We start from the raw sequence: 72,089 nt of genomic DNA on the forward strand, positions 1-72,089 counted from the left end.
CCTTCTTACTCTGTTGGCCATGGATCCTAACTGACTCTTAGGAGTGGAAGGGTGGGGTGGGTATGGGGTCTGTAAGCTAGAGCAGCCCTGATTATTTGTAACCTGAGCCTCCGTTCTAGTGGGTTGAACATCTGGGCAGTGTAACATCACAGCTTCTATAACGGATCAAGTATCTGCTCCCACTGGCAGGTTTTGCGAGCACAAGGGGGCTGGGGGAGGGCTGGAGGGGACAAGGGCTGTTCAGCTTGGCCTGCCAGGTTCTGTTGCTGGTATTGAAGGGGTGTGGTTTGAAAAGAACAAAGCCTCAAGATGGTGAAAGAGTCACAAGTCAAGGCTCCAAGCAAGTAGTGGATGCAGAAAGTGGCATGAGCTGTTCCAGGTAGCTGTTTAAGGCCTTTAAATCCATAATGATAATAATAAAAATATCAATCCAGGACAAATGGATTATTGTGACAGTGGGGGACTCATTTGGAGACTAAATCTGTTGAGTGGATGGGACTATCAATTCCTATCAGTTTAAATGCAATGAATTGTTTTCAGGGGCTAACTCTGTTAGAAGATTAAATCCCAGGAATCTCAGGTTTTCTCTAAGCCAGAGAAGCCTGCTTTGCATCCTAATGCTGAAACTCCCTTAAAAAATGTGTAAAATGGACAGAGGCAGTCACTACTTTCTCAGTGAATTCAGAGAACTTGAGCGATGCCAAAGACATTTCCCCAGGATTACAGCTGAGAGCTCGCAGTCAGTGGATCAGAAATGGGGTTAGGAAGGAGCATGGCATAGGGTCCTGAGAACTTTCTTTGCAGGTTTTTTGGGGGTAGATGCGAAGTGGCCCCAGGGGACCCTGTGGTGGCTGGAATGTGCCTCACCTGTGGGAACTGCCTCTCCCATCCAACATACTACTAGGCTCCCCAAATCTTGCTTTTCCTAGTGTATTAGAACAGATACTGATTTGGAGTTGGTAAAACCTGGGTTTGAATCCAAGGTTTGCCATTTATTGGCTGTGTGCCCTTGGGCAACGTACTCTACCTCTCTGAGCATCCTGAGTATTGTTTTCTTTATCTGTGAAGTGGGCAGAATGAAAGCTCAGTCTCAGCCTCCTTGGGGTTTGAGGGGGTTGGTGAAAATCAGAGATAAGATGGAGGCCTGTGTATGAGGTCCAGTCACCGTGTTCACTCTCCTTCCCCACCTCAGTTGGCGATAACTGCATCAGGCCCCAAAGCTTAGGGTCAACCCTCTGACCTCTCTCTCGCCTCCCATCCTGCCCATCAGCAGATGTCATGGGTTCCACCTTCGGAATCTGATCCCTGCCCGCCCCTCAGCCACAACTGCCTGGTCCAGGTTGCTCATTAGTGTCCTAATTCCTCTCCTGTCCACCCTCCGCCCCAGTTCACGTTCCACTCTGCAGCCAGATGAATCCTATTCAAAGGTTAATTGGGTCAGGTCCCTCTTCTGCTCTAAAGCATCCTATGGCTCCCTGTCACTCCAGGCAAAAGCCACTATTCTTACCAGTCAAAAGATTTACCATCCAGGCCTCTAACTTGCACAGGCTCCTTCCAAGGCCTTGAATCAAACTTTTATTTGTAATTTTGATTTTTTCCAAAAAAGGATGGCTCTCTAAATTGCATAAGCTTCAGGTCCATCTCTCACAGTGGCCTATAAAAGCCCTATACAATCTGTCCCCATGCCTCTCTGACCTTATCTCACACTCTAGCCTCTGCTCACTCCACTGCAGCCATGCTTGCCTCCTTGCAGGCACAATCAACATTACCAGGCACATTCCCACCTAAGGGCCTTTGCACTTGCTGCTCCTTCTTCCTGGAAGGCACCCCTTCCCTGTGGGCCTTTGGAAAATATCACTCCACCTCTCTGGTGCTCCAGAGTGAGACTGGAAACTTTCCCACTCCACCTTCTCTGGGGACTGAGGGGATCAGGAAACACAAAAAGTGGACTTTCTGAAGTTAAGACCATGATACCATGTCTGGAGAGCTTTGGAGAGGCAAGAGGAGGGGAGGAAAGGAGGCATTATGAAGAAGCCACAGGAGGCAGGGTTCTGTCTAAGGGTTCTGTCTGAGAGGAAAGTGGAGTGTCAGAGGCACTGACAGAGTCACAGAGATACCCTTCAGTTGGGTCTGGTGGTTTCTCCCAGAGAGAATGATGTCCCTTGATGTGACTCCTCTTGATGTCCTCGAGGAGGTGAGTTTCATCTAAGGGAAGGAGAAGCTTGCTGAGATCTTGCCTAGGTTGGAGTGGTAGGGAGCTCCTTGTTGGTGGAAATGTATTAGCATTTCCTGGCCAGGTGTTAGGTATTGTCAGGGAGGAGCATAGTGGAGTTGAGTAGGATTTGGTCAACAGGCTCCCCAGGCTTCTAACCCCCTCCTTGGAGGAGAGCCAGTGCCCCAGTGGCTAGAGCCACTAAAGACAGTAGCAATCCTGGCCTTGCTGTATCTTCTTTTCTGTGGCCCCAACACCCTTTTCCCAAATCAACCTTCTTTCTGGGTCAGGTTGTCCTTAAGCAGATGGGCAGGCCCAGGAGATCTGAATGGTACAAAGAGTGGCAAGATGACTGCCTTCCTCCTCCCAGGGGCCAAGCACTTCTGAGCTTTCTCCCTACTCCAGTCTCAGAGGGACTGGGGACAGAGCCCCCTTATGGAGGGAGTCCACTGAGGACTGCCGATCACGTAAGTATAAGGGCGCTGGCCCCAGAGTCTGATTGCCTGGATGCTTAGTGGATGCCTAATTCCCCTGAGCCCCTGTCTCCTCATCTGTTGATTGACAGCACCTTCCCCATAAGGCACAGTGAGCAGTAAATGAGATGATACTTTAAAGCACTTAGCACAATGCCTGGCACTTCATAATTCACTCAATAATGTAAACTATTCAGTTGTTCATTCATTCACACCTAATCTGCATTCTTTTCTGGGTGAGGCACTATGGGGACACATGGGCCCTGCCCTTGAGTTGGTCACAGACTGGGGAGACAGGACAGTGCACAGAGGGCTGAGATTGTGTGGCTCGGTGGTGGTGGTGGTGGTGGGGTGATTGGCACAGAGGAAGAATCTGATTAAGTTGGGGGTAGGGAAGGCTCTCCTGGAAGGAGTGATGTCTAATAGGATTCCTAAACAATGAGGCAGTATCCAGTGTGGGGTGAGAATGGGGAGTAGGAAAGGTATTCCGGGCAGTGAGGAACAGCATGAGCATAAGCTCAGAAGCATAAGACAGCCCAGTGTGTACCGGGGAGGGGCAGGAGTGGGCGGAAGATCTGCAGGGTCTGGGCTGGAGTGTTGAGATGAGGCATAAAGAGGGGGTTGCATTTTGCCATCTATAGAGTGGGGGCAACCACAGTCCTTAACTCACAGCGTTGTTATGGGGACTCTGAGTTCATGCTGGTATAGTGCATAGCTGGGGGCCTGGTATGTGGTAAGAACTCACAGTCAGCTGTATGATTGCTTGCAGATGTGTGTGGCAGGAAGAATCTGATGGCAGGTGCATTGTAGGGATGACACTGGCACTGGGGAGGCCAGTCCATGGGACTGTGGTTTCCAGATGTAGGCAGAGGACATGACCTTGACCTCCAGGCCTCCATCTCTGCAGCTTGTCAGAGGTCAGCCTCAGACTGCCAAGGTGGTGGCTGTTCTTCTCCTGGGCCTGGGGGAAAGTTAGTGAGTGGAAGGATCTCCTGGCAAGAAGCTGGCCCCAGGGGATCAGGGAGGACAGGGGAAGAAGGCGGCTGCTATGCCAACCTCTTCCCAGGTGGCGGGGCATCTGAGCCAATAATGACTTTAGGTAAAGGGCATTCAGAAAAGGCCATCTCTCTCCCTCTCCCACTTCTTCTCTCTGTCCAGTGTCTCCCATCCTCCTCTTTTTTATTCTTGTGCCTCCATCTCCATTCACTAAAGCCACTCCTGGGGGTTAGGCACCCACAGGTGAGTTGTTACTATTGCTGACTCACCTGCCAGCCATCTGACTCTCCTCCTGAGAGTTTCCAACCTTCCCCATCAAAGATGAAAGCAGTGGCCCAAATGCAAGTGCCAGCAGGGCTTGGCAAGTGACATTCACAAATGAAGCAGGCGGCATTGAACAGCAGTGGCAGGATTAAAGGGGCACTGCTTCAGCTCTGGCTGGCTGTTGCCCTGTGGTGGACGGGCTCAGGGTTGCCAGAGCACCTGATTTTTCAAGAGCAGCTGGACATCTGGACCTCTGTGTGGGTAAAAGGATGCTGAAAGGGATTATCCCAGTGATGAGAACTGTGACAGGCCAGAACTGAGGACTAGGGAGTGTTCAATGAGATGCCACCTGCTGGGGCCAGACATCTACCACTCCCCTCCCTGGCCCAGCCTTACTAAGTCACTTATAGAGATAGGGGTGCCCTCAAGAAGTGGACTAGCCTCTGCCTCCCAGCTGGAGGCTTGCTGAACTGCAAGGCCTGCAGACCCCTTGAGTGTTGCCCATCCAATATCCTTCATTCTTCTAATGAAGACTTGAGCGCTATTCTGTGCTAGGTTTTGGAAGTATAGCACCAAACAGATGAAAAAACGTAAGGAAAGCATTCCTGAGAGGGTTTGAACAGTATCTCTGGAGCATGCAGGTGATTGTGAACATGGAGACAAGGTCCATTTCTGACCCGGAGAATTTCTGATGTGGGAGGCCCATGGGAACAGCCCATGCTGGCTTGAAGGGATGATGGAGTTAGGGAGGGAGAAGGGCAGTTCTGCATCCCCTCCCAGTGTTCTGAGTCCTTTGAAGGTAGGTGGAGGACCCTAGTATTCCTGGGCTCCAAGTGTTGATGGAGGCAGGTGAGAGGCGGCTGGAGCTGTGGTGTGGCACAGGTGGCTATGCACCCAGCATACTATCTCAAGAAGCAGATGGACTGAGAGCCTGTGGTGGACTGGACAGAGACCTTCACTCCTCTCTGAGAGCCCAGGATGAAGCTCTCACCAACTCCCCAAGTTACGCATGTTGTCTACTGGAGACCCCAGCATCAAAAAAACAAAAACCCCAGTAAGAATTAGAATAAAAGCGCCTCTCCCCAGATCCCCCATCATCGTGGCTAGTGAAGAGACACTTCATTTTTCTCCCTCTTCATCCCCACCCCACCAGAGTGGAGGAGCAAGGGTTCAAAAGAGGTCAGAGGAGACCTCTGAGAACTGGACATATGTTGGAACGTTTTCAACTAGACTAGACTGAGTTTGAAAATCAAAGTGACCAGGTAGTTATTGGTGAGGCCCTAGATGCTGAGATGAGATGGGGATTTGACAGAGGTCAGTTGGATAAAAGAAAACACTTCATGTTTGTACATTTCAATGAAGCAGTAATGCATTATACACATTAGATCATCAAAATTTTAAATGAAATATAGTGTCCTTTCTGTGCCAGGCACTCTTCTAAATCTTTATATCTACTAGCTCATTTAATAAAATCTCACAACTACTTTGGAGAGTGGATGCTACCATTACTTCCATTTTAAAGGTGAGGAAGCTGAGGCAGAGGCAAGTTAACTGACTTTCCCAAGGCCACATAGCTGATAAATAGCAGAGTTGAGACTCAAACTTAATAACATGCAAGCCAATCAGAGCATGTTTGTGGATCTGGGCTGTGGGCTGCCACTTTGAGGCTCGTGGTTTAGACATGAGTTGGGAAGCTTTGTGGGGGAGATGGGGGGCAGGTGGGGCAGCACTGAACTCGGTCAGGCTCATGGCCTACTTAAATCATGGAATCTCACATATCAGCAGGATCTTGGAGGCAGCCAAGCCCACTTTTATCCCATTTTACTAATGGAGACAATCAAAGGAGGAGGGACCTTGCCATGGAGTCCCCATGGCTCAGGCCCTCTCTCTTCTTCATAGGTTTCTCATGTGAATTTATGTCCTGGGAATCAAGAAGCCTACAGGATAAAACTGTGCTCCTGTGGTTCTAATCTGAAAGAGAGGCGGAGAGCAGGGCTCTGTCCTGGAGGCAGGATACCTAAGTCCAGGTCCCCTTCTCTTAGGGATGCCTGCCTGTCCCTAAGGGTGGGCCACTCAGGATTGGGGAGCAGCGGACACTGGCCTATGCTGGCTCAAAGGCTGCCGCAGCTGCATGTAGCGGGGTGCTGACCAGGGTGCTGAACCTATATGGCCCCTTTCCTCTTAACGCAGCCTAGCTGAGAGGAGAAAGAGAAGAGGGAGGGGATTCTCATATTTTTGTCATTCAGAGACCAACATGACTGTTTTGGGTAGTGTTTACTGGCAAAGCCTTGGACTAGGATTTCTGTGGTCTTGATGGCCTTGGGAAGGTCATTCAACTGCTCTGGACCTGCTTTTTCCATCTATTCAATGGGGAGAGCAGCTCCCATCATACCACTCAGAAGGCTGGGGTGAGCATCATTTGGGGTCAGGTGACAGAGCCCTGCCTGGAGCCCAAGGCCATTTTGGGGCCCAGTGAAGCCTCTCAGGAGCTTACTCTCATAGAGAGGTTTTGTGGGCGTTCACTTCCTCTGTGGAATGGGTGTTGAGCTGGGTGGTTTCAGACTGGGTGCTCGGGTGCTGTGGCTATAGGTGGAAGTGCTCCAAAACATGAGATACACTTCACAAACAGGAATGACTTAGGAGTCTTAGACCATCTTGGGGATTGTGCAGCCCTGTTGCTTTATCACACAAGTCCTGACTTGGTTTTCCAGCTTCAAGAATGGGTTTTGCCCATGCTCCTCAGCTGGACAGGGTGTGGAGTCTAGGTATAGCAGTTCTACTACAAAGAGCACTGTTTTAGAACAGGCTGACCCAGGTTCCCTTCATGGTTCTGCCACCCATGGAGGGGCAAGCCCCGCACCATCTCAACGAATGCTGCTAACAGTGTTTACCTTGCGAGTAGCTAGGTGTGCTATGAGACTAGGAAAAGCCTGGCACACTGGGGGCACCAGATGCTTGTTTTCTACATTGGATGGTAGCTTAAGGCCCCCTTCCTCTTGTCCAGGAGCCCCTAGTCTTATGGCCTCAGTAATAATGATAACTGGCACCCACCAAGCTCCTGCTAGCTTTTTAGAAGACAAATTATTTGGTTGGATCTTGCAACAACCCTAAAGGTAGAGGTGGTGCTCATTTTGCAGATAAGGCCACACACCAACAAGGGGAGGGCCGGAAGTCACACCCATACCTGCCTGATTCTGAGACCACTGCTTGGCTTTGAGCAAATGACTGGACCTTTCCCAACCTTCTTTTTCTGGTCTAGAAAATGGGGATAGTACTTCATTATTGTTGTTATGATTTGAAGATACAATGTATGCTATTTTACAAGGCTATGTGCATATTTTAAAACATATAAAACACATCTGAGTGATAAGGGGGCAAGGGAATAGATATAGGGAGTAAAACTGGAAAATCTTCAAATGAGGGGGTTCCTGCATGAATTCATTATATTCATGCATTGCAGTCATAGTATGCCAGGAACCAAGAAGACTGACTGATTTGATTCTTTCCACCTGATGTCCAGGTGAAGGAAAATGATATAAGATTTATACACTACAGTTTCAAACTTTAAAGTGCACATGAATCACCTGGGCAACTTGTTAAAATGCAGATTCTCACTAAATAAGCCTGGGTGGGGTCTGACATTCTGCATTTCTAACAAGTTTCTGGTGTGACTGGTTTGAGTAGTGCTTGTAAAAAACGGACTTAAAGGCCCTTTCCTAGTGATTTGGATCCAGGTCTGGGTTGGGGCCCAGGACGTACTGTGTACTTTGAGCATGCATCTCAGGAGACTGGGAGGCTCTGGTATGCTGGAGAAGCATGGCTGTGGTGCCATCTATATCGTGGCCCATGCTGTAGACAGACACAGGAGACTGCTCGCCAGACCTCTGTCCCTAATGTGCCTTCCTGAAGGGAGAAGCAGGAAATGGGAACAAAACATTCTCCTAGGCTCCCTTGCAGCTATGGTTTGAGGTGATGTAGGTTTCAACTATCAGATGCATGCAACTGAGCCTTGAACTTGGAACTTGGTCGAGGTGGCAGTATGAGGGGCATTCACTTTCCAGTGCAGGTCTAGGCAGTTGTTGTGGGACTCTGGAGTTTGCTGATCCCCAGATCATGGCAATGATGATGTGATCTTGCTGATGTCTGTAATCCAAACCTTCGTGTTTAAAAAAGCTGAAGTAGTTTCTTTTGACTGCAGCCCTCCCACTCTCTCCTCCCTCAGAACCCGTCACACTCACAACACTCATCTTATGTGGCTCATATGGAATACAGCCTTTCCCGTGGTCATCCGATCTCTATTAGACTGCAATATCAGCTTAAGCAGAGACTGGACCTTCCACTTTGTACCTCCCACCTGGCCCTGCCACTAGTTCAAACCTCATGTCATTGCTGCTCTCTGCATTCCAGGGTCTATCCTTAGTCACCTGGATCTTGACACTCCTCTATGCCCACCATTTTTACTGCCTACCACTCCTGTAGCCTACCTTCTCGGTCAGATTCGGGGCCCAGCACAGGAGTAACTTGGGGTGAACCTTGTGGAATCCTAAGAACAATCAAGGGCTGGGGACTTGGATGCCTGCCTTTGAATCTCTCTTTTGGTGCAAAAAGTCAATGGTGGACAAAAAGCTTGTAAGTTTTATAACAGAAAGCTGAGGACCTCTCCTCTCTTTGGTGGTGGGACTTGTCGCACTGGAACTGCACCAAGTAGACAAGATTAGAAGGTGACAGATGTTAACTGCTCCACAGATTCTAATTTTTCTTCTGTGAAGAGGCATGGATCAGTAACAGAATGTCATTAACAAGAGTAGGAAGGGAGGCAATAGGGAAGCTGGAATCCAAACAATGAAGTTGTTATGGGGCTTGATACCTGTTTTCTAACTACATGTCAGCAGGTACTGACCATCCAGCATAGGACTATAAAATCTCCATTTTGAACATAATACATTCTTGGGAGTCAGGGTCTCGAGATTCATGACTTCACCATGGAGGTCGACAGAAACTCATGACTGAGTAGACAAATGTGATGCAATGAGAAACACAGCCAGCTCTGAGAACTGGGAAGGAGACAAGGCAAGAAGAGAAGGTGGGGATGTGGGGGCTGCCAGAGATGGTACATGTGGTCTACAGCATTTCACCAAAGACAAGGATTTAGAACTAGACCTTTATTTTACTTGTAAGGCGCTGGATAAACAAATTTCAAACCAAGCAAAAGTAATGCTATGAATCTTGCTGAATCTGGAAAGGTCATGGTAATTTCCCTACGGACTGGACCTGTCCTATATCACATCCAACATAGAACATTCCCCAAAAGTCAAACCCAACTCTTCTGTGGCTCACCAGCCACGGTCATGTCAAGGTGGCTATTACCAAAGCCATAGGCTACTCCCCAGGGGTGACTATCTCTGGTTTCTTCCTTGCTTGGCTTTGGCCAAACCTTTTTTTTTTTTTTTTTAATAGAAGACAAAACCATAATGAGATACCACCTAAAACCCACCAGGATGACTATACACAAGAAGGCTAACAAGTACTGGTGAGGATGTGGAGAAACTGGAACCCTTCTACCCTGCTGGTGGGAATGTAAAATAGTAATAGCCACTTTGGAAAACAGTCTGACAGTTCCTCAAAAAGTTAAACATACAGTTATCATATAATCTAGCAATTCCACTCCTAGATGATAGGCCCGAGAGAACTGAAAACATGCCCACACAAAAACCTGTACTTAAGTGTTCATAGCAGCCTTATTCAAAATAGCCCCAATGTGGAAACAACCTAACTGTCCATCAACTGATAAATGGATAAAGAAAATGTGGAATGTTATTGAGCCATAAAAGGGAATGAAGTACTAACACATGCTATAACATGGATGAACTTTGGAAACATTAAGTGAAAAAAGCCAGACACAAAAGACCACATATTGTGTGATTCCACGTATGAGATTTGTCCAGAATAGGCAAATCTTTTAGAGACAGAAAATAGATTAGTGGTTACCTGGGGCTGGGTGGAGGGAATGGGGAGTGACTGTTAATGGGTATGGGGTTTCTTTCTGGGGTGGTGAAAATGTTCAGGAATTAGACATGGTGATGGATGCACAACACTGTGAATATACAAAAAAACACTGAATTGCACACTTTAAGACAAGTGAACTTTATCGGTATGTGAATTATATCTCAATAAAGCTGTTATTTTTTAAAAAGAGGAGCAGGTTATTAAGTACTGATTATTTATTGTTAAGGCACCAACCTTTCAGGTTCCACAAACACATGCCTGAACCAGTCCCAATGGCTGCCTGGTGATTACCCACGGCTGGAAGGAGGGAAGTGGCCAGACATACAACACGTACCGACAGCTTGATCTGGAAGTTCCTATAGGCCCCATTCACTTTCCCACACATAATGACTGTGACATTGTCTGTGTTCCTCAGTGTCCTTGATGCAAGGAGACCCAGTCAAAAATGGCTGATTCTGCAGATGAATCTCTATAGTTTGTTTTCAGAAAACAGAATTATATATATGACCATCCTTTCTACCTCTGCTCCTAGGAAATCTAAGTAGATTTATTGTTTCAATCTTGTCTTTTCCTTGAATCAGTGTCCTGAAAGTTATCTATCATCCCTGCTTGTCTAATGGTTTCTGCTCTGATGTTCCTTTAAAATGGTTCCTTTTATAATGAAGGATGTTTTTATGAGCAAATTGCCCCTTTTGGTAGAAGGGACGATCCAATTTCAAAACAAAAACATTCCACCCATCTGCTGGCTCTTGAGGAAGAAGACTACTGATGGCTGCATTTGCAGTTCTGCCTGACCTCTGGGTCCTTCTTCAGAGCAGAGCTGTTCTAACAGCTTCAAGGTGGTTAAATCAATGTTTGAAGTGGGGTCTGCCAGAAATGCCCAGGAAGCCCACTCACCATCATCACCCATCCCCACCTAGGCCCAGCCTCCGTCTTGGGTCGATCCTGGGCACATATGCCTGTTTAGTTTACCCCAACCCACCCTTGGGCAGAGCAGACAGGCAATCCCAGGCTACAGCATATTAGCAGATACCTCAGGAAGGCTCTGGCAGCCCTCTGCCCACAGATAAATAATATGCCAATAATTTAGGGGAAGGAATCCAAGGAGCTGAGAAGGGAAAGGACCCACCCGTGGCTGAAATGCTAGATGTGGAGTGAGCGACTAGTGCCTTGATCTCTTGCCTCTGAGCCTGGTGCTCTATGGTGCTCTTTCCACTCCAGCACAGGGGTTCATCACTGACCACGTCTGTCAGGCCTCGGGCTGAAAAGGATCCGGAGAATGCCAAAGGTCAGGTGGGCCGGGACAGAGGGCACAGGCTTCCAGAGGCTGGGGCTCCCTGAAGGTGAAATGCCTTCCTGGCTTGCTTCTTACATCACGAGCTCCTCCATACAGCAACCCCCCCCCGCCCCAGCCCCCACCAGCTTCCAGAGGTGGGGCTTCCCCTGCTTGCCCCGAGTTCCGCACCATACCCAGGTGAAGCCCATGCTGCTATGCTTGTGTCTGGGCCCCGAGGTGGACGAGAGGCACAGAGTTGCAGACTCTGTAGGTAAGTGCCACACAAAGCCTTAAACCTTCATTCTTTTCCTTTTGCCCCAGTTCCTAGGGGTCACCATATATAGAAGCAGACACAGAAGATTTCAGAGTAAGAAAGGCACACTTCAGATTTTGTAGGTGGGCACGATGACCCTGGGAGGGGAAGGGACTTGTTCAGGGTCACTCACTAAGTTAGTGGCAAAAATGAGATTAGCCTCCAGGTCTGTTCCATTTACTCTCAGTCTCCCATGGCCCAGGCACAGACAGACCCAGAGGATTGGCTCAGACAAGCAGAAATGGAGGATTTTGCCATTTTTAGAATGGTGCAGTCTTTCTGCAACGTGCCTGTCCTTGTGAAAGTCATCCTTGTAACCTATGGGGTTTCCAGTCACTCATTTTCATCCACGTTGTCAGACCGGGACCCACCTTAGTGCTGTCAGGACCAAGAGCAATTTATGAAAGGAAGGTGACTGAGAAGCAAGAACAGGCCCTTGGCAAAAAGAGTCACTTAGCCCCTCAAAGATTCAAACTCTCAAGTCTCACAACTGGAAGGAGCTGAGCAGTAAAGAAGAGTAGGAGACCGGCAACATGATTTTTGTATTGACATTTGGTTCTTAATAATAACATCCAAAATGCATTCTGTTCTTATAGCGCTGCAACTGGGACTGCATCGGGTTGAGGATATATGTTGCCGGAGTATCCCCTAGAAGTGGGGAGGAGCTGGTGGTGAGACACACACTGATTTCTCTTTGGGACCTATATGCAGCCATGTGGAGAGCTGCAGCAGGTGCCTTGGCTCTGGTGAGGGGTGGGGAGGCAATCCCAGCTGGCCTGCAAACACATGGGCAGAGTTCCTTGCCCCCAGCCTGCATGAAAACGGTTGCTGATGGGCCCAGCGGTGGCAGCTCCAGGAGAGTGGAGGGAAGGCTGGGATGTTACATTCTTGAGGCCTTCACAGGTACATGTCATCGTAGCCCGGTGGGGGGAGGTGGTCTGGGTTAGGTCTGGAATGGAAAGAGGGGCTGGTGAGTTGGGGTGATGGAGAGTTGGGGGTACACAGGCAGACAGGGCCCTGAATGGATGGAGCTTGCCCTCCAGAATGATGTGGTGCTTTGTGGAGTTTAAGAGCGTGCGCTCCAGAGCCCAACAGCCTGGGTTTGAATTCTGATTCTCCCACTTTGGATACGTAACTTCATCTTTCAGGGCCTTGATTTCTGCATCTGTGAAATGTGGACAGGAATATATACCAAGTGTCGATATAAGGATCCAATGAGTTCTGGACACAGAAAAATTCCAGTAATTGTGAGTAGCAACCCCTCCCCTGAGTCCTCCCTGAGGGGAGCTGGGGAAGGGAGGCAGTGAGGAGTAGGGAGCTCCTGGAAGGCTCCATGGAGGCATTGGGTAGGGGTGTGGAGGAGACTCCACTCTCTTGGCAGCAGAGGACAGAGCTAGTGGCAACTCTGCGCCTGGTGTCAGACGCCTTCTTTCCTGCGATGCTGAGCTGAGCTGTCATCGGGTCCTACTTCTCAGCGAGTGAATACCTACCCAGACGGGCTGGTTCCAATGGGTCCAAAGGGGTCAAAGCGCGCTCCTGGGGGCACAGCGCCTGGAGGAAGCCGGTTTGGGAGGCCTGACGATGGGTCTATAAGTGCTCTTGGGAAGCCAGATCTCAGGGGATCCACAATCATGCCACCTCTCCGACACCTGAGGGAAGAAGGAAAGATGGGTAAGCAGGTGTGGTAAGCAGCCCTTGGAGAAGTGGGGAAGGTGGTGAGAATGGGACGTCTACCCTGGAAGGTTCAAGCAGACACGCATGGATGGCTGCCTGAGTGCCAGGAGGAGTGGGCAAGAGCAAGAACACAAAAAGCACACCTTTTCTGGCAATCCCAGCCTGCACGTTCAGCTCTACAGGCTCCCCGAACCCACAAAATTGAGATCCCTGCCATGTCCTATACCCAAGGGGGGCAATTTGATCAAGAACATGGGCTCTGGCACATGCCAGAAGTCAAGGTCAGTGCAGAACCATCACAAGGCTCTGCAGGGTATTACTTTAGGTCTAATGACTTATGATTGAGACAATTTATAATGCGAGCTTTTTGGCTATCTCCTTCACGGGCCTCAGGGAAATTGATGACTGCCTCAAGTTTGGCTCCTGACAGCATCTGTCCCTCATGGAGTTCCATGGCTCAAACTAGGATGAATGAGTTGATGCTCCCTAAACTTTGAGGCCACTGTTCAAGCTTAACAAGACATACAATGTCCCCACTGTCAAAAAATGAGATGCTCAAGTTGAGGATACTTTGCAGCAGGTTAGAATCTAGAAGGATTCAGAGTAGATGGCGCATAGCTGAGGCTGTAACTGTGGTACACAAGAACCACACCCGAGTCTAGTGGGAATCAGAGACTTCCCTTACTAACTGATGTGGCCTCGAATAGCCCTGAACTGCCCTAACGTCCAGAGCCACTGTGTGCTCTTCAGTCTGCACCTGAGAAACCCCCGTAATGTCTTTCCATCCAAGGGACAGCTGCTGTTCTCCACCAGGACAAGCAGGATCAGAAAACAAGAGAGGAGCAGCCCACCAGGTCTGCTCAGCCCCGCCCCAATACCCAAAGCCCGCCTGTACCGCTCCGGGCACGGCAGCGCTGAACAGCAGCCATGATTTCTCAGCCACTCAGGAACAACTGCCTCCCTCACCCCAAAGGAAGACTGACTAAAAGCTCTAAAATTAGAAGATGAACTGGGGCTGCAAAGCCATGAGAGCGAGTCGTGTTGCTGCCATCTCCTCAGCAGTACTCACCCAAAGGGGTCTAGGTCCTCTCCCCCGACAGCAAATGGGCCCAGGGGATCACACCTGAAACAAACAAGGGACAATTACTGAAAGTCCCAGAGCAGCCAGGCGCCTGGGCTCTCAGAGGTCCAAACCTGATGCCTGCAGGGACACAAATGTTCTCCCAGGTGTGGAGGACAGGGGAAGCCCCTGCATGAGACCGAAAGACAAGGGATATTTCCGTAACACAAGGGGTCCTTGGCACAGACTAACACTGAAGATATTATAATGGCAATTACGTGAAAAGAGCCAGACACAAAGCTAGAAACATGGGAGATTCCCGACAGTGTAGAAAGATAAAATATATGAACAATAACAGATAAATTTTTTATTCATATCTTTCTCAAGTTCCTAAACTTTGTATAAATGACCAAAAATACTTAGACCAGAAAAATACTATTCTAAAACCAAAACCCAAAAGCTCAGATTGGAAAGTTTCCAAGGATGGAGTGAGATGGGTGCTCATATACAGCTAGAATTGTGCTCTCAACCTTTTTTTTATTGTGGTCCCTGCATGAAATTTTAATATCACAGACATTGTACATCTTTTTATGTACTGTGGCCCATTGGATGGCCACAAACTATTGTAACTTCTAGGATTTTTTTTCATCCCCACCGAGAACCAGTTTTGCCCACACTGAGACTGCAGGAGCCGGAGCATACGGAGCATAACTGAGTGCATACTTTGTGGATCAAGCCTATACTAATATATACACACAAAATACATGTCTTTCAACAGCCTTCTGTATCTTCACATTCTTTGATTTGATAATTTTCTGTCTAGGTATCCATCTTAAAGACAGAATACATAAATCAAATTAAAGTATCACCATAAAGACTTTAACTAAGGGAACTATATTGGCCCTAAATTGGGACCAGTTAGGGAGATCATGGTAATGAAGCCATGGAAACAGCATTCTTTTAGACTGTTTTAAAATGATGTGCAAAAATGCTTATGCTCTAGTGTTAACTGTGGGAGAAAAGGGGATTATCAATAGCCTATGAAATTAAGTGTGAAAAATGCGTGTATGTGTGTATAAATAAAACTAGAAAGATGCATTAACTGAAACTATAAACAGTGACAGTTACACCTGGGTGGAGTTTCTTCTTTATACTTTCCTGTTTTTTTCCATAAAGGATATGGCTATGGATATAAAAAAACAAAAAAGATTTGGTATTTGAAAAAAATGTGCTTTGGAATCTGCTTGGAGCCCTGGTGAGCAATACAAACCTGACAGTTCTGGGGCATGGCAGGTTCCTGCCAGACCTTGGGAAAGCCTTGTGAAAAGCAGCAAATCTAAGCTCACAGGTAAGAAGTCATTAATTAAAGAACTGGGAAAAAATCCAAAAGTAGGTGCTTCTTCACTAAGTTCTACCTACTGGGCTGAACAGGCTGTTGGCATTTAGGTGGACGTGGTTTCCAAGGGAAGCAATTTTTCCTGACTTAGGTTACTGCCCCCAAGCCATGGTTCATGGAGCTGGCAATCAAAGTTTCTGGTGGCCTCCCAATAACCTGCCTCACTGGACAGACCAGGTGGTGCCAGAGGGCAGCAAACAGAGTGGTTACAGTGGCTATCACAATGCCCTCGAGAGCAGAGCCTTGCTGGCTCCCGAAACACAGAGCCATCTCTGTTTCTCTCTCCTGGGCCACAGAGCGTGGGGAGGAGAGAAGAAACACCGAACCATGGAGGATAGAAAGGGAGCTGCCAGGCCCACCCCAACAATTTGAAACTGTACTTGAAATTGTCATGGCTTATCCTTCAGGCTCACACTCAACACGGTCTCACTGCAACACACACACACTTCTGTGAGCTCGTTCTGTATATGCCCAGAGCCTGTTATAAAACATTCTCAGTCCTGGATGTGCTGAAGCTCTAGAGATTGAAAATAAAAGCTAATTTTTTACATGGTCTCTAAAATCAAGCCCCTAAAACTTCATCTGGTAATCAACTGAAGAAAAGTGCTGTATGCTAAACTCTGTAGGCACAACTGCCTAGCTGGGCCCACTGGACAGCACGGCCCAACCTCAAAAAGGCCCCTCTAAGGGATTTGGGGGTGATCCTGACCACACATGATTTCCTCCTTACGTGCTCTCCTCTCCTCTTAGATAAAAACAACACACTACTCTTGGGCACACAAATCCAGCTGATGCCACCCTAATGGCTGAGGTGGTCTGGGGAACTGGAAAGGCCTCAGGACTGGGAATCAGAGATGGGCACTGGACTCTGGGTGGGGGACTGTCTAGCTGGTTGGCAGGGGTCTGTCACAAAACCTTTGCACCTCAGTCTTTTAAGATGTAAAATCTAAGTAGTAACACTCGCAGGGGCTGCTGTGATGGTGAAGTGTAGTATTGGACATGAACAGATTTGTTGACAGGAAAGGCCTGGAAGAATGGATTAACAGCAGCTGTCGATATTTACCGACAGCTTGCTTTGTGTCAGGCACCACGCTAAATTTAGTTTTTAAAATTTCTGTTTTAACAATTTTTAAAATTTAGTTTTAACAATTTCTGAATAGGTAATGCTTTTACCAGTTTCAAAATTCAAGAGAATACACAGATTGAACTCAAAATTCAAAGGATACATAGATCCATAATCTTAGGCTGGATGTGTTTTGGAATTCAGAATTTTTCGTATTTCAGAAAGGTCAGATGAGTACACCTAGCAAATGCTGTGTAGCACCCTGCAACCCTAACATTTCTGCAGAATGAATGTGAATTCACACAAGATCAATATATAAGGAGCTTCATGTCACTTCAGGTCAGGTTTTGCTACCAGACAAGGTTTGGCACCAATCTTATGAAAAAACAAAACAAAACAACCAACAACACTTGGTTTTCAGAGCTCTTTTGATTTTAGATGTAGATAAGAGATTGTGGACCTGTAATAATAATAAAAAAATCTCCCTCTCAGTCCTGTCCTCCGGCCTACCAGTTCTTCCCACAAACTAGTGACATCAGTGTCTTGTATGTCCTTCCAAAGATACTCTGTACATATGAGCAAATATCTCCTCTACTTTTTAAACAGATGGATGTGCTGAGCTCCTTGTATAATTACCTAATTTCATCTTTGCAGCAGCCCTCTGAGTACATTTGATTTTTATTCCCATTTTACAAATGAAGAAACTGAGGCTCAGAGAAGCAAGTGTTCTTACACAAGGCCAGGTAAGTAATAAGTGGCCAAGAGTGAATTCATACTTGATTTGCCCAATTTCAAAACCAACCCATGCTCTTTTAACTGATGTGTTGAGACCATTAACATTTAATGTGATATGTTTAGATTCAGATTTACCATTTAATTACTGTTTTCCAACTTTTTTTCTTCTTCTTTTCTCTGTTTTTCCTTTTTAAATTCAACTTTAGTGTTTTTGACTAGATCTCTTTGTATAGTTTTTTCAGTGGTTGCTTGAGGGATCACAATAAACATACGTAACTTTTCAGTCTATTGAGAAACAATATTTTACCATTTCAAGTAGAAAGTAAAAACTTCACCAGTATCTTTAAGTCCTTTCATTCACCTTCCTCAGCTGCACCTGATTCAGATGATTCAGAAGGTAAGATTTGGGTCTTTTAAGGTATATAGATAAGATTTTAGGTTAAGCTGATCCAGTAATGGCACAAGACTCTCAGGAACTCTGGGTGAGAGGAAATGTACTTTGCATTTGGTAGAAATGGTCCCTATTCAAGATTCCATACCTCCTGGATTCCCCAGAAGCTGTGAGCGTGATGAGATCACTCCTCCAACTGCTTTGTTTTATGGCAGGTGAACCAAAAAGGGGGGATTATCTGGGTGGGTTAATCTAATCACACGGACCTTTAAAAGCAGAGAATTTTCCCTCGCTGGTGGCAGAAGAGAAGGTAGGAGTAAGATTTGAAGCATGAGAAGAACTTGACACACTGCTGTTGGCTTTGAGCATGGAGGTAGCCATGGGAGAGGAAATGCAAGATCTTAAGGCACAGAGAGAGAGGCCCCAGCCAACAGCCAGTGAAGAATGGGGTAACAATAAGAAACTGAATTTGGGTTCAGTTAGTTCACAAATGCTATGGGGATGATGCTTTTCTAAATCTAAAAGAAAAAGGAGACTAACTCCAGCAATGAATAAGATGGAGAAATAGCATCAAAATAGTGGGAATGCTAATTAATACAACTGTCTGGGGGGCAACTGAGTAATATGTATCCAAATCTTTAAAAAGAAGCTTAGTACTTAATGTAGTTAATTCTATTGTCAGGAATGCATGCTAAGGAAATAATCAGAACTGTGCTCTAAGTTGCATAAAAAGTTCACCAAAGCATTAGCAATGGTGGCCCCAAATTAGAAATGAGTTAGGCTGAAAAACAAACAAATAAAAAACTTCCCTACATCATTCTTGATTCTTCTTTCCATCATTAAGCCAACCCATAAGCAGTCTATCAGATAGACTTCCAAATATATCCCAAATCATCTATGTATCTGCCACCGTCTACCACCTACCACCATTATTTCTTGCCTGGGTGCCTGTGTCAGCCCCTTACCTGGTCTTTCTGTTTCTACTCTTGTCCCTCTCCAGTCTATTCGCTAAGGTGCCAGAGGAATTTAAAAAAAAAAAAAAGTAAATAATACGAAGTCCCTCCCTTGCTAAACACACCCAGTGGCTTCCCACTGCTCCTGACCTTGACCCCAAGGCTCTTCCAAACTGTCCTTTGCTTACCCCTGTAGTGTTATCTCCTATCACTCTACCCCATCTTGTTCCAACCATATTTTGTTCTTGGAATAATCTAAGCCAAGACAGTTTCTTTTGAAGCAACTGATACAGGTATCAAAAGGAGGAAACACTAAGGACTAAATACCATACCACCTGACATCAATATAGATCCTGCAGGAAAAGAGTACCTTGCACCTCCAACAGGAATTGACACTCCTTTACTACTGCCAGGAGAAGGAAGAAAGATTTTCTCCTTGCTTGGCAACAGCTCAGCCAGTGAGAATGTCACAGTTCAGCCAATGGAAAGCCATTATACTTCAAATTCCCAGTTTCCTCCAATGGACTTTTTGTTCATAAAAGCCCCTCCCAACATCTCCCTCTCCTCTATAAAAAAAAAACTTCTCCTTTGCTTTACCAGACTTGCATGTCTGGTGTAGTTGCATGTCCCAAATTGCAATTCGTTGCTGCTTCTGGATAAACTTATTTTGCTAGTAAAATAACTGGCTATTTCATTGTTTTAGATTAACACATTGAAGAAACTATCACTAATCAAGTTTTGGTGTAATGCAAAGAAGAATATCCACAATTATTTTAAAAGGTTATTAAACTACTCCTCTCTTTTCCAACAATGTATGTTAAGGCTTAAACAAAAACATTACCACCTACAGACTGACTGCAGAAGCAGGAATGAGAATATAGCTGTCTTCCGTGCCAGATATTTAAGAGATCTGCAACAATGTCACTGATTTTTTGTTTTGGAAAATAGTTATTTTCATAAAATTTGTTACTTACGTTAACACAAAACAAGTTTATTATTGCTATTTTACAATGAATAAATGTATATTTAAATTTAAAATTTACTTTTTTAATTAAAAATTTTCAGCTATAATTTATTATATAGTAAATATCAATAGATTTAACTCAAACAAACAAGAGCTCTTTGGGACCCTCAATAATTCTGGGGAATGCAAGAGAGTTCCTGAGACAAAGAAGTATGAAATCTGTCAGCATAGGAAATATAACTCCAGGAAGTAAAAGAAAAAATTTATATACAGATGTTCATAGTGTACTATTTAAAATGAAAAACTGAATGCGCTTGAAATACCCTATGGAGGTTAGGCAAGCTACAGCATATCAGTAGACTAAAATATCAGATTACTAAAAAAAAAAAAAAAAAGATATATTTAGTTCTTTAGTAAATGAATTATGAGATTTTAAAAAGAAAATGTGGAACATAAAATATTGGGAACATTTAAAAAATACATAAAGATACAGACTGATTGGGATTAAAAATGAATTTCAAATGACATAAATAAAAGCTTTATAGCTAAGGATTTATTTTTAGCAAAGCTGGTTAAGCATAGTAAAAACTGATTTTTCAAAACAGAGAACAAGATTTGAGGGATACAGTCTCCTGACTGAGGACAGATGGAGCAAAGGGAAATGGGTTAGAATCATAATGGCAACAAAAAAAGTTAGGTTTAGATGAAAAAAACTTCCCTTACAGATGGGCTGTTGTCAGTAACTCCTCCTCCCTAGAGGCCCCAGGAGTAGAACAGACCTACTTTTCACCCTCGATTCTCCACCACACTGGAATGTCCTCTCCATCTACACCAGCAGACCCAGTATCCTTTGACAAACTCTGGACACACATCACCACAGACTTGGTCAAGACATCCCGACTTCAGTTTGCATTTGGAGGTTTTCAGTGTGGGATAGGCAAGATGGTGTGGAAAATGAGGGGTGGAACACAGAACTGTATTCTGTGGGAGGGAGCAGAGCCTTCCCTTTTTCCTACTCAGAACACAAGCCAAGGCTGTTCAGTGACAGGGTAATTAACATCCTATAGCAGCCAGATGGGCCCTCTGCTGTCCTGTCCTGCTCCTTCCCTTCTTGCCCTAAGGCTCCACCCTTGAATCTGGCATTTGAGGGAAAAACAAAAAGGTGCAAGTGTGAGTGCTGGTTGCCCAGCAACATGGTGGCAACGGGGCTCTCACAAAGAAATGGATGTCATTATAGGCATCTGTGCTGACAGAGGTAGGGGGCCGGAATGGGTAGGGGTGGAGGGAGAAGGGGATATGGAAGACCCGTTGACTCGCTAGTGGCTAACAAAAAGCCTCCTAAACATTTCGTCTCCTCTTCCAGTTCCACCTAGTCCTAGGAGATAAGATAGCCTGAGAAAGACCTAACTGAGGAGGAAAAGGGGATGGACTTTTCTCCATAATCAGTGTGCACGCACTACACTGAACTTGTACACATATTTATTAAGTGAACTAACATTGAAGGGTGCAGTGGGGAAAGCACAAGCTTCTGAGTCCCACGTAGGGGCAAACCCTAATCTTCACCACCCCAGTTAGATAATTCTGGGAAGTTATGCTCCCTCCCTCATCCACTGTCTTCTCCCCCTGTAAAAGTAGGGATGCCACTGATCTCCTTGTAGGACTGTCTGGAAGATCGGTAACCATAAATGAAAGCACTCAGTGTGCGGTCAACAAATGGTAGACAGACAAGAGATGGCAGTTTCTCCCATCCTTGATAAGCAGTGGCCAGAGGGATGATAAAGGAAACAATGTCAAGGTCCTAGGTCTAAATGCAGTTGCCCAGCACACCCTCTGGGTCGAAACTTTCACACCTAAGTTGCTCTGCCTCCATCAAATCCTTTTCTAGGAGGAATAGGCTAAGTATTAAAAAATAAATAAATAAAAGAAGGTTCTCTCTTTCGGGGGACCCTGTAATAACTACACTTTCAGTCTTGTTCTCATCTCTGCCTGCTACCTGAATGGGATCCATGGAGTATTTCTTGAACATCTACTATATATTCTGAGCAATGTGCTCAGTACGTGACACCTACCATATTTCATGCTAAGAAACATCTGAGAAAGATACAATAATTCTCAAGGTGTAGATGAGAAAACCAGGGCTAACTGTGCTCACCAAGAGACAGGTAAAGCTACAAGGTCAGAGTTTGAGCCCAGATTATCAACCTCCAAAGCCTGTGCTCCTAATAGGAGCCATGTAATACTCTTTCCTTGACGTGGGAGGTGGGTGAGGTGGCAGAAAAAAGGAGAACAAGTCCCATCCGCAAAGAGTGGTATGCAGGAGGGACGAGACTCGGCCCTCTGCCTCACCCCCTTCAGTCCACCAGGAGCCTTAGCCAAAGACCCTCTCACCAGGATCCTTCAGTGGTTTCCAACTGCTCAAGGGAGAGATTCATGCACTTGGCATCAGGGGCCTTGCAAAATCTAGTCCCATCCTTCAGAGCTGCTATATCCTAGGATTCCATATATGAATTCTCTCTCCAGCCAAAATTCAGGGACAGTCCCATGCTTTCAGACCTTGATGCCTCTGGCCTGCTGGTCCCACAACCTGGAACAACCCCTCCCGGAAAGGAATTGTAGGAAATAATTCAGACACATAAAAGGGAAAAAGGAGCTTAAGGAGTACTTCTCCTCTTCCCCATGAAGACACAGCTCAGGCAGCACCTCCCCCAAGAAGCCTTTCCCAGGCTACCTATGAAGGGTCTCTGTAACGGCAGTTATCACTCTTCTCTACTCGCCTGTCTCCCACGCCAGAGGGATAGCACGTGCCTCAATGGTAGGGGCCCAGCCCCAGGGATTCCTGAACTCAGAGGGAAACACCTGCTATATAGAGAACTCATCAAAAATGTGCAAGGCTTTGGTCTAGGTGCTGGAGATACCAAGAGATGAAAAAGTAGGGCAAAGGTGATATGCACTTGAAATAAGCCAATAATCCTGGGATTAGACAAAAATAACTGGGTGGTAGTTCTGTCAAGGATCGGGTGAATCCCAGGGCTAGGGGGCCAGGAGTTTCAGCTAACCAAGAGAGCAAGGGCAGGATGGGGAGAGCTGGCCGTGCCTGCAGTTGGCCTGTGCTTGGCTGACACCACTCCCAGCCTCTATCCCCAAGTTCTGGGCCTAGAACAATACCCACATACTCCCCAAAGCCTTTCTCAGCCCAAAGACTTAGAGCTTTCACATACAAAAGGTTCCCTGAACTGAGGCCCAACACCACTCACTTTGTAGGGAGCACTGTACCCTTTCTTCCCTTACCCCTAAGTGGGCAAGTCTGCCCTGGGCTCAGCGACCCACTCACACCGCCACTGCACCCTCGCCTGGCTCTAACCACACCTGGCCTGACCTTTCAGGCCTCTGCATAGGACAGACCGTCTGGCTGAAGCGCCCATTCTACCCAACTCTTTGCCTGGCTAACATCTCCTGTTTGGAGGTCAGTCCCTTCTTGGGGAAGCCTTCCCTGAACACCAAGTGTGGTTCAGGTTCTTCTTCCTATGCGCTCCGAAGTCTCCTATTCATCCCCATGAGATGAGGGAAGAGCAGGAGCACGGATGGCATCACTGGTCTTTGTGAAGCACTCAGCCTAGATCTAGTGCCCCACAAACAGTGAGCTCAATAAACACAGTGGACTTAAGAACCTAAGTGACTCCTTAGTACCTAGATTTTAAAATACCTTTTATTTTTAAATAAATATTCACAGGAAGTTGGAGAAATAGTGCAGAGAAATCCTGAGTACCCTCACCCAGTTTTCCCCAATAGTCACATCACCACAAAGATCTCACTCATGCTACCCACTTTTATAATCACACCCACAACCTTCTTCCCATCCATAACCTCTGGCAACCACTAGTCTGTTTAGTACCTCTATAATTTTGTCATTTCAAAAAACGTTACATAAGTGGAATCATACAGTATGTGACCTTTTGGAGTTGGCTTTTTTCACTGAGCCTGATGACCCTGAGATCCATTCTGTTGTATCAACAGTTCATTCCTTTGCATTGCTGAGTGGTAGCCCACTGCATGCATGTTTGCTGAACCATTCACTGAAGTTGTTTCCAGGTTTTGGCTATTACACATAAAGCTACTTATAAACATTTGTGTACAGGTGTTTTTGTGTGGCATAGTTTTTATTTCTCTGAGATAAATGCCCAGGAGTGTGATTCCTGGATCTTACTATTAAGTGTATGTTTAGTTTTTTGAGGAACTACCAATGTCCAGAGTAGCTGTGCCATTTTACATTCCACCAGCAATGTATGAAATCCAAGGTCTCTGCACCCTCTCCAGCATTTGGTATCATTACTGGTTTTTATTTAAGCTTTCCTAGTAGGTGTTAAGTATCTTACTGTGGCTTAATTTACATTTCCCTAATTATGGCCAGTAATGTTGAACACCTTTTCATGTGCTTATTTGCCATCTGTATATCCATTTCAGTGTAAAATCTCTTCATAGCCTTTGTCCATTTTCTAACTGGATTTTTTTTAACTTGCTAAGTTTTAAGATTCTCTCTCTAGACACGATTCCTTTCAGATATGTGGTTTGCAAATATTTTCTCCCAATCTGTAGGTTATGTTTTCATCCTCATAACAGGGTCTTTCACAGAGCAAAAGTTTTTAATTTTTATAAAATCAATGTTACTAATTTTGTTTTCTGTTATAGATTATGCTTTCAGAGTCATACCTAAAAATTCTATCAAGCCCTGGATCCTTAAGATTTTCTCCTTTGAGTTCTTCTAAAAGTGCTGTAATATTAAGTTTTACATTTAAATCTATGATCCAGCTTGAGCTAAACTGTGTATAAGGTGTGAAGGTTAGGTCAAAGTTCTTATTTTTGCTTGTGATTATCCAATTGCTCCATTGATCTGCTTGTGTACCCTTGTCAAAAGCCAACTGGCCATACTTCCATGGGCCTATTTCTGGGTTCTCTATTCTGTTCTATTGAGCTTTGAGTCCTTCCATCTACCAATAGCACAGTCTTGATTAATGAAGCTATATAATAAGCCTTAATTTTGGGTAGAGTGATTTCTCCCTCTTTATTCTTTTTCTAAGTTGTTTTAGACACTCCAAGTTTCTTTGCTTTCCCACATAAATCCTAGAATAATCTTGCTCTATCTACAGTAATTTTTGTTGGGATTTTGATAGGAATTGCATTAAACTAGGGTATCAATTTGTGGAGTATTTGACATCTTTACTATGCTAAGCCTTCCGTCCATGAACATGTTACGTCTTCCCATTTATTTAGGTCTTCTTTGATTTCTCTCAATAGCATTTTATAATTTATATGCCTTGTTAGATTTATACCTGTTTTTTTTTCAGTGATTGTAAATGATATTGTATCTTAAATCTGTTTCCAGGTGTTTATTGCTAATAAATAGGAATATAATTGACTTTTGAATGCTGAGCTGATACCCTGCAACCTTGCTAGGCTCTTAATTTCATTATTTTTCGTCGATTCCTTGGGATTTTCTGTGAAGACCATTGTGTCATCTGTGAATATAAACTTTCTTTTCTTTTTCTTGTCTTAATGTGGTGGCAAAACTTTCAGCACTATGCTGAATAAGACTGGCAAGAGTGGATGTTCTTGCCTTGTTTCTTGCCGGGAAAGCATTCAGCAACTAATTTTAAATAAATTCCTTGTGCTAGTATGATAATGGGCACATAAAATATTGTCTAGATATTAACAGACCACTTTCTAGTTAAAGGAAGAATACAAAATTCTCAATCATGGGTGATTATCATGAATTCTCTTACTGCAGTTTGATCCTGGGGACTTCATTTCTATTGTTATATATTCATGTTTATTAATGTTTCCAATTAAGCCAAGCTAGGACCTTTTAATTTTTTTTACAGCTTTACTGGGATATTTCATGAAATATCATAAAATTCACCCAATAAACATGTCTATTGCAATGGTTTTTAAATGTTCATAGAGGGTGCAATTATCCTAATTTTAGACATTTTTTGCACCCTAAAGACACCTTGTACCCATTAGCAGTCATTCTCCATTCATCATGCTCTCTAATCCTTCCACCTCAGCATCTGGTAGTCACTAATCTACTTTCTGTTTCTATGGATCTGCCTATTCTGGACATTTCACATAAATGGCTTTTTTTCAATTAGCATATGTTTTCAAGATTCCTATGTGTATACAACATGTATCAGTATCAGCACTACATTCTTTTTCACTACTGAAATATTCCATCATATGCATGTATCACATATATCATATATGTATTTATTCATTCATCAGCTGATGGACATTTATGTTGTTTCTACTTTTCGGCTATTATAAATGCTGCTGCTACGAATATTCATGAATATATGCACAAGTTGTACATGAATATATGCACAAACAAATAATGTATCATGGTAGTTTGGATTTCCATTTCCCTAATGACTCGTGACAAGCATCTTTTCACATGTTTATGGGCCACCTGTACATCTTCCTTGGAGAAATGTCTACTCAAATTCTTTAACCATTTTAAAATTGGGTTGTCTTTTATTACTGAGTTGTTCTCCATATATTCTGCATACAAGTCTCTTGTCAGATACATGATTTGTAAATACATGATTCTTCTGTGAGCTGTCTTCTCACTTTCTTGATACTGTCCTTTGATGCACAAAAGGTTTTATTTTTGAAGTCTAATTCATCTATTTTTTTCTTTTGTAGCTTGTGCTTTTGGTGTTGTATCTAAGAAACCACTTCTACTACAGGGTCATGAAAATTCTTAAATTTTCTTCTAGGAGTTTTATAGTTCTAGCTCTTAAATCTACATCTGTGATCCATTTTGAGTAAATGTTTTGGGTACACTTTGAAGAAAGGTCCAATTTCATTCTTTTGCATGTGGATATTCAGCATCCCAGCACCATTTGAAAAGACTATTGTTTCCCCAATGAACTGTCTTGGCATCTTTGTTGTAATCAATTGCCCATGAATGTTATGGGTTATTTCTCAATTCTACTCTCTTGCTTTACATGTCTATCCCTATACTTAATTACTGTAGTTTGGTAATAAGATTTGAAATTGGGAAATGTGAGTTTTCCAACTTTGTTTTTTTAAAGATTGTTTTAGCTGTTCTGATTCCCTGGCATTTCCGTATGAATTTTAAGATCAGCTTGCCAATTTCCACCAAAAAAACCTCACAAAAAACCCCTCCCTCAAACAAACAAAAAAATCCCTCGAATTTTTATTGGCACTGCACTGAATGTGTAGATAAATTTGGGGAGTATTGCCAATACTGTCTTCCTATCCATGAACACGGATATCTTTTCATTTAAATCTTCCTTCACGTCTTTCAACACTTTTTAGTTTTCAGTACACAAGTCTTGTACTTCTTTTGTTAAATTTATTATTAAGTATTTTATTCCTTTGGGGGTTATTATAAATGAGATTTTCTTAATTTCATTTTCAGATTGTTCACTGCTAATGCATAGAAAATGCAACTGATTTTTGCCTATTGATCTTGTATCTTGTCACACTGCTGAACTCATTCACTAGTTCTAAAAGGTTTTTAAACAGGATTCCTTAGGATTTTCTATATACAAGATCCTATGTCACTGGCAAATAAAGACTGCTTTACTTCAAACTTTCTAATCTGGATACCTTTTATTTCCTTTTCTTAAATGATTGCCCTGGTTAGAAATACAAAGCACAATGCTGTAGAAAAGTTACAAGAGCAGATATTCTTGTCTCATTCCTGATCTTAGGGGTAAAACATTTCATCTTTCTTCATTACGTAGGATGTTAGCTGTGTGCTTTCTGCAGATACCTTTACTTACTTAACTGCATTGAGGAAGTCTCCTTTTACTGTTGAATGCTTTTATTATGAAAGGGTGTTAGATTTTGTCAAATGCTTTTTCTCTATTGAGATGAACATGTTTTTTGCCTATTATTCTATTAATATGGTGTATTACACTGATTTATTTTTGGATGCTAAACCAACCATGCCTGGAATAAATTTCATTTGGTCATGGTATATAATTTTTATATGTTGCTGGATTTGTTTCGCTAGTATTTTGTTGGGGATTTTTACACCTATATTCATATGGGATACTGTCTTATAATTTTCTTATGATGTCTTTGATTTTGGTATCAGGGTAATACTGGCCTCACAGAATGAGCTGTGAAGTGTTCTTTCCTCTTCTATTTTTTGGAAGAGTTTTTAAAGGATTAGCATTAATAAAAAATTCATTAAGGAAATTTTTCAAATGGACCAAAAGTAGTACAATTAGTATAATCTATGAACTCCCATGTATCCTTCCATTTAGCTTCAATAATTATCAATATTCTACCATTCTTATTTCACCTACACTCACTTCCCAATGTCTTACCCTTTTTGGGGGTGGAATTATTTTAAAGCAAATCCCAGACATATCATCTCACCCTTAGAAACTTCATTTAATAAAATTATTCATATATATATCAGACAAAGACTTTTTTTTTTAATGTAACCAGAATTTATTCCACCTAACAAAATTAGCAGTATATTAAATAATAGCTGATCCATGTTCAAATTTCCCCAAATGTCTCCAGAATTTTAGAATTTGTTCGTTTGAATCAAGATCCAAAGTCCAACACTGTATTTTGTTGCTAAGACTCAACAGGCCTCTTTTCCTTTTCTCCCCATGCCATTCATTTATTTGATGAAAAAACAATATGAATTTATCCTGTAAAAATTTTTCATGTTTCAGTTTTGCTGGAATCCATGTATCCACATGCGTCTGTTTAACTTGTTCTTCTACCCCTCATGCTTCTTTTAAACCGGGAGTTCAATCTAGATTCAGGCTGCTATGAACCCACCATTGCATCGTATTAGAAGACACAATGTCTGGCTGTCCCACTTTTAGTGTTAAGACTGATTTATGAGTTCAGGTGCTACCAGCCTGATTTGTCCATTATGAAGTGGCCCATTAACCTTTTACCAAATGGTTTTAGCAACCACTGGCAATTCGTGCCTAGTCACCACATTATTGCAGAAGCTGCAATATGGTGATTTTCTAATTCTTTCAGTTCTTCCAAGGATAGGATTTTTTACCTTCATAATTTCAGACTTAGGTCTATGATTTCCAGTTAGGATGGAAGAGCCTCCAGGTGTCCTGGAGGTGTTTTTGTGTAAGCCCTGGGGGGTGTTCTGCTTGCTAAAGTGGTTGGAGAGTGCTTATGGCATTTTATAGGCAAAGGCCAGAGATGCTTTATACCCTACAACTCACAGCAAGGCTCCATAATGAAGAATGATCTTCATCCCACACAACTTTCCAAAGTGTTGTTAGAGACTTCATAGAGATGTATAGCCTACATAAAATTACCTACCATAAATTAGTCTAAGGGCATTTTGTATGTGAACACCAAGTGTTTTCATCCTGTTTTAATACAAATTTTTCCAGAAATGTGACTATAATGTAGTATGTGTCTGCTTTTGTTACTCTCAAATTCAAGGTAATTCCACATACAAGTGCAGATATCTATCTTTTCCAGTGTAATCATGCTCGGGCATCTACACAATGAAATACACATCTTATTATTAATTACTCACTTTTTATTTCTCATTTATATTATAGTTAAGACTTCATACTGATCCCTTTCGAAATTGTGCATTTGGTAAATTAGATTATCTATGAATTCCATTTTGAGAGAGTAAAGGAGATTTCAGAGAATATTTGCTTTGAAATGGGAAGTGAATCTGAGACAGCTGAGAGTTACTATCTACTTAAGGTCTAAAAGTCTCCCCTAATTTGATTGCTGTCCAGGACTTATCCTTAAATCTTGCCACCATATTGTGGTTATATCACAGCAGAGCACTGCACTGGAGTGGGGACACCTGGACCCCCAGCCCTGGCTCTGTCTCTTTATTAGTGGCTGGTGACCTTAGGCAGGTCATCTTACCTTGTTCCCATCTGTAAAACAAGGAGATTTGATCAGACAAGCTGTTTTCAACCTTTCAACCACTTTTCATTATTCTTCACTCTCCCCATAGGACTCAATATTTCCAAAGACTGACAAAGAGACTTGCCAATTATTACTTATTATAGTAATTAAATAGATTTCCCATTTACTTAATTGACCAAAGGTATATAATTGCAAAATAGAATAAAGTAACAATGGTAATTAACACTTAGTGAGTGCTTATTATTGAGGGCCACACAGTAAATCCTCCCTCACCACCTACCAACCCTACCATTACTACCATATTATGGACTCCAAACTGGGAAGTGCTGTCTCAGCTAGAGACTAAGGTGTCCCTGGTCCCTGTCTTCTCCCTCAGAGCAGAATTCTCCAGTCCTAAATGCTGCCATTCTAATCTGCAAAGATCTTGGTTGTAACTTACTCATACTTCATGCTGTTTTGGAAAAGTTCTGAAGTTGTCAAAGAGGTCAAGGGACCATAATGAAGTGAAATGAAAAGGGAACACTGGGACTACATCTCCTTGAGGAACTTCCAATACTTCTATATCTTTACATTTTTCCCAAAAGCCTGGTCCGGGTCCTGACAGACAAAGAGCTCTGGAATGAATAACTAAACCACCTGTGCAGCACCTCCGGAGGACTGCACACACGCCCCAGACGCACTGACTTCTGGGCACACTCAGAAGCTCCCTGTGGCCTCTAGAAAGGAGGCAGGTAGCCTTAGGAAGCTGGGCAGCTGGGGTGACTAACAGCAGTGTAAGAACTCACTGCCCCACTTATATCCCCACTTTCTATCTCCATACACCCAAGCTGACAATTCTGTTGAAGATATGTGGTGACCAGAGAGGGGTCAAGTGGCAAGACGGTCATGCCCAGAATCTGTCTGCAGAAGTATGGGCCGCCCACCACTGGCTCCGTACTCACCAGGGAGGCTGCTGGCTGGTACGTGGGTGGTGTGGCTGAATCCGGAGTGGGTCCACCTCTCTGGCAGTGGCAGGGGGAAACTCCCGGTGGGGACTGCTTATGCTAGCTTTGTCCCAGTGCTCGTGGATAGGTGTGATGATCCCAGACACAATGCGAGACCGAAGCTCCTCACTGTTCTTGTAGGCCCTGTAGGAAGGAGACGAGGTGTCAGCGGCTTGCAGCTGGTTGCCAAACCTGAGTACAGTATTTTGGCGGCGGCGGTAATGGCGGCGGCGGCCCCGACAGCTCTCGGCGTTGCGCTTGGACCGTTTGCAAGGGTGGGAATGGGCCGCCCGGCGGACCTGGATGAGGGGGGCGACAGCCCGACGTCGTCTCCGAGATTTGGGCCTAAGCCTCTTAGGCATCTGAGTTGCCCCTCCTCATTTACCACCCCATTAGAAAGAGGTGAGGGTGTAGGGGCACAGGGCCTGGACTGCCTCTCCTCTGTACCCTCCCCACACCACCCCACCCTCAGCCTCATTGTGTGTTCATCACATGTCATGGGGAGGGTCACGGAAGGCAAAGACTCCATGGGGAGGATGAACCAGGTTCCTGGTCCAAGCAGGCAGAGCTCTGGCGGATTAAGGTCTAATTCTGTCACTAATTCAGGGGCCCTTAGAATGCTGTTCTGGGCCTCTCTTCTCTGCCTGTGAGACAAGCAATGTAAGCTCTAGCTGAAGTGTTGAGGCAGACTGAAGTAACAGGGAGTGGGCAGGACTCTACAGAGTTCCTAAAAATCTGGTGTTTTAAAAAGAGCCATATCCTGGGTCAAAAAGCAAACCTCATAAAGGTAAAAAAAAAAAAAAAAAAACTGAAATCATACAGAGTATGTTCTCTGACCACATGGAATCATACTAAGTATCAAAACAGGAAGGAAGTATATAAATACATGGAAATAAAGCAATACAATTCTAGATAATCCATGGATCAAAGAGAAAGTTTTGGGAAAAAATACAAAGCACTGAATAATAATAAAAATACAACATATTAAAATATGTGAGCTTATAGCTAAAGCAGTGTTGAGAGGAAACTTCATAGGACTAAATGTTTACATTGGAAAAGAGTAAAGAAATCTTTCAGTTGAAATTCTAACCTCAAGAACCCAGAAAAAGAGCAAATTAAATCCAAAGGAAGAAGAAATAAGGAAATAATAAAGAACAGAAATAAAGAAAAGGGAAAAGAGAAAATTAATAAAACAAAAAGCTGGTTCTTCCAAAAAATGAATAAAATTAATGAACTTCTAGCAAGATAAGCAAACAAAGAGAAGACACAAATCACTACTGTCAAGAATGAAATGGGATATTAGAACCAATCTGTTGCTATTGAAAGGATAAGAGAATACTAAGAACAACCTAACTGAACAACTTAGAATAAACTAATTCTTCAAAAACCACAGACTGTAACATCTTAGCCAAAACAAAACTGATAATCTGAATAGTTCTACTAAAGTAACACAATTCATACTTAAGCATCCCCCAAAAGAAATATCCAGGTCCAAATGATTTCCTCGAAGATGCCTACCTAACATTTAAAGGATTAACACCAATTTCCAGTCACTTGCAAAAAAATGCAAGAGGAGGGAACATTTCCCAACTCATTTTATGAGGCTAGTAGTACCCTGATATCAAAATCAGGCAAAGAAAGTACAAAAAAAGGAAACTACAGACCAGTATTTCCCATGAATTTGGATGCAAAAATCCTCAGCAAAATATTAACAAATTGAATTGATAAAAATATAAAGAATTATACACCACAGGATTATTGTAGGTATATAAAACTGGATCAATATTCACAAATTCCTACCACATCAATAAGCTAAGAAAAATCGTATGATCGTATCAATTGATACAGAAAAGGCATCTGACAAAATCCAACACAATAAATCCATTCATAATAAAAACCTCAACAAACAAACTAGGAATAGAGGGGAACTTTCTCAACTTGATGTAGACCATCTACAAAAATCCCACAGCTAACAATATATTTAATAATGAAAGAGTACTTTGCCTTTAAGACTGGGAACAAGGCAAGGATTCTTGTTTAACACAAAACTGGAAGTTCCAGCTACTTCAATAAGGCAACAAAAAGCATACAGATTAGAACACAAGGAATAAAACTGCTCCTGTTTGCAGGTGACATGCCAGTCTACCTTGAAATTCCCAAGGAATCTACAAAAACAAAACAAAACAAAAAAACCCCAAAACTGCCACACTGAGCTCAGCAAGGTAACAGGATACAAGATCAACGCACAAAAATAAATTGCATTTCTATATACTAACAATGGACATTTGAAAATCAGAACAACAAGAGAACACCATTTATAATCACCACTAACATCCCAAAGGTAATGACAAAAACATGTCCAGGATCTATATGCTGAAAATTACAGAATGATAATGAAAGAAATAAAGTAAGACCTAAATAAATGGAGAGACATACCACGTTCATGACAAAAATGTCAACCTTTCTCATTTTAGGTTTAATGATCTATAGGTTTAATCTGACTCCTATCAAAATCCCAGTAAGGTTTTTTATAGACAAAGGCAAGTTTATTCCAAAGTTTACAGAAAAAGGCAGAGACTCTAGAATAATGAAAACTATCTTGACAAAGGAGTGGGAGGAATCATTGCACTCAGTATTAAGGTCTACTATATAGCTACAATAATAAATACTGTGATACTGGCAGAGGAATAGACACAAAGATCAATGGAAAAATCAGAGAATCCAGAAAAAGACCCACACAAGTACAGGCAACTGATTTTTAATAAAGTTGCAAATGCAGTTCAATGAAGGAGTAACAAATGGTGTTGGAGCAATTGGACATCCATAGGCAAGAAAATGAACTGTCTCTAAACCATACACCTTATACAAAAGTTAATTTAAAATAGACCACAGACTTAAATTAAAAACATAAAACTATAAAATGTTCAGAAAAAAATAGGAGAAAATCTTTGGGATCTAAGAGTAGGCAAAGAGTTCTTACATTTGATACCAAAAGCTTGACCCATAAAAGCAAAAACTGATCAAATAGCTATCAACAAAATAAAATACTTTTGTTTGCAAAAGACCTTGTTAAGTGAATGAAAAAACAAAGTACAGGCTGGGAGAAAACATTTACAAGCCAACTTCCAACAATGGACTTGCATCTGAAATATATAAGGAACTCTCATTAGTCAACAGGGAAATGCAAATTAAAAACACAATAAAATATTACTATACATCAGAATAACTAAAATAAAAAATAGTGATAACACCAAAAACTGGTGAAGACACAGAGAAACTATTACTGGTGGACATAGAAAATTGTTTGGCAGTTTCTTAACAATTGAAACATGCAATTACCAATGAACTCTTGGGCATTTGTTGCAGAGAAATAAATATTACATCCACACAAAAGCCTGTACATGAATGTTCAGAGTACTTTTATTTGTAACAGCAAAAAATGAAACAGCTCAGATGTCCTTCAACCAGTGAACGGCTAAACAAACTGAAATTCCATGAATACCATACCATGAAATACCATTCAGCAATACAAAGGAACAAGCCACTGATGCAACAACTCAGATGGATCACAAGGGTATTATGCTGAGTGAGAAAGGCCAATCCCAAAAGCTACGTACTGTATGACTCTGTTTATATAACATGTTTGTAATGACCAAATTTTAGAAATCGAGAATAAATGATGGTTGCTGGTGGTTAGAGGTGGAGAGAGGGCGTGGATGTGGGTATAAAAAAGCATCAGGAAGGACACTTGTGATGGAAATGCATTATGTCATTGTATCAATATTAATATCCTCATTGTAATATTAAGTACAGTTTTATACAATATTATCATTGAGGTAAAATGTATAAAGGATACAAAAGTCTCTCTGCAGCATATCTTACAACTGCATGTAAGTCTACAATTACCTCAAAATAAAAAGTTTATTTAAAAAATAAATGTATTATATAACCATAAAATCATTGAGATTAGACTAGATCAATGGTTTCAGGTTTTCTCTGGCACGGAAGGCAGACCAGGGAAGGCAACAGAGAAAGCCAAGGGGATGGGGAACAAGGATCTCTATTTGCTGCCCCTACCCTTTCCACCAGAATCCTAAAGAACACTGTGGTTGAATAAAGAATGCCAAGCTTAAAAAGTGTAAGATCTATGATGGTTTGGAAGCTCTAAGGGCCTGTGGTCCATATGTCTCTACAAAGATTAGGTTCCTACTTAGAACACAGAACTCTGGGCACAGTGTTGTTTCCCTGACCAAACTGGGGAGAGGGGATAAATCTAACTCCTCTTTCCTTTCGGATGAGCTGTGTGTGATATAGGTGGAAGGCCTTCGATCTCCCTACGTAAGAGGTTTACCTGTAGAAGTCAGATCTGATTCAAAAACTGCCAAGTCCTGAAGAAGAAGTTATCACATGATTTCTAAACTTTAGTAGAACTGCCATTTCCATAGTAGCAAAAGACAGCCTTTCATCCTAAGAGGCATGGCAGGAAGGAACAGGTTTATACTCCTTAGCTAATCAGTTTGCTCAACTAGGAGCACAAATTCCTACCTGGAACAGACGTGCCATGCCAGGAAGACCTAACAAGGAGGGCCAGATGGAGGAAGGAGGCCAGAAGTGGGCAGCCCAGTGCTGCTGGCAGAAAGGCAGAGGAGAGAGGGAGGGTCTTATGATCAGGAGGCAGATCAATATCCCAGCTCTCAGAGCCTCAGTTTTCATGGAGGTGATTCCTGGTGATCAGATTTTTTTCCCTTTGCATATTTATTAAGAACTGGGCCCAGCACTAAGCATTCTGTGTTGACATTTCATTTCTTTCTCAGGACAACATTCTCAGGTAGTAGTACAATTGTCTTATTTCACAGTAATCAAAAACCAAACCAAAACACACACCAACATGCACAGAACCCTAACAAATGTTATTGAAAAAAAAGAATGGAGACATTACCACCATTTCTTGACGTACTGCTGAGAGGACTAAATCCTTTAAGGAGCATGAACAGCCTGGTGTACAGGCCTGGCTGCTTCCAAGGTTTTGCCAGTTTCTCTCCCAATGAAATTCTAGAATAAAAAGTCAAGAGAGAGACTGCACTTGAAGTGTCCCTCCCTTAGCCCCTTAAGGGGTGAGGTGGGGTCACGGTGTGGGAGCACCCAGATGAGCAGCTCTGCAAGGCCAGGCCTGGCCTCACTCCACTCCTTTACTCCTTTGTCCACTATGTAACCTAGACTCAGACCCTGCCTTCAAGGAGATCCCATGCTAATAGGTGAGACCAACTCTAAGAAGTTAATCATAAAATACCCACTTCTTGAATGCTTCAGAGGTTGTCTCGAACATCAAATGCGGGGGGACCAGCGGAAGCTTCTCTGAGGAACTGACATGCAAGTGCATGCAATGTATGATACTTGGTTGTATAATAAAAAATACCTCAAACCTAAACCAAAAGACTAGGTAAAAAGGACACTACTGGAATGACTGCAGAAATCAGAACATGGACTGTGTATTAAATGATACTAATGTATCAATGCTACATATCCTGAGTGTGATACTGTATTAAGGTTATACAGGAGGACATCCATGTAAGAACAAGGAGATACATGTTCAAATACTTACAGGTCACGGTTCATAAAGTCTGGAAATAATTCTCCAATGGTTCAAGAACAAAAAGCATACAGAAAAACTAAGCAAATGTGGCAAAATGTTAAAAATTTGTGAACTTAGGTGATGGGTATGTGAGTGTTTACTGTAATATTTTTGCAAACCATCTTTTCTGCTGGGTTGCAAATTTCAAAATAAAAAGTCAAGAGGATGAGAAGTCAGATTAGAAGACAATATTTGCAAAACAGATATGATTTATGACTGTTATCCAAAATATACACAGAACTCCTAAAACTCAACTATAAGAAAACAACTCAATTAAAAGAATGGGCCAAAGACCTGAACAGACACCTCACCAAAGAAGATACACAAGTGGCAGATAAGCATATGAAAAGATGCCCAACATCATACGCCATCAGGGAACTGCCAATTAAAACAAAAACTTTTACTGTTACACAGCTGTTAGAATGGACAATATCTGAAACACCGAAACACTGACAGGATGTAGAACAAGAGGAACTCTCATTCACTGCAAGTGCAAATGCAAGATGGTACGGCCACTTTGGAAGACAGCTTGACAGTTTCTTATAAAAGTAAACACGTCCCAACACCACCAAGAATGAAATTTCAAGAGTGAAATTTGGGTGATAATGTGTTTTAGCATATGTTCATCACTTACAACAAATTACTACGCTGGTGCAGGATGCTAAGAGTTCAGGGCAAGTGGGAGGTTCACCGGAACTCTCTGCACTTACTGCTCAATTTTGCTGTGAACCTAAAACTGCTCTAAAAAATAAGTCTATTAAAAAAAAATTAGGGGGTGGAGTGGAAACCAGATTAGGTATATTTTTTCCCAGGATCTCACTCTAACTCCACTGACCTGGTCCCATCTCTACCCTACAGGGGTAGATGTGTGGACTCTTGATTGCAACATGTTACTTCATGTGGCATTTGCCATGTGACTCTTTTCTTCAAATAAATTAAAAACAGAAAAGAGAACTGAGAAGTGACTGTGCCCAAGAGAGAAGGACTCTTCTGTTAACCTTCCTCGATTCTCTGGACACCTCAACTCTGTTCCTTACATCTGGCCATTGGTTCTCTCTTCTTTTTCCCAGGGAAAAGTCATCACTTAGAAATACCTGTGGAAGTCAATCAGGTGTTCTGAATCGATATAATCATTCAAGTTCAGGGTCAAGTCTGACACTTGCTGTGAGCCACATTCCTAGAAAAATGAAAATAGAAAATGAGAGACTGGGGTATTTCTGGTCTAGTGAGTGAGGGGGCAGGTGGGGAGAGAGGAACAATTTAATCATCAACCTAAAGAAATACATATGTGCACAGAGAGACACACATAAGGACTGTCTGTAATAGGTGAAATACACTTCTAATGCTTGAGAACTTCTCTGATTTAGGGTTATGCCTTTCTGAGGCAGAGCCCAGAAAACCTACTTTCCAGGCTCTTTTGCAGCTTGGACACGGGCATGTAACTGGGGCACCAAATGGATGCACGACTTCAACTTGGAGATGGGCAACATGGATACACAAGCCGAGTAAAGGGCAGACATCTTGTTAATGAGGGCAGCAACAGAGGCAGCAGGGGTCACAATATCAGTGGCTCATGAGAAGGAGCACCAGGGTTGGCAGTCAGCCAGTACCTAATGCCCTGGGGTGGTGGCAGCAGCAGTGGTTTGGGGCAGTGCACTGGAAGTCCAGCCTTGTACCTGTTTCTCTGGCCCTTCCAACAATTCAATGAGCTATCTCAGTTCTTTTAATAAACCCAACTGTTTAAATAAAAACCTGAGGGGATTTTGTTGTTTATAACTAAGAACCCTGTCTGATACAAGATCTAAATGTTCATCAAAAGGGAGAGGAAGAAATAAATTGCAGTGTTATGGAATACGACACAGTGGTTAAAATGAACAAGGTACAGCTATATGCATTGTCATGTAAAGGCCTCCAAAACATACTGGGTAAAAAAAAAGCAAAGCGCAGCACATACAGACTGCATGATACTTTTATATGAACACAGACAACCAGGACAAAACTTCAAAAAAGAGAGTCACTGCCCTCATGGCGGTCGCAGTCCAGTGGCAGAACACAAATATTATACCACAGCACAAGTAAGTAGGTTAATTACAGACTGTGTTACGCACCAGGCAGGTAAATAAGATGATGAAGCAGAGGCATAATTTAGATTTTTCTGGCAGATGAAAGTAAGCAGTCAGGACCGATCTTTTTGAGTAAGTGAAAAACGAGGAGTCAGCAGGCTACAGGAAGGGATCTCTGTGAGGTGGCAATGGTGGAGAGGAAGGGCTTTCCAGCACAGAAAGCAGGGGTGTAAAGACTCCAAGGCAGCAGAAAGCTAGGCTTACCTAAAGAACTACAAGTAGCCCCCTGGGGCCACAATAAGCTTTTTTCTTTCAGGTTGTCTCTAGATGGATTTACCTTAATTTACTCAAGCACCCTCCTGTGATGAAAAGTCCCTCCTTTTACAACACTAGGCAGTGATATCTCTGAATACAAAGTGTTTCTATATTTAGGGTTCTGGCCTCAGAATAGAGTTCCAAAGCAGGATCACTGGGTAAAGGCTTCACAAACATTTAGGGCTGTTGATCCAATGGGTTTCAAACAGGCGATCCCAAAGTCCACGCCCACCAGCAGACCCCTCCGTGTGCTAGAGACTCACCAGCACGTTGATGATCATGCTGTTCTCCACGGTGACAGCCTTCACAAGGAGCTTTCTGGACCCATCCTTAGACTCATACCGGAGGACATACAGGTCTTTATTGTTGTTCCATTCAGCTGGCAGCAGTTCTGATTTCTTATCATTGGGACCGGGCTGAGAAGACACCAGAAATGAGAGGAGGAAGATCATGACCTCAGATCTAAAAAGGACCTTACATATAATCTAATCCCACTCCCCCACTTCACAAATGAGGACACAGAGGTCAGAAGTAAAATGTTCAAGGTCCTAGAGCGAGTTAGAGGTCTGGGGTCTCTGAAATCCCGCCCCAGTGCTCCTTCCTCATATCTGACTGCTTTGGTGACATAGCACTGGAACCTGTCAAGAATCTGTAGCCATGGTTTAATACTAATCTCCTGACCATCCCTCTGCCAAGAATAAGGCCAATCATCTCAAGGGATACTGTGAAATCCTAAGACAGTGCTTCCCAAAGTCTGGTACTTGGGCCATCTGCAATAGGATCAATGCAGTGTTGACTAAAAATACAGGTTCTATGTACCCCTCTTCAAACTACTATAGTGGTTTAACAAAAATTATGAACAACTTTCATATAAACAGAAAATATAGCATATGTATAAGATTAAAAAAGAATTATAAAATGGACATCTATGTATCGACAACCAGCTTAAGAAACAGACCTTGGCTAATTCTGCTAAAGCCTCGAGTAGTGTACCCCAATGAAGCTTCCTCCTCCTCCCTCACGGGTAATCGCTAGTCTGTATTTTCAGAGATTTCTTTACTTTCCCTTATAGTTGCATTGCTATACACAAACCCTAAAAATATATTATTTCAAATGTCTTTGAATTTTATATAAATGGCATCACTTTTATCACTTGCCTTTTTCATTCGATACTATTTTGAGGTCCATCAATGTCAATGCACTTTATAGTTGCCTCACCGTGTAACATTCCATTGCTACACAGGTCACAGCCTCACAGCGTACCACTGTGTGAATACGCTGCAAGTTACACACTCACTTGTTGATGGACATTTGGAGTATTTCCAACTTATTGACTTTGATATTATAAACACTGCTGCTATGAACATTCTCGTACACATCTCCTAGTACACATATGGATGAATTTGTACAGGGTATGCCTAGGGGAAGAACTTTTAATTTATAAGATAAAGTCAAATTGTTTTCCAAAGAAGTATGGATTTACACTCCCACAAGCAGTGTATGAGAGTTCTTGTTCCACGTGGTCAGCAACATTGCTGCTGTTCAGTTTAAAAATTTTTGCCAACCTAGTGGGTGTAAAAATGCATCACTGTGAGTTGTGATGTTTTCCTTTAAAAAAAAAAGATAATAATCCTAGAACTTTCCTTTTACACATTAAGTTTGAGAAAAAATTCTCAAACTATTTCTATAGTAAAAATTAATACAGTGATTTCTGGGGAGGGGGAAGATTTCTTAAACAAGATCCACAAAAGAAAAAAAGTGCTGTCTTTTGACACTGCTCATAATTTAAAGCTTCAAATGAACAAAAGACACTAGACAAAGAGAACAGGCAGCCCCGGGCTAGGATGAGCTATGTGCCATGGCTGCAAATGAAAAGAATTAGTAACTAGTACAAAAAGAGAATGCCTGGAAAATGAACAATAGACAATGGGAACCCACTTGAAAAACAGGCAAAAGGTATAAACAAGCAAAAGATTAGAGCAGCTAACAGTGAATAAAGGGTTGTTCAATTTTACCAGCACTCAGAGAAGCGTAGGCTGAAATATGAGATACCAGGTTCCACCCATCAGACTGCTTTTATCCATTTTTCCATTTTTTGCCAGGTGTTCGTGTGGGTAAGAGGAGAATGACAACCTCCTGGTGGCGAGTCACACTTAAGACACCCCTCTGGAGGGCAATCTAACATTCAGTGTAATTAGATGAGCCAACACCCCATGACCCAAAACCTCCACTCCTGGAAGAAATTCTGTGCAGGGAATATGACAAGGAATCATCAAAACCTAGTTCTGGGCACCCAAGGGGAGGTAAAATGCAAAATATGCTCACAGTGGAATACTGTATAACAGTGAGAAGGAACAAACTAGATCTAATGGCAGTATTAGAGATAAAAGTAAACACTACGACTTAAAGAAAAGTCAAGAAAAAATAAGATTTACAGCTGGGTACAATTTATGTAAAAAATTTGAAACACTAAAAACTATATATCGTTTTCACAGATCCATAGTTCTACAGCTAAACATGGAGCAAGAGGACTGAGAAGATCTGTATTCATGAGAATATAGTGGGAGAGAGTGGGACCAAAGATGAAAAACAGCAGCAAAAGACAAAGGTTCAACAACCCAGACCTCATACACCCCAATGACAACGGGAGGCCAGGAGTGGAGATTGTGAGCCTCTCCTCTTGGGTCACCTCTGGGACTAAGGAATCAAATGGAGGTTGGGGAGAAGTGGTTCCAAATGAAATTCAAGATGTTACAACTGGCATGGTTTCAAACCTGGCAGAACGACAAGGAAACTCAAAGGCCTGAAGCAGAGAAAGGAGAGTGATGGAAAACAAAAGTGAAACTTAATCAGTCCCCTCTGCTAAGTGAGAAAGAGAAATGATCCCCACCGCCACCTGGGTGAACTTCCCGTAACATGTTTAGTGCCATGGATTTAAAGTTTACTCTGGAAGCCAAGAATCTGATAACATGTCTTTGTTCTATCAAGGGCCTCTGAATGTATATTTATATCCTCCATGTACAGCACTCAACCAAGTAGAACTTCTTCTTGGAATATAAATAATTCAGCCTACTTACTATCCTATAACCTCTGGTTTCCAGAGCAAGAGACAATCCTGGGGTCTGGTAAGGCTACTGCCTCTCAGTGCAGTGGAACCAGTGGTCCCCAGTTCAAGGGCTGCCCTGATATGGGAAAACAGACGGCACTCAGAGAGACTGGCCCTGGTGATATCAGGTCAAACACGGCATTCAACTCTAGACTGGGACATCAAGTATTAGAATTTCCAGAAAGCTACAATTGGAAAGTACCCAAAGTACACAGTTGGATAGCTTAACTTAGTCAGATGGAAAAAAAATCTAAGGGCCGAAAGGGGCTGAGAATTGCCCCAGGTCATGGCAAGTCAGGTGCAGAGCTGGGTTTGGCATTCAGAGCTCCTGGTTGCCCAGACTATGGCTGGAGATTTTTTTCCAACTAGGTCCACAAGACAGGCTTCCCAAAAGTAAAGATAGTTGTCCCCTTAGGCAAAATCCTGGGGCTGGAAGCATTCTTTAATGGCCATGAGTTCATTTCAGTGTCCCTGGCTTAAAATGCATCCAAAGATCATTTTGGGCATTCTCTCATCATAATCCTTAGATTCCTACAACAGCAAACAAAAGTCTCTAACTTAAGTCAATAGCCATCTCTACCCTCTTGCCATCTAAACCACCTGACACAGCTGTAAAACTCTTGTGAGGAGTGGTGCTGACTTCAGTAAAGAAATCCAAATTCAAATACTGCATTGCTCTTCTAATCAAGCTTTATGTACACAACTCCCCTGCACCAGAGGAGACAAAACTAAAGAGAAAAGCAGACAACTTCACTTTCTATTTAACTGTCAATATATTAAATGAGCAAGTACACAATTTCAGGACCTTCCTCTCTCTCTTATCACCCCCAGAAGGGTGGGAAGCAGAAGTTAGGCGGAGAGGCAAAGAAATATATTTTGAACTTGGCAAACACTGAGGGTCTCAGCTGGGTCTGCTGGCCCCAGGCTAGAAAATTAAACCCTCTCTGAAGTAAACTAATAGGAAAGATGCTCCTCCAAATGGCTTCCACTCTGAATGAAAGTAGACTAAGCAGAAATGAGAGGAGGACGGGTGCAACTTGAGCTCCAGAAACACTTAAAGGGCAGAGAGAGGCAAAAGCACGCACGTGCCACACTACTGTGCACGGCACAAACGCCCACCCCCGGGGGGGCCTGCACGACCTAGCGCTAGGGTGGACAGATAAGACAGTGGGCAGTGCCTTCTAAACCCCTCATCCCCACTCTCGCTGGCCACCCCTAAGAAGTCTGGAGCCAGCATCTTTTTTCTGGCCTGCATGAACTCAACACATGGTACCATGAACAGAGTGGAATTGGATGGACCTTTGGGATTCAGTCATCAGCCAATGACCTACAGGAAATGATGTCCCAAAGCTGCCCAACTGACTCAGACAGAGTTGCTGACAGGATCTGTGAGGGGACAAGTGGTGGGAGTGGATGTGCAGTGCTGATATGTGTCTGTGGAAGGGGAGAAGAGCAGGGAGTCACGCAGGCCCTTTGTAACAAGCTCCTGGTCCTGGGGGACAAGCTGCTAACGGTATTAGCTGACAGTAAGGAGAGGGGCACATGAGCAGGGGAGAGAGCAGGGCAGACCTGTTAGGTCTGAAGGACAGGACAAGGGGTGTGTGTGTGTGGTGGTGGGGAGCTGAGAGCCAATGAGGGGCCCCAAGGTTACCCCCTCTCCAATCCCATTGCCTCCCGCACCACCGTACACATCAGCTTCCTAGGAAAACGTCCCAGGAAGAGATGAAATGAAATGCGTGGGGCAAGTGAAAGAGCTGTTAAAGATTCAAAAGCTGGAATGGGGCAACTGAGGAGACAAGGTTTCTGTGGGAGAGCCTATGCACCGACAGGGGACACCTACCACTCGTGAATGTGGGCCCCACCTTTACCTGGTCTTAAGGTCTGAAATGTTGAAAGGCAAGGTAAATGGAACAAAGTGCAGGGTGAACAGAAAGGCCGGGAACAGAGGCATCAGGGAGGAAGAAATGGTTCCTGCTTCCAGCTGTCTGTGTGTGTGTGTGAAAGGCTGGTCCTTCTTTTCCAGCCTTATCGCCAATCCTAGAGTCCGTGTGAGGCATGAAGTATACGTGAGCCAGGAGGTGGTGGGGGAGATAAGAGTGTGTATCTGGGGTCCCAGTGAGCCACTTGAGGTCTGGGGGGAGAAAAGAGCCAGAAAGCCATGACAGTTCTTGTGATTCTGATTCCCACTGGCAAGCATAAAATGTGAGGGGGTGTGGTGGTCGTGGTCACTAGTTCTAAGGGATAGAGAAAGGGGGCAGTGGGGGTGGGGTGGAGAACCTGGCTCTAAGAGCTTGGGATATGTAAACCGTGTTTGAGGAGGGATCCCCAAAGCTCTGTGTTAGGAGAGGAAAAATTAAGATTCTCAATGTATACCTGAGAAACTAGAAAAGGATTAGGGAGTTAGAGAACTAAAGTAGTTAGAAATGAGAGTAAGGTTAAAATCTCACCATAAGATGAAAGGAGTGAAGAGGAAAAGAGTGAATTGCTCCCCAGAACAGGTCTAGGTTCTGAGAGTGAGAACAGAGCGACAGTGACGGACAGGCTTAGAGTCCCGAGTGTGTGTACAAGAGACAGTGGCTGGGAGGGTACTTTCTCTGATGTGTACAATGACGTGTGGAGGGAGACTCAAGGGGAAGGGGCAGGGAAGATGGGAGAATGCTACAGCAAGGAATCAGTGAGGTAGGCTAAGCCCAGCAGTCCTGGGACTGTGTGGGGATGACAATGAGGCCCCCAGCTGTAAGAGACAGAGCCTGAGGATGGGAGAGCAGGAGGGGCTGGTCCTGTAGGGGCAGCTGTGAGGAAGGAAACTTACTTGGCCCTCACACCCAGGGTGCATGTGTGTACGAATGTGGGAGGTGGTTGTTTCCCAGAGCCTGAGTTGAAGATGACAACAATGAATGGGCTGCACTGGGCCCTTCAGTAAAGGCTGAAGGGCGTGTGAGTTCTCTGGGCCCTTGACTAGAGCTGAGTTGGTCCAAGCTCATCCCTATACCCGTGCTTGGATCCAGGTATCTGGTGGGCGCTGGAGTACTGTACGAGGGTAGACCTGAGTACAGCTCATCACTCTCCCCGAACCCCGCCCAACCCCGCCAGCTGCGTGGGAAGGAGCTTGGCGGAGTTCGGGTAGGTGAGGGGTGCTCAGGGGAGCTGCACCCCTGTCTCAATGCCAGATTCCCACAATCCCGACCTGGGAGACTTCCTGTCCTTGGCTTTTCAATTCATGTTGTGCCAGGTGGGCTGGGACAGGACAGCACCTCCCCGACCCGCAGACTACAGGTACCAATGGTGTCATGAGCCCCAGGGCCCGGACTTGGGAGGAAGGGCAGGCACTCTGCACCAAGCCTCCAGTACTTCGGGTTTGGGCAGAAGACATCTTAATTGCCCCCACCCCCACCCCCTGCCCCAGGTCGGCTCCGCAGCGTACCTGGTCGCCGGCACCCAAGCCGTAGTAGCCGTGCGTGATCACCTCCCAGTGCAGAAAGCAGACGAGCGCGTCCTGCGCGCAGGTGATGGCCGGCGCCGCCGACGCGAACAGCACCTCCAGGCCCGCCATGTGCGCCCCCGGCTTCTGCGGGCGGAGGAAGGAAGGGAGAGAGTGCGGTGAGCCTTCTCCGCTCTCACAGGAGAGCTGACTCCGCTTGGCTCCTCAGCTGATCCTGCTCGCGTCTCCGCCTGCGCAGCCAAAATGGAGATGGAGACTCCCGGGGGTGGGGACGCGGCCGCCGGAAGTAGCTTCCAGCGCCGGCACTGCTGCGCCAGCGCGCCCGGCTGGAAACAGGCGCGCGACACTTAAAGGTTCCTGCGGGCAGAGCGCGGACGGGGCGGGACCCCTGGGGGGTCAGAGCTGGTGTCTCCATCTTCCCCGTAGCTGGCAGGACCGCTACACGCAGGTAGTTGAGGAAAGGCTACCTTGTTCTCAGCCACAGACTTCCCATCTGCAGAATGAGGTGGGCGCTTTTGCTGGTGGGGGAAGAGATTATGAAATTGGGCTAAAATATATTCAGAATAATAGTTGGCATTCAGGCAGCGCTTGCCACGCGCCACATTATTCTAAATGCTTTACTTGTATTCATGTATTCAGTCCTCACAAGCCAACCCTCTAAAGTTGGTATTTGATAGCTCTATTTTACAGATTGGTAAACAGAGGCATAGAGGGGTAAATTTGACCAAGATGAGGGAGAGGCAGAGATGGCACTGCAACCTAGCAGTCTGTCTCCTAGGGAAACATTTGTTAAATGTTTATTGTGTGCTAGATCCTATGCAAAAAATTTTACATTACCCCATCAAAAACTTTTTGAGGTATATTCCATTACCATTCCTGTTTTGCCGATGACTAAAACCAGCTTGGAAGCTGCTTGCTGTAAAGACAGAGCTGCAGAGCTGGCGCTCCTGATCCACTACCAAATTTCAGTCATTTGTTTGTCTGTCTCCTTCATGATTCTTAACACCTATTATTTCTTCAACAGGTTTCTTGAAATCCACTTACTGTTTTTATTAAAATAAATTTAGTTTCCCCATCCCTGTCAGCACCCTGCTGCAAGCCATTATAATCTTTCACTTGGATGTCTGCACAGTCTCTAAACTGTCTTACTCCATCTCTGTCTCCCTAAAGCCTGTTCTACCCACTGCAACTAAAGATTCTGTTAGAACACACGCCAGATCACATCCCTCCTCTGCTCAAAATGCTTCCAGGCTCCCATCACATTTGAAAGAAAACTAAGTACTTCCCATGGTCTGCAAGAACCTTCATATGATCTGTGCTCCCCATCCCCACCTTTCTCTAACATCATCTCCTCCAACTCTCTTCTCATCCCCTGCACTCTTAACTCCAGTAACCTCAACTTTCCTCTTCTTTCACTCCCACATTACCCTCAAAATATATTCTGAATCTGACCACTTCCTACCACCTACACTGCCTCCACCCTGGTCTAATCCTTTGCATGTACTCTCTCTGCCTGCACTGCTCTTTCCCCAAACATCTGCGTGGTTTGGTCTTTCATTTTAAGTGACTCCTTCTTTCACCTCCTATCAGCCTCAGCAGAGGGCTTCCCTGACACCCCATCCAAAATAACCTCCTACTCTTTAACCTTTTACCCTGCTTTCTTGCAAAGCATTAATCACAACCTGACACTTTATTAGGTATTTATTTGCTCGATTATTTAATGACTGTCTTCCCACTAAACTGTGACAAGGAAGAAGGGACCGTGTCTGTCTCGTGCATAGGTATACCTGTGCCTTCCTGGCACAATGTATACTTACTTACTGAAAGAAGGAATGAATGATTGGCCTGGGCTCAGCCCAGTTGGGCCAGTCTCACCCCCTTTGCAGTCTACCACTCACTTTGTTAGCTGGCCCTGTACATTTTCAAATTTGGTGTTCTTGGGGTTCCCTGGGATGCCCAGATTCCTGAACCCCATCTGCAGAGATTCTGGCTGAGCAGGTTTGAGCTGGAGTGCAAGTATGTTGACCACACTCTAGTGATGCCTGTGACATAAAGCTGTGTGTTTTTTCTACTGAGAGGCTCTGCACTTTTAAGCTCCCTGCTCTCGCTTGCTCTGTCCCTTTTGCTTGCAGTATCCTTCCCCAGTTATTGAAAATTCCCATCTATTCAGTAAACCTCCATAGGCTGGGTTGCCGTGGATGGTGATGCAGGCTGTGCACTGCACAAAAGTGCCCACCCAGTAGCAGCCCCATTCTCAAGTGTCTATATAAGAAAGGACCAGATGACCAAGCTGTAGTTCCTGCCTCTATGGAGCTGTCTACTGGTTAAAAAAAATTACAGACAGAGGTAATCCAGTGTGAAAACTGCCATGGCAGAGGGACACTTGGAGGACTGTGCAGACCTAGAGGAGACATCTAATTCAGGCTGGGGGTCAGGGAAGGCTTCTTGGAGGAAGAGATTTCCAACTGCACTGAACTTTATTTGGAAAATTGGGAGTGAAATAAAAGTTGTTCCTGTAAAAGAGAATGGCATATGCAAAGGCATGGAGGGGTGAAAGGCAGCTGGTACTGTGTGATTAGAGCGTCCATGCTGCATCATGAATGAGACCTTCCCCCATCTCCTCCGCCCACAATCAGTTACTCTCTCCTCAGTGCTGTTGGCCTCAGTGGGGTGCCGAGAGGCGGGTAGGGGCCAGAGCTATCAGCCTTAGTAGGGAGGAGAATTTTGTCACTGAAGTTGATTAGAATGGCTGGTTCATGGTGATAATAAAAAGCAGACTGGCTGTTGCTCCATTTTATTACTGCTTTTAAGTTTTTTAAAGACAATGCCCCTACCCGCCCAGACCGTTGCCTGCATCTGGGCAGACAGCTCCCCTGTTTTGGCCACTGCTTTGCATACAATTGGTTCTAGCTCACATCTCACAGAAGTTTGGTTCTCTGTTATACATCATCATCTCTGTTAGCTTGGGTTGCCTCAGAGGCAACAGGAGACAGGACTTGAGTGGTTTATTTGGAAGCTGATTCCAGGAAATAGTAATAAGGGAGTAGAGAAGTGAGAGAGAGAAAGGAAGGCAGCCAATGAGTGTTAGGTGATAAAGCAAAGGTTGTGGAGCCCGCTGGCACTCCCTGGAGTCATCAAACCCCTACCCCTGGGCTCTTTGTGTGCCTGGAGCCTATAGACACCTTAACCTCCACTCCCCACTGCAGGAACCTTTGCATACATGCATTTCTGCAAGATATAAAACATCTTCTCTTGATGTGTGTTTACCCTAACAAAACTCATTGCCCCAGGGGATAGCCCTGCTCACAATACCCTAGACTGACAGGCTTCACATCCTGCCCTTCCCAAAGTCTTAAATCCTATTGTTCAGAGAAGTCCCTGACAGATCTTACAAACCAATCAGGTACCTGTGCATGAATTGATCATGCAACCCCCTCCCCCTTGTGTGCACAGCCCCCTCCCCTCAGTTAAAGACCCTGTACGCCCATCCCTGGCATTCATGCGGGCACCTTTGGCCTGTGTGGTCTGCTGTTGCCTATAGCAGTGTCCCTAATAAGCTTTCCTAAACTCTTCCCAGTCACTGGTAATTCTTTACCAACTCGCGTTACTGGCCCACCGTGTTGTGCCCTCAGCAAAGGTATTACCTCTGAGCACCTGGAGTTCAGTCCTGCCAGGCAACCCTATGAAGCAGAGTTACGACATGTCTCAGAGTTGTTTCAATTGAAGATGAGGGAACTGGGGTGTTTTGCTCACTCACTGCCATCTGCCACAGGTCAAGAGCTGCTTCTTGCGGCATGAAAAGCCCTCAGGAAGAGAATTGTAGAGTTTAGAGAAAGAAGCTTGTGGTCCTTAGAGGTGCCTGCTAAGGAGTGAGTGGGGCACCAGTAGTGACTGCTCTGCACTCCCCGGCCCCTGGTCTGTGGCCCAGCTGTCAATATAAAGTGGACACTAAAATCTGTGTATTGAAAGAATGAGGTGAGCTCTGTCTCTTGTACTAGCTGCGAGTCCCCTGAGATCCAGGACTGTGTTCCATCCACACTGGACCCCAGGGTTCTCCAGGGTCCTCCATGGATGGAGCAAATGGGAGAATCCTCTGGGGCTGGAGGTTGTCCATGTCCTGCCCCCAGTCCATCTAGCACTTTCTGTGGACTTACCGCCATCAACAAGAATCTCAGTTGTTCCTGTGAGGCCTGTGAGTGGCTGAGAAGGAAGGCAGGTGGAATGTGCCGCCCTGGCTGGGCCCCCGCTGCCCGGGCAGCGCAGAGCCCATGCCAGAGATGAGGGCCCAGGATGCTGGAAAGAACGTTGCAGGTGGCGGCAGCCACCAGTTCCAGGTTGCCAAGTGACAGCAATGTGGGTATTCCAAGTTCCCTGGAAACTATCTCCCTGGAAACTGTGAGAAGCAGGATCTAGATGGACACTGAGGTAGAATCATTCACCACTGGAATCTGCTCCTTTGGCCTAATCACTACACCTCCTCCAGGAAGCCTTACATGATTAATACTGTTCAATACTACCTGGAACCCAAGACTTTCCATTCCCCTTGTCAGTGAGGTGCCCAGCATATTTGATACTTAGAGGAGATAACTTAAATATATATATATATACACACAAATATATGTAATTTTAATATAACTATTAGTTTTTTTTAAAGTATTTTTTATTGTGGTAAAATATGCATAACAAAATTTGACTATCTTAATGATTTTAAAGTGTACAGTTCAGTGATATTAAGTCCATTCGTACTGTTGTGCAATCACCAGCATTCATTTTCAGAACTCTCTTCCTCTTGCAAAACTGAAACTCTGTACCTATTAAACATTAACTCCCCATTCCCCGCTCCTCCCAGTCCCTGGCAACCACTTTCTGTCTCCACAGTCTTTCCTTTTCCAAAATATCATATAGTTGGAATCACACAGTATGTAGACTTTCAGACTGTCTTCTTTCACTCGGTAATGTGCGTTTAAGATTCTTCCGTGTGTTTTCATGGTTTGATGGCTCATTTTTTGTTTTGTTTGTTTTTATTGTTAGCACTGAATAACATTCCATTATCTGGATGTACCATGGTTTATCCATTTACCCACTGAAAGTTACCTTGGTTGCTTCTAAGTTTAAGCAATTATAAATAATGAGAGCTCCTGTTGCTCCGCATTCTCACCTGCATTTCACATTGTCAGCGTTCAGGGTCTTGGCCATTTTGATAGGTACGTAGTTGTATCTCATTGTTTTAATTTACATTTCCGTGATGATGTATGAGGTGGGGCATCTTTTCACATGCTTATTTGCCGTCTGTGTATCGTCTTCGATGAGGTGTGTGTTCAGGTCTTTGGCCCAGTTTTTAATCAGGTTGTTTGTTTTCTTATTCTTGAACAACTCTTATTGTTGTTAATAACTCTATTTTGGGCGAAAGTCCTTAATCCCTTATCAGATATAGAATTTGCAAATATTTTTCTCTCATTCTGTGGGTTGCCTTTGTATTCTGTTGACAGTGTGTTTGAATATATGAAAATTTCAAATTTTCGTGAAGTCTAATTTAGTTTTTCTTTTGTTGCCTGTGCTTTTTGCATCAGATCTAGGAAATCATTGCCAAATCCAGTATCATGAAGCTTTTATCCTGTTTTCTTCCAAGAGTTTTATAATTTTAGGTCTTACATTTAGGACTTTGATCCATTGTGAGTTAATTTTTGTGTGTGGTGAGGTAGGGGGCCATCTTCCTTCTTTTGCATATGGATATCCAGTTTTCCTAGTACCGTTTGTTGTAAAAACTGCCCTTCCCTTGTAAATGGTCTTGGCACCCTTGTTAAAATCATTTGACCACGCATGCAAGGGTTTATTTCTGGTCTCTCTTTTCTGTTCCTTTGGTCTACATGTCTCTCTATGGCAGTACAACACTCTTGATTACTGTAGGTTTGTATTAAGTTTTAAAGTCAGGAAATGTGAGTTCTCCATTGGAGTATCACCTGCATACACATGACAAAATTGTTTTAAGTAATAATCACATGATAATCAGTAAAACTTATTTTCCTGATTCATTCTTTTTTTCAAGAATGTACAATTTACACATAATACAAAAATCCTCCTTTTAGTGTACAATTCTTTGATTTGACAAATGTACACAATCCTGTAACCACCATACACTCTAGATATTTCTAGGAAGCAGAGATTCTTTTAAAAAGCATCTTTATTGAAGTATAATTTGCATACAATAAAAGCACCTATTTAGTTGTACACTTCGATGAGTTTTTGGCAAAATGTACAAACCAGTGTAACCACCATGACAATCAAGATATAGAACATTTACATTACTCCCAAAATTTCCTCATGCGGCTCTGCAGCCGATCTCTCTGACCTCTGGCCCAGGCAACCACTGATCTGCTTTCTGTCTCTACAGATTAATTTGGCCCCTCTTAAATCTCATAAAAAAGAATGTCAGTTAGGGGCCCTGGGAAGCAGATGTCAATGGAGTTAGCAGTACTAGAGATTTGTTGCAGATAAGGCTTGTGAAGGAAAAAGGGGAGTAGGAACAGGAGTAAGGGTGGGAGGACTTTCATACCATGATGCAGGTCTGACACCCGTGAAAGAAGAGCGAGGAGAAATGAGGACTGGACAGGAGGACCCTCAGGCTTTGGTGCAGTTCTGAGAAAGTCTCAGCTGCCCCAGCATGGAGCCCCAGAACAAAGATTCCCATGGAGTCCCGTGTCTGGCAGAAATGGCCAGCTATCCCTCTGTGATCTGTCACTGGCTGAGTTGCCATGAAGACATGGTCTCAAGCATTGTCCCAAAGGTGCTACAGCTGTCCCCTGCTGGAGAACTTCACTCCTTGCAGCTGACTGGCAATTTCTTTCTTGAAGAGAGACTGGCACCCCTCCATGGCTGACGTGAAACATGGACTCTTCTGTGCCTGGCTTTTTTCCCTCATCATCATGTCTGAGGTTTATCCATGTTGTTCCGTGTATCAGTTCCTCCCTTTTTATTTCTGAGTAATGTTCCACTGTATGACTATACCACAGTTTGTTCTTTTCCTTATTGGTGGACATTTGGGTTACTTCCAGTTTGATTTAATTATGAATAATGCTATTATTCACATTCACGTACAGGTCTTGGTGTGGACGTATGTTTTCATTAGTCTTGGATACATTCCTGCAGTGGGATTGCTGGTAGTAGTGTATGTTTATCAGAAACTGCCAAATAGCTTTCCAAAGTGGTTTTACCGTGTTATACTCCCATGAACAATAAGTGAGATCCCTGGTTGCTCTACATCCAGCATCACAAGAACTTGCAGGTGCCGAAGTTTTGTGTTCCAAGGTCTATGCAGGAATAGGTCAGAAAGCTGTGACTAAGTTTTTCAGACCTCAGCTAAAGACAGGAAAGACTAGGGGTAGGGAAAAGGGTCCAGGCTGGAGACAGAGAAATGGTCTAGGTATGGGCAGCCCCTCCAACCACAGGGACACATGGAGGGGCCATGCATTGACAAGGGAAGCCACAAGAGGGCGCCCGGGCCCACCCAAATGCCCAGGAAGGGCAGCCATGCAGGGTGAGGTTCCCATGTCTCCTTCATCCTGATTCTTTCTACCTGGAGGTTCAGGGGAACCCTAGATTGGGGGCCCCACTGCAGGTTCTGTCCACAGTGCAGTTAGAGCCTTCATGCATGGAAATACCTGCTTTTCGCTCTGGGCATTGTTGACCACAGGGAGAGACAGTTTTCAGGGAAGCCAAGTCCCAGGGGACACTGACAGTCTGCTCTTCTGTCTCCGAGGCCATTCCCCACTGCCCTCAGCAGACATCTTTATATTCATCCTTTCATTGATTTGGCCCTGATCCTTTCTCCTGCCCACTAAACAGTGGGAAAAGTCTAGCTCCAACCCAAAAGACTCATCGGGCACTTATCCTACCTTGGTCAGGCAGGTGGGATGGGTAACCAGCCTCACCCTGAAAGGCCAGAAGCTGTGCTCGTTGCTCCTGTAACTGGAACATCGGATTCATGAGCACAGGGATCTGTGTCTGTTTGGTTCACTGCTGTACTTCTAGCTCCTAGAACAGAGACTTGCATATATAGTAGAATCTCAATAAATATTTGTTGAATTGAATGAATTAATGAATGCATAAAGGAGAAAAGTGTCTAGGTCTTGGAGTCATGGCAACATGGTTTATAGCTCCACCTCACTGCTTACTCTCTGTGCAAATTTGGCCAAACAACTTACCAAATTGTCAAATAGAGTTTATAATGGTATCTCCCCAAGGACTGTTGGGAGGATTCCTGGAGATGCTGTCACCAAAGCACCTGGCACAGTGCCTGGCACATGGCAGGGGCTCCTCAGCAGTGGTTCATTATTTGAAATAATGAGGTCTTGGGAAGCAGCACTTTTTATTGAGGATTTACCAAGTCTGGCACTTGGCTTACATTATCTAATTCAATTATCTTAACTACTTCATGAGAGGTTAAATAACTTGCCCAGGGTCACACACTGCTGGAAAGAACAAACTTGGGCTTAAGTCCAGGTCTTGAATACTGCCACATACAAGGTCGAACTTCTTGGGTTAAAGTCCAGGCTCCAACTCTTATAAGCAGTTTGACCTTGAGCAAGTTTCTCAGTGGGGAGATGTAGGGAGAGACGGAGTGGGCCACTGCATTGGCCTGGGCTATTCTTCAGGATTTGGAGAGGTCAAAGGCACGACCAACTGTAATGTTGCAACCTCACTCCCTTGAGATTGAGTGACCTGCCGAGGCCTCTGGAAGCTGCTCTTTAACCACCTGGCCTGCATCACACCCCAGACTGTTTCCAAATGGATCTTTTGGACTCCATCTGGAACTGGAGTCACAATCTAGTCAAGGAGGCAACACACGCGCGCACACACAGAGACAGAGGTCCAGAAAGAGAAATTGCTGGCTTTAGCTGGGTAACCTTGGCTAAGCTGCTTTGCTTCTCTGAGCCCAAATTTCCTCATTTGTAAACTGAAGGGTGATAAGTAGCATACTGTATGAGGATTATCTAGAAAATACACGAGGAAGGGCTGAGACTTAAGAGCACTGGAGGTCATCAAGGGGAGACGGGACGTTTGATTTCCAGGGCTCTTGCCATAAGGATCAGGCACTGATTTCTAAGGCCACGTTAAAAGATAACCTTCAGAAAAAGGTAAAATTATGACTCTCATACAAATTTAAAAATGACCATGTGTTAAAGATTTTATTTACCTTGTTAAATGATAAGAGAACCAGATGGATGTCATAACTGGCTCAAAGGAAAAGTCAAAAAACACAAATTTATATGGAATAAAGGAATTGAATTATAAGTGGAGGCAAAGCTAGTTTTTCCAGAAAAGGGGAGTGTGCCTGGCATGTGTGTCCAGAGCCCAGGGAGGAAGAAGGAGAGGTGGGAGATGAGGTCAGAGCTGTCACCTAAAGCCAAATATTAGGAAAAGACTTGGAGGAAATTTTAAAAAATAATAAAGTTCTTTATCCCGTGTCCTAAAAGAAGGGTTAAGTTCCTGTAGGCTTTGGTGGGGTGAACAGTTGGGGTAGGGAGGAGAAGTGGGGGAGAAGATAAAACAAGGACCACTCCTTCCAGGCTTGGCCTTCTTTGGCCTTGGGAGGACCAGACCAGGCACCAGAAGGGGAATCAGTGGCCTGGGCTTCATGGCGTGGCTGATAAGATACCCATTTTCTCATCTCTAAAATAGGTATATACATGTTCATGTTTGTTCAGTTTGCAGTTATGTCAGTTCTCCCTGATTTGACCTACAAATTCAATGTAATCTCAATCAGAATCCCAGGAAATTTTCCTTCCTTCCCTTCTTCCTTCCTCTCTTCCTCCTTCCTTCCTTCCTCCCTTCCTCCCTCCCTTCCCTCTCTCTCTGTCTCTCTCTTTCTATCCCTCCCTCTCTCTCTTTCTCCCCTTTTGTTTGTGAAAAAAGAAAAGTCAAGCTGATTCTAAAATTTATATGAAAATCCCAAACAGCTGAGAGTTACCACTAAAATCTTGAAGAAGAAGGTTAGGAAAATTTACTCTAGCAGATACCAGGATGTATTATTAAACCAGTAATTAAGACAATGTAGTATTAGCAAAAGACACCAATGAAATGGAGAGAGAGGCTGGAACCAGACCTGAATGTATGTGATACTTGATTTAGGACAAAACTGACAGTATAGCACAGTGAGGAAAGGGTATACTTTCCCATAAATGGTGGTAGGACAGTTGGATGTTCAATTCAGGAAAAAAATGAATCTTGATTCCCTACCTCACAGATACAAAGAAAAAAAATCCAAGTGGTTTGTGAAATTAAATTTTAAACTTAAATGTGAAAATTAAAACTAAGTAAAACAAGAGGTAAATTTCTTCATGGCCTTGGGTTAGGCAAAGATTCCTTAAACAGTTCAGCAAAACATTAACCATAAAGGAAAAGACTGATAAACTGAATTTATTAAAATTTATGAAACTTACAAAAGGACAACACACACAGACAAGTATTTCATGAAAGAGATGATCCAAGTGGTGAATAAGGCACGTGGTTACCAGGGAAATGAAATTTCCATCCTTGATGAGACACCCCCGCACACTCACCAAACAAGGCTAAAAGGGAAGAGACTGACACTTCCAAGTGTAGCCAAGGATGTGGAGCAACTGAAACTTTTACACATATTGGCTTAAATCAGTGCAGCCACTTCGGAAAACTAATAGTATCTAGTAAGACAAATGTATGCACACCCTGTGGTCAGCAAATCCACTCCCAGGTTTATACCCAATAGAAATTAGTCCTAATGAGCACTGAAGATATATATAAAGTGTTCGTAGAATTGTGATATAGGATAGCCCCAAACTGGGAATAATTCAGATGCCCATTGCCAGCGGAATGAATGAATGCACTGTGGTATATTTACACAGTAGAAAATTGAAAAGCAACAAAAACAAATGTGTTTTTACTTCATGTGACAAGATGGGAGAATCTTACCATCAACAATTTTAAGTCAAAGAAGCCAGACACAGCCAGAATCACTGCCTGATCCCATGTACTTCAAGTTCAAAACCAGGCAAAACCACTTGATGGTGTTAGAAATTATAATGAGGGTTGTCTCTGGAGCAGGGAGGGAGGAATGGCTGGAAGGGAGCATGGGGGATGACAGTTACGTGGTGTGTTCACTTGGAATACAAGTCACAATGTGTGTAAGTTATACTTGAATAAAATGGCTTTCTTTTTTCAAAAGTGGGTATAAGGATGATACCTTATATTGTAGATAATTAATGAGAATAATAACAGCGACAATAGTAAACATAATAAATTGGCCAAGACCACTGAGTCCTATTTAAGCCAGGTACCGAGGAAATGCCTCACGGATTAAATCCTGTAACAAGGATTAAAGTTTTGAAATATTCCCATATTCTCTTTCCTTTTCCCTTTCCTAGTAGCTAAGCTTCCTCCAGGCAGCCAGAGGCATCCATTTGCTTTCTAGGGAATCAGGATCATCACAGCAGAAGCTCCAGGGAAAAAGCTGATGTTCAGCCTTGGATTCTCAAAATAGGAACTCTGAGTCCCTCTCGAAGAAGGAGTCTTGAAAGCTAAGTTATTTAGAGAGAAACAAATGTTTTCAATTTCTGGGGTTTCATCAAATACATGAAGAGCTTGATCTTGACCTGATGAACAGGAAGATGGATCTTGACCACAAACCACACGAAGAAAAATGCCTGAGATAAGTTGTTAGGGATGTCCCTTCTGCCTAGGAAGGAAAATCAGGGAAGAGAGACAAGTCGGGGAAAAAGAGATAGAGGAAGCAAGATTCCTGGGAGTTTCTTTTACACACACACACACACACACAAACACACATGCACACACGCGCACACACACAGTGCACTGCTATCAAACGACCAGAGAGGCAAAGAGATCAGTTAGAGAAAGCAAAGACTCCATCGTTTGTGCACATCTGCTCGCCATGGTAAAGTCTAGCCACATGCACACATGCTCTCGTTTCATCCTCACGTCAAGCTTATTAGGTAGGCATTATTATCACCCCATCAATCACATGTGGAAACTGAGATAGAGTGATGTGTTCGCTCAAGGTCATAGCTTGACTGCAGAACGTTGCTCTCATCTGCGATGCTGCACTTATTCCTAAAGCACTGAATGTAGCACCCGCTATGTTAAAGGTGTTACTATCACTGTCTTCCCAGTCCTTCTTCCCAAATAAATTGTAGAGGATGCTACAATTAGAAATCAGGGGATTCAAGTTCTAGAAAGACATTGTTCTACCACCAGTTTTAATTAGAAGCCCTTGAGCGAAGTGACAACAGCCTTGCTGATCACCCAGCCCTTCCTGCCCACTCTCCTTTCTGCTCTTGGCAGAGGGCCCTTGGAGGTGATGGGGTGTGCGGGGTGGGGTGTCAGCACCATCCTGCCTTTTAGATAAGGAAATTGAGGGACCCAAGTTGCTTGCCACAGGCTACTTAGCAGGTCAGTAAGAAGGTTTGTGATACAGTCACTGTTCCTCCCCGGGCCTCAGTGTCTCCATCTGTAAAATGGACAGAAAGGCAATTTCTAAACTCTTACACCTGGTTGGAAGTTTCTGGAGTGCAAGAGAAAAAGAGAAAGAGAAGCGGGAAAAGAAAGGAAGAAGAAGAAAGGAGGATGAGATACAGGGTGTTAAAGGGGTGGCTTAGATTTCAGCTTTTATTTTGTTAGGTCTTAATGAGAAAAGATTCAAACCAGATGTCCTGGTGACTTGCAGTAGCTGTGAGTGGAGCTTTGTTGCAATAATACTGCATTAGCTTGAAGCAGTATATCTACCACCAGCCCCCGTCAGAGGAAAGCAATTGGCATTTGCAGGAACCCTGTCCCTGACACTTGAGTTCAGCCCTTGGAAGAGCCTCAGACCCCAACTGGGTATCTAAACTCTTCCAGGAAGGGCCCCTTCTTTAGAGGGTGTCCTGCCCCCATCTCACTCACACCTCTGGGGAGAGCCTTACCCATAGGGCAAGGCTGGGACCCCTGTCAATCACTCACTTGGCAGCACATTCAAGGCACATTTGAGGCAGGATGGGGAGGCAGGAGCAGCAGCGCAGATGGAGCCTGGCCCAGCAGCCCACGGGATCACAGGCCACATTGTTATTACTTTTTAATTAAAATGGCGTCTTTCCCCCTTATTACAAAAGCCATGTCTTGTTTATGTTAGCAAAATTAGACAGTCCAGACCAGGAAAAGGAAAAAATTTAAAATGACCCATGACCCAGAGGGAGTCATTGTTAATGCACTGGTGTATTCAGGGGTCACAAACTAAATGCACAGGGGACCAGGAGTTGATGTAAATGTGAATCGGGTGGTATTAAAATGAATAAATATGTATGAATCAAGTGGTATTAATTTAATGTGTGAGGAGGGTGCTTAATTGATATGAAGATTAATATAAATATGTGAATTGTGATATTAAAAATATCAAGAATGTCTGGATCTGTGGAGTAATTGAGCATATGTAGTCAATAGAAAGACATTTAAAACTCAGAGAGATTTCAAATACTGACTGAGGCTCTGGGGGGTTACCAGTTTGAAACCACCTGCATGTATCTTTCTAGATCTCTCTCTCTCAAATACACACATATGTATAAATATGTAGATTTATTTATAAAAGTACACACACACACATATATGCATATACACACCTAAATACAGAAAAGCATACATACTTCTACAGACATCAAGTGGAATCTCATGTGGATGCTCAACATAATATTCAGGTAAGAATGGAGGTGTTTGGGTTGAAGGACAATTTGGGGCTAGTGCTTCCACCCTTTTCCCCACCTTCTCACCCAAACAGTAGCCCCTAAATAACTCTGGGCAACACAGGAATCCGGCTTGAAAAACCAGTCATCTATTCCAGTGGTTCCTAGTCTTCAGCATTTCATGGACCAGTATATTTCACCTTCCAAAAATTAGCGGGGACTGGTGGCAGGTTGCCAACTTTCTTTCTATCATGTGTGGCAGGCATGGCTAGCTGCCCTCTCAACACCTATTTCCTACCACCCTACCCTATTCTTTTTGGTTCTGTTTGAGGGGGCTATGTACCCTGTCCTGGGCAATTAATCATCATTAGTAAACCCAATGTGGAAATTCGATTTCCTTTGGTCAGATTCTTGATTTCCTAGACCCCCTTGTGGCTAAGGGTGGCCCTGTGACTTAATTTAGCGAATGAGACATAGGAGGAAGTCTGCTGGAGACTTCTAGGAAAGTTTTGCTTCCCCGTAAAAGGGAAAAACATTACTGGCACCATCTTATCCTCACTCTTCCTACTTTGAACCATGAATGTCTTGTCAAGAGTAGTGGCAGCCTTCTTGAGACCATGAGGGAAAAAGTAAAAGAATCACAGAGCCCCCTACTTGCCTAGCATTGGTGAGCAGTGAATCTTCCCCACTAGTCACTGCTGCCAGACTTCTTGGAATGTGAAAAAAATACACCCCTACTTATTTATGCCACTGTTAATTTGATTTTTGTGATGGGCAGCCTAGAAAGAAGAAAAAAGTTAACATCCCTTATCATCATTAAGCTAAAGAAGTAGAATGGAGGTAATGTTACAGGAAAAAAAAGTTTTATGAACATCTTGCTGTTGTCTCTATTTTTCTGATTTTTTCTATAGACTAGCAACAACTTTCTCATGGAGCAGCCTTGGCCCACGGAAAAATGTCTGGGAATTGTTGGTCTTTACCACAGCAGCACGTCGAATGACTAAAGAATAGTTCATCATCAGACTTTCAGTCATTATATAGACCAGCCTCCTATTTTTGGATATTCAGATTGTTTTCATTTGTTTCCCATATAAACAGTGTAATGAACATCCTTGAAGCTCAATCTTCACCATCATCTTCACTGATTTTTTTAGGATAAATTCCTAGAAGCAGAATTTCTAGGTTAAGGAATATGTATGTTTTAGGCTTTAGCTCATACTGCCCAGCTGTCTTCCAGAAAGAAAATACCAAATTGCGTAATTACCTCCCTGTAGATGTTTCACAAAGCTTGAGTTGACAATGCAAGTCACTCCAAGATCCTTTCTAAACTGCTCTTTGGGCCAAGGTGTTTTGAGTTGACCTCCTTCTACCCCTTAACAACGAGGAGTCCTGATTTGCACACTTATGTCATCTCCACCCCTCCCAAGATCATAGTCAGTTGCATATTTACAAGTGCTTACTGTCCATTTCAATTTTCCCGTGCCCTCCCCTGGACTTCCCAAGCCAGAGGAATAAAGTCAGGGCTCCTGTCAGCTTTGGACACAGAGCTGTGCCATCAGGGTCTGCTGACATTCCCAGGCTCACTGCTTACCTTTCTCTGGGATGTCCGGCTCCATATGGAGCTGTTTACTCTTCTACAACCACATCGTGAGCTACTGTGCTTCTGTGCCTTTGCACATGACGTTCCCATCACTGAGAAGACCGTTTCTCTCTTTCAAGCTAACTTGTGCTCATCTTTCAAGATTCTGCGTCAACATCACTGCCACCAGGAAACCTCCTTGACCTCCTCCTGCTGGACAAAGGCCTATGCTTGGGCCCCCACCTCCCTCCATAGTCCTTTCTCCTATAATGTGCTGGTCACACTCTATAGCAACAGCCTGGCCACGTGCCTTATTCCCCCATCAGACTGTAACGGTCCTCAGAGGAAGCGAGAGCCAGGGAGAGAGAACTCCCTTTGAGGGTAGACTGTTCTCCTCCTTGTTCTTGGTGCATAGAAACTTTGTCCACCCTTCAAGTCCTTGTTCAAAGACCTTGTCAACATCCCCCCCACCCCCCAAAAGAAATCTTCCCTGGTGGCCTTAGAGCCCCAGTGGCTCTGTGGAAAACAGTATGGAGATTCCTCAAAAGACTAGGAATAGACTTACTGTATGACCCAGGAATCCTGCTGCTGGGCCTATATCCAGAAGGAACCCTGCTTCAAAATGACACCTGCACCCCAATTTTCATAGCAGCACTATTTACAATAGCCAAGACATGGAAACAGCCTAAATGTCTATCAACAGATGACTGGATAAAGAAGATGTGGTATATTTATACAATGGAATACTACTCAGCCATAAAAATGACAACGCCATTTGCAGCAACATGGATGCTCCTGGAGAATGTCATTCTAAGTGAAGTAAGCCAGAAAGAGAAAGAAAAATACCATATGAGATCACTCATATGTGGGATCTAAAAAACAAACAAACAAAGCATAAATACAAAACAGAAATGGACTCATAGACAGAATACAAACTTGTGGTTGCCAAGGGGGTGGAGGGTCAGAAGGGATAGACTGGGATTTCAAAATTGTAGAATAGATAAACAAGATTATACTGCATAGCACAGGGAAATATACACAAGATCTTGCGGTAGCTCACAGAGAAAAAAATGTGACAATGAATATATATATGTTCATGTATAACTGAAAAATTGTGCTCTACACTGGAATTAGACACAACATTGTAAAATGATTATAAATCAATAAAAAATGTTAAAAAAAAAAAAAAAAAAGAACCCCAGTGGCTCCCTTGGCACCTGGATCACTTGGCCTTGCCCCCAAGGAGACAGTTGCCAGAGAGCAAGGCCCAGAATCATACCTGGGTTTTGTTGCTGTCTAAGTCCACCTGGGCTGCTGTAACAAAATGCCATAGACTTGTGGGTGGGGCTTAAAAACAAACATTTACTTCTCACAGTTCTGGAAGCTGGGAAGTCCAGGATCAAGGTGCTGGCAGATTCGGTGTCCAGTGAGGTTTCTTGGTTTGCAGACGGCTGCCTTCTTGCAGTATCCTGGCATGGCGGGGGTTGGGGTGGCTCTGGTCTCTTCCTTTTCCTCCAAGGGCACTTTTCTCATCATGGGGCCTCCACCATCACGACCTCATCTAAACCTAACCACCTCCAAAGGCTTCACCTCCAAATACTATCACACTGGGGATTAGGGCTTCAAGGTATGAATTTGTGGGGTAGGGGGAACATTCAGTGCATAGCACAACTGATAAGTTTTGTGACCACAGACACCTCCTTCCCTTCTCAGAGTCTGAGCTCCCCTTTTGTGCTTGGAAGGGATTGGAAAGGAAATTTTCAATCAGCCAGTAAATGCCCCTAAAGGAGGCATTTATTCTTTCCTGCTCTAACCCTAAACATTGCCCTTTCTTCTGGCAAACGCCCTGGTTTTCTTTGAGGTGGTCCAGCCCCCTCTTCCTCCAGTCCAGGATGGCTGAGGATGGAGCACTGAACCCCAGCCAATCAGATGCAGGCATTCCCTGGACACAGTGATTTGTTGCGTCATGTGGGCATGTGACTGGACAGCCAGTTATAGTGGAACCCAAAGCTGCTGATGGGATTGCTGCAAAACTGCCACCGCTTTGTACAGCTTTCCAAAAGGGGTGGGGGAAGGCTTTCTCCTTATCTGTCTCATTTGCTCATTCCTGGAACAGTTCAAGGTTAGCACCAGACAGTGCAGGGAGAACTAAAGGGAATGGTCTCCATTACATCTTTAGTATCATTCTTGTGATGTTGATTGGCAGGAAGAACAAAAGGCATCTATGCCATTACTTGGGTCCGTACATCTCCTTCAACTTCCTCTATATTAAAAGAAGAAGGCAAATAAAAAATGCATTAAGAGGGTCTCTCGTTTTGAGAAGAATCAGAAGGAACACACTTTTTAAAAAAAATTTAATTTTTATTTTGTGGAAGAGGGAAGGTAATTAAGTTAGTTAGTTAGTTATTTTATTTATTTATTTTAATGGAGGTACTGGGGATTGAACCCAGGACCTTGTGTGTGCTAAGCGTGCACTCTACCACTGAGCTGTTCCCTCCCCCATGGGCCGCACTTCTTCTTAGGAGAGAAGAATATTCCTGTATATTTAATATGCACATAAAGTATGTGTATTTTGAACAACTATGACCACCAGCTTCTAACTGTTATTGGGGGACCTGTGGAAGCCAATCTCCTTAGTTTGGTGTTGAGGAACTTTTGTAATCTGGCCCCTTCCTACCTTAAAGACAGTATGGTATAGAGATTAAGAGTTTGGACATTGGGATCATGAGGGTTCAGATACCAGCCCCATCACTCATCAGTTGTGTCCTCAATTTTCCCACCTCAAAAATGGAGATAATAATAGTACCTATCATAGGATTTTTTTAATTTTATTTTTTATTGAAGTATAGTTGATTTACAATGTTAGTTTCAGGTGTACAGCAAAGCGATTCAGTTATACATAAACATACACATATATATTTTCAGATTCTGTTACATTATTGCTTATTACAAGGAATTGAATACAGTTCCCTGTGCTGTACAGTAGGTCCTTGTTGTTACCTGTTTTATGTGTAGTAATGTGTATCTTAATCTCAAACTCCTAACTTATCCCTCCCTCTCCTTCCTCTTTGGTAACCATAGTTTATTTTCTATGTCCGTAAATCTATTTCTGGTTTGTAATACAATTTGTATCTTTTCTTTTTTAGATTCCAGATGTAAGTAATATCATACAATATTTGTCTTTCTCTGTCTGATTTTGCGACTATCTTTCCAGCTTTATTTCCATTCCTGCCAGAACTCCAGCTGCCTGAACACTGCAGGCTACTTTAGGCCTCTGTGCCTTTACACATTCTTCTCCCTCTGTCTGTGATTCACATGCTCTGCTTCTCTGTTGCCAGGCTCAGTCCACAGTCACCCACCAAGTTTGTTCTTAACATTGTTCACCAAACACGTCTGGTTCTCCTGAGCCTGGATGGAGAACTTAGCAGCAGGTGCAAGACTCTCAAGAATTCCCTCTTCCCTCTGCCACAGGAACCGGGTCCTGGTGTGAGGATGATGGAGGGAGCAGAGCCACAGCCAAGCCACACTAGAGGTATTGAGCAAAAAGCCCACTTTTGTGATTTAAGACTTCAGGGTTGTTACAACTTTGTTACCTAGACTGTATTGACTCCTTTCATAAGAAAGCTTGCTCAAGGATTCCTCAGACAGAACCGATCATGGCCCATTGGTTTCCATGGCAACCAATACAAACCTTTACCCATTCCTTATCCCCTACAGCCCTATATTAAATAACTGGCTTCTGCGTCTCACGGTGCCACCTGACTGTGCTCTCCTTGGAGTGGCCTTTCCTAACTCCCCATCATCAAGATGCTCCTGCTCTCCTCTGAATGAACACTGTTTAGTTCTTGGTACTTTCTCCTCAAAGCAATTATTTTTATTTATTTACTTGTTTATTGGGTGCCTCTTCCACGAAACAATAAGCTTATAGCCCTGGGGCCTGGCTCAGTGTCTGACAAAGAGATATTCAAAAGGAATGAGTGATCAATGGAAACTGTCCATCCAGTGCTTAGCACAGGGCCTGGCTTAGAGTGTGAGCTTGAACGAATGAATGAACAAATGAACAGCCCCTCAAGAACATACCTATCCTTGACCAGACTCACAAACGTCCTCTCTCAGGCCACAGCACAACGAGAGGCGGCAGAAGGCCCAGTGCGAGGGGCTCTTGCTGCTGCCTTTTTGTTTTTCTCCTTTGCTGCAAAATCTCCTGTGACCATTTAAAGCCAGGAAGCAAAATCAAAGGGCCCTGGATTCAAAGGACGCTAATTACCTTTCAAAGAGTTCCCCTTGGCTTTAGCCACACGATTCCCGTCAGAGGCTGTGGGAGTTTGTGGTTCCTGTGCCGGGCTTTGAAACTTGGAGGGATTAATGGGACTTGATTAAACCACAAATGTCAGGAAGCGCGGAGGGCAGCTCAGAATGCTGGCCACCTCCGTCCTGGGAGGGGGACAGTCACTGACCTCCCCTCCCCCCCAGGAGGCTTGAGCTGCTGATAAAGGTGCCAAGGGGGTCAGCATCTTCTTCTCCCTAGACTCAGGGGTACAATTTTCAGGCTTAGGATGACACTCATTTACACGGGAAAATGACTGATGTGCTAATAAGAATTTCATTCTGCATTTCCTTAAGGCAGTCCTCAAAGGAGATGTAGTAAGTGTCCCGCCTACTAACCCTACACTGACGTCTGAACAACAACCTCTTCTACTCCACAACAGCAGGACTGTGCTAAAATAATTGATAATAATGAGAAGAATAGGTACCAGTTCATTGAGCACCTACCTTAGTACTAGGCACGGAGCTTATAGTTTAATATACTTGATCTCATTTTATTCTCATACCTCCCTGAGGGGAGACAGGGGCTTTCATTAGCTTCATGTCACAGATGAAGAAACTGATGGTCAGAGAGGTGAAGCCGCTTGCCCAAGGTCACACAGCATGCAAGTGACAGATCAAAAATTAGCCCTGGGTCTCTCCCAACTCAGAACCCAAACTGCTCTACCCTTTGGCATCTTTTGGTAAATTCTGAGGGTCCATCCCCCTGATATAACAGGAGGAATGATTCTATGGAAAACAAAGACAGTCAGAAAGGAGAAGCGGAAAGACATGTTGGTGGAATCTGTATGTATTGTGGTGGAGCGTCATTTAGTTTGTGATCTGACCCTGGACTTGACTTCTGCACCATTTTATTAATTCCTCCACCTACTGAGGAAGAAGCTAGGACCACTTCCTCTCAGGAAGCTTTTTAGCTGTGAGTACCTAGAACTCAGCTCAGTGAGGAAGACACTGTGGATTTGCTCACCCCATATCATCCCCAACCCTTTTCTTCCTGCCTTCATTATAGAGGTTGGAAAACCCTAATTCCCACTTTCTCAGGCTCCCTTGCTGCCCGATGTGCCCACGTAGCCAATTCTGGCCTGAGAGACATACATGGAAGCTTCCTGGGGGCTTCTGGGAAGCCTCTACTTTCCCATACAAGAGGGACAGACATGGCTTGCAGCAGCCTTCCGCACTTCTTCCTCCTGCCTGGAATATGATGTGACATCTGAGCTGTGGCAGCCATTCTGTGTTAAGAGGGAAAAGCCAAAGAATTACAGACATTGCTGAGCCATCAAGCCAATACTAGCCACTACTTAGCTCTAGATTTTTTGAAAGTGAGAAGAATAAAACACCTATTTATTCAAGCTCTTCTTAGCTGGATTTTCTATGGTCTGAAACCAAAAGCACCTTAATAGGTAAAGCCTTTCATCCTATGTCTTTTTTTAAGAATGAGGAAATTTCCCAGAAGCCCCCTTCCTACAGATTCATCTCACATCTCCAGAATCTTGTCCAGTGTCTCCTCCTACACTAACTGCTGGTCAGGGGAAAGGAACCAACGTCATCAGCTTTGACTGGTGGTTCTCAAACCTGAAGTGCATTGGTATCTTACCAGGTGGGCTTGTTAAAACCCAGACAGTTGGTCCTATCCTTGGAGGTTTTGATTCAGTATGTTTAAGGGAATGCATGAGAATTTACATCTCTGGGAAATGTTCTGCTCCACTCTTTATTTGGATAAAGTCAGAGAGAGTTCATGGTGGAGAGGAGTAGTCAAAGAAGGCTTCTTGGAAGAGAGGTCACGAGCTAAGCCTTAAAGAAGGCATAAGGATGCAGAAGAGATATCAGGATGGTAGCAGGAAGGAAGCCCTCTGTGAGAAAGGCATGGTCAGGAAGGTGGTAAGAGGAGCATGAAGAGGTGTGGTCAAGAGTGAGATTGAGGGGACTGGATTCGGTGGATACTCAGCATCAACCATTAGTACGAGACTCAGAATTTCTGTAAGTTAAGAACTCAGTCTTTGTTGCCAGACTTGGGTTCAAGTGCTAGCTCCATGATCTTTTTTTTTTTTTGCTGTGGTTTCTCTGAGCAAGTCACTTTGTCTCTCTATGCCTTCATTTTCTCAGCTGTAAAATGGGATTAATAATGCCTCTCTCAAAGAGACTGTTATACTATTTAAATAATATAATATATGTAAAGTACCAAGTGCTTAATACATAATAGCAAAGAGAAAAAAAAAAACATTTTGAGAAAAATCTGTGTCCCAAGCTCTCACGATATGTTAAAAGTCAGGCTAAAGGTTCTGTCACTGTATCCTCAAACTTGTTTAAAAATATAAATCGTAAATATTTTGGGGGAAGGCTTCTGTTTACTAGAACAATGAGAAACCAACGAACAGCATCAATGTACTACTTCTACAAGGTTGCCATTTATACTCTAGCAAAGGACAGAAATGTTATCAGTTCCTTGATTATATTTCTGTATCAGTTTGCTTCTCTAAGTTGTGCTGAGGTAACAATGTCAAATCTCGCTGGTTTACAACAACAAATGTTTATTTCTTTCTCATCCTACACCCAGGATCAGCTGCAGCTCTGGCCACACCACCTTCCTTCTAAGATTCAGTTGGTTCCTTTTGGGGCCCAGCGATCCTATTTGGGATATGCTGCCCTGATGGAAGTGGGGGCAGTGGGGGGCAAACCATGGTGGAAACACGAGATAGCTCTTAAAGGGGTATTACATCACTCATGCTCACATATCATTGGCCAAAGTAAGTCATGTGGCCTAATGTCAGTGGCATAGGAAGTGTAATTCTCTTACAGGGAGAGAGAGCTTTGTAGACAGAAAATACTGTCCACGCTGTCATTTTGAAAAGAGCCAACCTGTTTTAAAATACTGCCTAATTTGGATTGTTCACTAATCCAGAAAGGATTGTGAGGCATCACTGTGATCTGTACTTGGGACTTCATGGTTTCATCACTACAGCCTTAGAGTGAGTGAATCCTGGTGTTTTGTAGGATGAGTCTTCCTTTTCCGTCTTTGTATTTCCAGTCATTTTTCCTCCAACATGAATTTCCGAATCAAACTGTCAAGTTCAGTGAAAAATCTTATTGGGATTTTGATAAAAAGTGCATTACATTTATAAATTAAATTGGAGGGATGGTTGCTGTGTTGATAATATTGGACCTTCCCATCTGTGAATTTGGCATGTTTCACCATTTATTCGGGCCTTCTTTCACGCCCTTCAGTACAGACTTACAGGTTTCTCCACAGAGGTTTTGCACGTCTCCTGTTAGATATATTCTTGGAAATCTCATAGATTTTGTATCTTTTAAAAGATTATATTTTAAAATTTGTCATTGCTGGAATATAAAACCACTATTGGTTTCTGAAATATTGATCATCTAGCCAGCAACTTTCTTAAGAGTTCTAGTATTATGTCTGTGGGTTGACATTTCTATGAGGATAATTATATTGTTTGCAAATGGTAATAATTTTTATTCCTTCCCATTTTCCCCTTATACCTTCCTCTTCTTTTCTTTTCTTTCTTCCTTCCTTTCTTTCTTTCTTTCTTTCTTTCTGTAACCTTATAGTTTATGAAGTATATTTAATTCTCCAGAACTTTCATTATTTTAATTATTCCTATTTTACAGATGCAGAAAATGAGGTTCAGAGAGAACACAAGCTTGTCTTACTCTTAAATCTGTGTCAGAGCTGCTTCAGGGACAAGTGAAAGAAAAGCAAGTCAAAGGGGCTGTGACTGAGAGGCCAAGGCATGGCTGAACCTGGGGGTTCTCACTGGTGTCCTTGAGGCTGCATACCTCCCTCTACCTCTCAGCCCAGCTGTCCTCTCTGCTGGCTTCCTTCTCAAGCAGGCATTCCCCATATTACAGTAAAGACAGTTGCCAGAGTCTCCTGGCTTCATGATCCTTACTGTTGCCAGCCTTAGAGAAAACACTGATGGTCTCTCCTTTAGCATCCGTGTTGATCCTTAAGACAGATTCTGACTGGTCAGCCTAGCCTTGTGTCCACCCATTATAGGATCACAGCCCCACTAGAATCACTGAGTGAGAGGTGGGAGGAAGAGATCCCAAAAGAGAAAGATGGGCTAAGGGGGAGTGATGCTAGGTGGCTGGAATGGCTGATGTCCAACTGTACGATGCAGTCCCCACTGCCCGTCACTGACTAGGGTATGGAATTAGGAGACCTGAATTATGGTTTTGGCTTTTCCACTGGTACTTGTGGCATATTATAATTTCTAGGACTCTTACTGTGCTTATATGGCAAATGCAGAATCTATCCACACGGGTGGGAATCCAGTGAGGAAATGCATGGAAAAGATCTGCAAAATAAAACACTTTGAAAGAAATTGCTTGCATCATCACTGGCCTTAATTAGTAGAGTCACCCCTCAGCTCAAGAACATTGAATGACTCCCTACTGCCTTACTCATTCAGTTGAGGACTCTCTGTGGGGCTTGTAAGGCTCTTAATAGTCTGGTCCACTTGGCTCACCTCATTCCTCCCTAACTCACCTCCTCTACTCTAAGCTGCCTGGTCTCTTGTCCTGAGCTCCTGTGCTTCAGAGTCAATTCTGTGGTTCCACATGGAATAGACCAACCCACTTGCCTGGGTGACCCTGGACAAGTTATATACTTTCTGTAAAACTTGTTTTGCTCATTGCTGTCTCTCTCTCTCTCTCTCTCTCTCTCTTTTGTTTCTGTTACTGCCCTGCTGGGAAGACTCTTCTATATCTTTATTTTTTTTACTTTTTAAAATTGAAGTATATTCGGTCTACATTGTGTCAATTCTGGTGTACAGCATGTTTCCGTCATACATACACATACATATATTCATTTTCATATTCTTTTCCATTACAGGTTACTATAAGATATTGAATATAGTTAGTTCCCTGTGCTATGCAGAAGAAATCTTTTCATCTACATAGTAGTGTGTATCTGCAAATCTCAAACTCCCAATTTATCCCTTGTCATTTCTGTCCTCTCCCTGGTAACCATAAGTTTGTTTTCTATGTCTGTGAGTCTGTTCTGTTTTGTAAATAAGTTCATTTGTGTCTTTTTTTTTTTAAGATTCCACATATAAATAATATCACATGGTATTCTTCTTTCTCTTCTGACTTACTTCACTTAGAATGAAGATCTCCAGGTCCATCTATGTTGCTGCAACTGACATTATTTTATTCCTTTTTATGGCTGAGTAGTATTCCATTGCATACCGCAATGTCTTTATCCGGTCATCTGTTGTGGTTTGCTCATCTCTTAAATGGGGACAATTGCTTCACAATGTCATTGCAAGGATTACAGGAAAGAATGGATGTAAAGAAGACAGTACAATGCTTGACAGGAAGTCCATGCTCATTCCTCCCTTGCATGAAACATCCATTTCCATGCAGTCCCCTGGGGATCACCATTGAGAGGGTGATCAGTAAGGAAGGTATTTCCCCCTTGGGAGTGCTTGGGCCCACAAGAGGCACTTAAGTCAAATTGCTTAGGAGAAGGGTGGGATCTACCTTTTATGTCCAAGGATTTAGAGAAACAGCCTCCTAGAGAGGAAGAGGAAGGGGAAATGGTTGAGGCTCTGGGTCCATGAGGAAGTGGATGACTTGGCCATGCTGAGGATGTGTTCTGGGGTCGCTGTGGCTCGGGATGGGCCCGAATCTGTGGACAGGGGAAAGAATGGCTGTGAGTAGGCATTGTGAGGGTGTGTGGATTGGGGTCTGGACTAGAGGTCTCACGTGGCTGTGTGTTGCAGGGGAAGCCCACCCAGGCAGGTATCCCTCTATTCTTGGCTCCACACTCATGTCTGTGCTCTGGGGATGTGCCTGCATCTTCACTTCCCTTCGATGATGCTGCTGGCAATGTTCTGGCCAAACCCAGCCTGCAGGCCCATTTGGCATGGCCACGGGTATGTAGTATTTTTATACATGGCTGAAAATTCTATGACACTCCTCCCATCAAGTAAGGGTCTGTGTACCACTTCCCTTGAATCTGGGTGGGTCTGGCTGCTTTGACCAGTAGAGTATCTTGTAAGTAACACTATGGGACAAGCAGCTAGGTCATAAAAGGCTGTGCAGCTTCTACCTGGCTCTCCTGCCATGCTTACCCTCTGGATGCTCTGTCTCGGAACCCAGCCCTGCAGGCTGTGAAAAGCCCAGGCCACATGGAGATGCCACATGTAGCCGTTCCAGTGGACAATCCCAGCCTTTGAGTCATCCCAACCCAGGCACCAGCGGAGAAGTCTCCAGATGATTCTAGCCCCTGCCATTTGAATCTTCCCAGCTGAAGCCCCAGACGCTATGGAACAGAGTCAAATTGTCTCCACAGTGCCCTGTCCAGACTTTTGACACAAAGAATCCATGGACATAATGAAATAGTTGCTTTACGTCACTAAATTTGGAGTCACTTCTTAGGTAGAAATATTAACTAGAAAATAGTGCTTTCAAATTTTTGATTCTGTTGCCAACATTTAAAATTGGGAGATTTCACATCCAAATTTGGGTTTGGGGCTTTTTAAGAGAAATCAGAAAATCTGGCCACACTGATATCCCTGACTGGCAAAAATTGGTCTAAGTTACCCTCTTGAGAAGGGATATGGGTGTCCTGTTTTCCTTGGTCTCCATCTGGCTATCTTTGCTTGTTTAGGTCACCTGTCTGGTCCCATTGGGCATGTGGGTGTGTTGGCCCTGGGACAGAAACATCATATTGCCTTGTGGGGGGGGGGGCAGTCTCAGGACCTCTTCCTTTCCCATAATGGCCAAAACATACCTGACCGCTGTGGGCACCCACTTTTTGTCCCACAAACACACCAAACCAGGCAGGCTTTTACCCTTTTTTCTACTGAGAAAATCGTTTATGTGAAATAAAAACCAGGCAGGGGTTGGGGGTGGTGATGGCTGTGTCTGGAGTTTGCTTGTCCTGTAAACAATTTCCTGGTGATAATCTTTCCAATTATCCCTCCAAGCTGGAATTGCTATGTGAGATCAAGCTGGGTGCCCTTGGCTTATCCTGTACATCTTGGAGTCATTAAGATCCGGCTTTATATTTCAGGGTGAGCTGTCCAGAGCCACCAAAGCCAGGATTTCCAAGATCTTTGACACAGGCACAGAGAATCACAGTATTACAGGAACTTAGAAACAAATACAGAGCGGACTATAGACTCTTACCCCCAGCAATACTCCTAAAAGTCAATCTATCTTAGCCCCAAGCATGGATGAGCCAGGGACAAATTCCAGGAAATACAACTTTATTTTTCCTTGCACA

At 43.7% G+C, this 72,089-nt stretch overlaps 1 protein-coding gene across 1 annotated transcript; it reads right to left on the minus strand.

Annotated features, from left to right (window-relative positions):
* Nucleotides 1-12,063: 12,063 nt before the first annotated feature.
* Nucleotides 12,064-45,521, minus strand: PSMF1 (proteasome inhibitor subunit 1). Its single transcript, XM_010960929.3, has 7 exons — nt 45,212-45,521; nt 38,945-39,097; nt 37,398-37,480; nt 30,630-30,815; nt 14,284-14,337; nt 13,031-13,189; nt 12,064-12,489 (listed from the first exon to the last, which is right to left on the minus strand). Exons 1-7 carry the CDS (start codon nt 45,338-45,340, stop codon nt 12,438-12,440), a joined length of 816 nt encoding a protein of 271 aa, XP_010959231.1. The 5' UTR covers nt 45,341-45,521; the 3' UTR covers nt 12,064-12,437.
* Between the last annotated feature and the right edge of the window lie 26,568 nt (nt 45,522-72,089).

This window comes from Camelus bactrianus, chromosome 19, assembly GCF_048773025.1.
Source record: "Camelus bactrianus isolate YW-2024 breed Bactrian camel chromosome 19, ASM4877302v1, whole genome shotgun sequence".
Taxonomy (NCBI): domain Eukaryota; kingdom Metazoa; phylum Chordata; class Mammalia; order Artiodactyla; family Camelidae; genus Camelus; species Camelus bactrianus.

Bases quoted from the DNA above. Each gene is read 5' to 3' on its own strand.
- PSMF1 (XM_010960929.3), bottom strand. From the start codon at position 45,340: ATGGCGGGCCTGGAGGTGCTGTTCGCGTCGGCGGCGCCGGCCATCACC. The intron at 30,816-37,397 runs GTATTTCTAAGT...TCCTTCCTACAG, and splicing joins CACCTGATTGACTTCCACAG to GGCCTACAAGAACAGTGAGG. The intron at 13,190-14,283 runs GTGAGTACTGCT...TTCTTCCCTCAG, and splicing joins GAGGACCTAGACCCCTTTGG to GTGTCGGAGAGGTGGCATGA.